The sequence below is a fragment of the Epinephelus lanceolatus genome, chromosome 20, assembly GCF_041903045.1.
Source record: "Epinephelus lanceolatus isolate andai-2023 chromosome 20, ASM4190304v1, whole genome shotgun sequence".
NCBI classification, from domain to species: domain Eukaryota; kingdom Metazoa; phylum Chordata; class Actinopteri; order Perciformes; family Serranidae; genus Epinephelus; species Epinephelus lanceolatus.
The window spans coordinates 26,503,538-26,575,626 of record NC_135753.1 but is presented as its reverse complement, the minus strand read 5'-3'; the positions used below and the strand labels follow the sequence as shown (position 1 = coordinate 26,575,626).

The following is a 72,089-nucleotide window of genomic DNA, read 5'->3' as shown; positions in this document are numbered from 1 at the left end:
TACACGCACACAGGTTTGCACGCCGGTCTGCGAAACTAGAGGCCCAAGACACACACCTGCCCCAGGCTAAGTAACAAAATAAATAGCACATCATGTACAGTGCCCTCCAAAAGTATTGGAACAGTGAGGCCAATTCCTTTATTTTTGTTGTAGACTGAAAATATTTGGGTTTGACATCAAAAGATGAATATGGGACAAGAGATCAACATTTCAGCTTTTATTTCCAGGTATTTACATCTGGATCTGATACACAACTTAGAAGATAGCACCTTTTGTTTGAACCCACCCATTTTTCATGAGAGCAAAAGTATTGGAACATGTGACTGACAGGTGTGTTTTGTTGCCCAGGTGTCTCCCAATTACATTGATTATTCAAACAATAAATAGCACTGAATGTCTGAGCTCACTTTCAGATTGGGTACGATAGGTTTTGCCTGTGCAGACTGCATTTAGAGGTGGAACCAACATGAAAACCAGAGAGCTGTCTATGGGTGAAAAAGAAGCAATTGTGAATCTGAGAGAAGATGGACAATCAATCAGAGCCATTGCACAAACATTGGCCATAGCCAGTACAACCATTTGGAATGTCCTGAAGAAGAAAGAAACCACTGGTGTACTAAGCAACAGACGTCGAACAGGTAGACCAAGGAAAACATCAGCAGTTGATGACAGAAACATTGTGAGAGCTGTAAAGAAAGACCCTAAAACAACTGTTAGTGACATCAGCAACAACCTCCAGAGGGCAGGAGTGAAGGTATCACAATCTACTGTTCGCAGAAGACTTCATGAACAAAAGTACAGAGGCTACACCAGAAGATGCAAACCACTCATTAGCAAGAAGAATAGGAAGGCCAGGCTGGAATTTGCCAAAAGGTACAGAGATGAGCCTCAAAAATTCTGGGAAAAAGTTTTATGGACTGATGAGACAAAGATTAACTTTTTCCAAAGTGATGGAAAGGCGAAAGTTTGGAGAAAGAAAGGATCTGCTCATGATCCCAAACATACAAGCTCATCTGTGAAACACGGTGGAGGTAATGTCATGGCTTGGGCTTGCATGGCTTCTTCTGGGACGGGCTCTTTCATCTTCATTGATGATGTAACACATGATGGCAGCAGCAAAATGAACTCAGAAGTCTACAGAAACATTCTGTCTGTTAATTTAAAGAAAGATGCAACCAAACTGATTGGGAGATCCTTCATCATGCAGCAAGATAACGACCCAAAACACACTGCCAAAACAACAAAGGAGTTCATCAGGGGCAAGAAGTGGAAGGTTTTAGACTGGCCAAGTCAGTCTCCAGACTTAAACCCAATAGAGCATGCATTTTACCTGCTGAAGAGGAGACCGAAGGGAGTAACCCCCCAAAACAAACAACAACTGAAAGAGGCTGCGGTGAAAGCCTGGAAAAGCATCACAAAAGAAGAATGCAAAAGTTTGGTGATGTCAATGGGTCACAGGCTTGATGCAGTTATTGAAAGCAAAGGATTTGCAACTAAATATTAAGTCTCATTCACTTTAATCTATTCTAAGTTTATATGTTCCAATACTTTTGCTCACCTAAAAATTTTGTGTTCCATTACAAATAATGCTATCTTCTAAGTTGTGTATCAGATCCAGATGTAAATACCTGGAAATAAAAGCTGAAATGTTGATCTCTTGTCTCATATTCATCTTTTGATGTCAAACCCAAATATTTTCAGTCTACAACAAAAGTAAATGAATTGGACTCACTGTTCCAATACTTTTGGAGGGCACTGTACATAAAAGTCTACTGACAAAGTGACGATGTTGGTATAAGACTGTGTCGGCTCTATGCATCACAAATTCATTTAAAGGGTAATTGTGCTTTTACATCTGATTAGAATGAATTAGAGAAACATACAATACAAGCGAACAGGTTTGTGTAACTCAACACAAAGATACACACCTGCCCTCGGTTAAATGAGACAGACTGGATGAACTGGATTCCCAAAGATTTTAAAAACATAAAATCACACCTTACACTGTGACACCAGTGAATCAATCCAGCAGATCCACAGGTTCTGTCCTCATTTAGCTTGGTGGAACCCCAACATCCACAGTGATATAAGTGTAAAGTGTATCCTTCACAATCTCCTTGACTGTGTAGTTTAAGGAATTAATCCCATCTTCATTCATGGTCAAATAGGTTTGGTGCAGCTTGTTAGGATTCCTTGGGTTAGGTTCGTTGTGCAAGTCTCTCTTATGTCTGAGCATCTTGTACTTTCCCACCTCCGGGTCAGGTCAAGAAATGGACATTCCACTGTAGATAATCCGCCTATAGATATCATCGTCCTCACCACCCCAGCCCCAGTAAGTGTTTGGGTAGCCATTTATCTTCAAGAACTGCTCCTTGGACAATGACCACACCCCACCAAAGATGTTTTTATAGGGTAACTTGAACCTAAATTTATCTACAGCCACAGCCAAGTGTCGAGGATTATCAAAACATCTGTAGAGGTTGCGGTCGTCCATAGGAATCATATCTACGTCAGAGAAGACAAAGCAGTCAAAATTGTAATCCTTCAGTGTTTCAGTGTAGCCTGCATTCATCAGTTTAGCCTTGTTGAACACTCCCTCTCCATCCTGGTTGATGACATACACTCTGTAGTCCGACTGCTGTCGCATCAAAATAGGATGGAGGTAATACAGCCAGTGCTTAAGGTGCTCATGCCTATTTCTGAATGGGATGATGATCGCCACCTAAACAAGTGAAATAAGTAAGTTACAGGCAACTCAAAAAAACATCTGGGAGCAGAACAAAAATCCAAACTAAAACCAACCAGGAAAAGACATGAAGACCAGGGATGGATGCATGATGGCAGGAATGATGAACACAGAAGGTACACAGACGGACGCAGAAGATACGCAGAGGTACGCAGACGGACTGACCCAGGACAAAGGGAAACACACAGGTATATAAACACAAGAATGAGACACAGCTGGAGAAGGAAGAGATGGGCAAAAGGAGTGAAACAGGGATTGGCTGACAAGAAGAATGGAGCAGACAAGACCAATACAGAACAGGTGTGAAAGGAAGACTCAGGGAACAGGCAAGACCTAACGAGACAGGTGTGCCAGAAAACTGATTTCAGGTATCTAAAATCATGGTAAACTGTTCTAGTTTTTATTCTGTTCATTTATTCATTTTTACTCTCCATTTATTCACCTACCTTCTGTTGGGCAATACAGTCTGGTGGTTTGTGCCGTCCTCCTTCTTGAAGACGAGGTCCGACCTCCTTTCTCACATCGTCCAAAGTCAGTTTAGGATAAAGCTTTACATGGAGTGAACCCACAAGATTTGGAGGGGTGTCAGGGCAGGGTCCCAGGGTCTTGATTGCAGTAGTCCTCAGTTGAACATGTTCAGGTGTGTCGTCTCCATTTGCCATATGTTGTGGCTTTGTAAAACAAATTAAAGTGTTGTTTTGGCTGTGGAATAGAAGCACAATAAAACATGCCAAACTGAAGATAGTAAAAAAGACCAGGATGTTAAAGAGCTTTTTCAGCATTTTTGCCTCCTTTGACGTTGAGTACTGCTCACTCAGCAGCTCTCATACAGCTCCTCTACCCAAACCTCTCTTGGCAAATCAAGTATGTTCCAAGCAAAAGAGCAGCCAGGCAAGTTTTATTTTCTTTGGGTGCAGCCTCCTTGTTACTGTAAGCTGTTCAGGTTGGGCCTCATACCTGCTGTATTAATCATGGTGTTTAAGATTTGTTTCCTCGTGGGTTTCCCAGAATCTAATCAATAAATTGAATTAAAAGTGTACAATACTGTCATTATAGTTCTTTTAATAGTATAGTATAGTAATAGTATAAACCCAAATTCTAAAATGCTGAAACGCTGTGTAAGACAGTACAAACAGAATTTAATGATTTTCCAGATCCTTTCTACCTGTTTTCAATTGACTACAGTAGAAAGACAAGATTTTAAAAGTTCAAACTGATATACTTTTTGTTTTTGTACATTTTCACTCATTCTCAATTAGATGCCTGCAACACAATCCAAAAAAGTTGGGACGGGAACGCCTCCTGTAAGATTATAAAGCCAAATCCTATTCTTTAATTCTAAACCTAACCATGTGCCTTAGTTGTTAGAGGGGGGAAAAAAAAGGTCAATCTATGTGTTGTACTGACGTAGGGCATTTATTTTGAAAGAGACTGTATGTAAATGGTTAACTTCCTGTGAAAGCGGAAGTGTATTTTGAAAGTAGACAATGCATGTAACAGGCAGAATGTCAACAACCAACACGCCCAGGGTACGTTGCATGTCGTATCTGGATGTGGAAAGTCCATGGCCAAAACGCCAATATGTGACGAGGTCGGAGTGAGAATGTGTTGGTAGTTTGTAACTCATTCCCAGTGTGCTCACCATAAATCTAATTTAGTTTTGATACTATGGGCAACCTCACTGTTGGACCATGGTGGCCATGCATTTTATTTCAGCCCTTCTTGATTTTCTGAAACACAGTTAGAAAACAAAACAAAAAAAAACACAAATAACTTAAAGCAGTAAATATCTTAAAATAAGAAAAGGAAACATCAGCCACTGCATCACTGAACAAAACAAATAAGTTGTTACTGCATTATACAGTTGGGACAAATGTCTTCACACAGAATCATGACATTTAGAATAATTGTGTAAATGAGAAACAATATACAAAAACTAAGGTGTACAGTAGTGTTTTTTGTCATATGATATTCAGTGATCTTAAAAAAAAAAAAAAATCAATGATAATAGACAAAAGAACTTGATCCCCAGAGATGTTAAGACATAAAATCACATCAGTTTCACCTCCTTTTGTTTGAGACAGTAGATCCACAGGTTCGATCCTCATTCAGCTTGGTGGAGCATGAATATCCACATTGATATAAGTGAACAGTTTATCCCTCACAATCTCCTTGACTGTATACTTTAAGGAATTAATCCCATCTTCATTCATGGTCAAATGGGTTTGGTGCAGCTTGTCAGGATTCCTTGGGTTAGCTTCATTGTGCAGGTCTCTCTTATGTTTGACCATCCTGTACTTTCCTGTCACCATGTCAGGTCGAGAAATGGACATTCCACGGAGGATAATTCGCTTATACATATCGTCGTCCTCACCACCCCAGCCCCAGTAAGTGTTTGGGAAGCCATTAATCTTCAAGAACTGCTCCTTGGACAATGCAATAACCCCACCAAAGTAGTGGTCATAGGGTAAGTGGAAGTTGAATTTGTCCATAGCCACAGCCAAGTGTCTGGGACTGTCAAAACATCTGTAGAGGTTACGGTCATCCATAGGAACCAGATCTACGTCAGAGAAGACAAAGCACTCAAAATCATATTCCTTCAGTGCTTCAGCGTAGCCTGCGTTCATCAGTTTCGCCCGGTTAAACACTCCCTCTCCATCCTGGTTGATGACATACACACTGTAGTCCGACTGCTGTCGCATCAAAATAGGATGGAGGTAATACAGCCAGTGCTTAAGGTGCTCATGCCGATTTCTGAATGGGATGATGATCGCCACCTGAACGAGTGAAATTAGAAAGTTTACTTTCACATAAAATGTAGAGTGTCATTCAAAGGACAGATTTTTTGATGTGGGTTTGTATGAGGTGCTTATCCATAGACATAGATAGTAAGTTTACTTTTACATAAATGTAGATCATCATTAAAGACATAGTTAAGATTTTTGAAGTGGGATTGTGTGAAGTACTTATCTACAGTACGTGTAATTAGAGGAGCTGGCACGAGAGCCAGGTCCCACTCCGAAGTCATGGAAATCCCACGCTTAGGCACTGACTTGCAGCGTCAGACAAAAAAAGCTGTCCCTTAATGTCGGCATGATATGCCGCCGGTTGCCGTTATAGTTTGACACTGCCCAGCAGCGTCAGGGGGAAACGAGCAGGACAAGGACGAAAGTTAAAGTGGCGAAAGTCTGACTGGGGCGGGCGGAGGGGTGGTGGATGGGTCCAACGAACATCGAATTTCACCCGAGAGAGTGGGGTTCATTCCCCCAAAAAACTCAATTCGGGGTGTTGAAATGGAAGGGTATTTTGAAAGAAGACAATGCATGTAACAGGCAGAATTTGGCACAGTGTCCCAAAACGTCAACAACCAACGCACCCAGGGTACCTTGCACGTCGTATGTGGACGTGGAAAGTCTGTGACAAAAACGCCAATATGTAACAAGGTCAGAGTGAGAATGTGTTGGGCAGGAGTACCACCACAGACATTAAGCAATGCACTGCTTTGGACGGGGGCAGCAGCAACATAAAATTTAGCCACCTCAATAAAGGCCCACTTAAAAAAATGAATCTCATATTAGGTTTCCAGTATGTTTAGAATATTTTCACCACTTTAATTTGCTATCAAATGGTCCTTTCTGACTGGGAACTACAGCTGTCATGTATGCTCTCTTCAAAGCCACCGGACTCCTTTGACAAAACCATAATTTAACCTCGCAGGACAAGTGAGTTGCTGGTCCACTGCCTTGCCTTTGCTGGTTTAAACTGTTAAGACAAACAAATTCACCTATTGAGGTAGCAGATCAGTGGTTCCCGTTTTCTGTGAGGTTATTGGGTTTGTCAAAGGAGTCTGGTGGATCTGAGGAGAGGATAGATAATGGCTTCAGTTCCCTATCGGAAAGGGCTGTGTGGCGGCAAGGTGAAGTGGTGAAAACATTCTAAATATAGTGTACACTTGAAACTGATATTAATCATTTTTCACAGCTTTTTTTGAATTACTTGGTAGCTAAAATACGTTTTTGCTGCCGGCCCCATCCACAGCAGTACATTGCTTAGCTTCCATGGCACTACTCCTGCCTGCTTCTCCAAACTAGTGGCGCGCCGACCGCCATCTACTGCAGGCAATACGCTGACTTTGGGTAAATACTTCATACAACCCCACTTTAAAAAATCCAAACCATCCCTTTAAGGAATCCCTTTGTTAGGAATCCACAACCATGATAAACTGCTCCAATTATACATTTATTTGTTCACCTCTCCTTTTATTCACCTACCTTCTGTTGGGCAATACAGTCTGGTGGTTTGTGCTGTCCGCCTTCCTGAAGATGAGATTCGACCTCCTTTCTCACATCGTCCAAAGTCCGTGTGGAATCAAACTCCACATAGAGTGGACCCACAAGATTTGGAAGGGTGTCAGGGCAGGGTCCCAAAGTCTTGCTCATAGTGCGTGGCACATGTATCTTTTCTTGGCCTTCATTTGGAGCTTTAGTCGTCAGGTTAAAAAGTTCCTTAATCCACTGGGAAAGTGCGTCGTTTCCGTTTTCCATACTTTGTGGTTTTGTAAAAAAAAATAAAGTGCTGTTTCTGCTGTGAAATAGAAACACAACAAAATATGCCACACTGAGAAGAGAAAAAAAGACCAGGATGTGAAAAAGTTTTCTCAGCATATTTGCCTCCTTTGACGTTAAGTACGGTCCTCTCAGCGACTCTTGTACAGCTCAGCTGCCTGCATTTTTCTTGACAAATCAAAGTTGTGCCAACCAAGACAGCAACCAGACACGTTTTATCTACTTGTGGGCAGCTTCCTTTTTTACGTAACCTGTTCAGGTTGGACGAGATGCTCACGCTGATAAGGTACAGCAGTGCCCTTCACCAGTTGTCTCTCTGCCTCATTTCTTTGTGAGAGGAATATTCACTGCAGACGCTTTTTTTGCAGATGTTTTCATTTCTTCTCCGGGAAAAACAAAAGCATGTATGATTTCTTTTTTTAAATCTTTAGAAAAGTGAGGTTTTGTTTTTGACCTAATCAGCTGACGTGTAGGAATATGGAAGTTCTACTAAGGGTTATCCGAGCAGTGAAAATATTTCCTCTATAGCGTCCACTTAGACTGATATTAATGGTTTTTAAGGTAGGCCTTTTGTAACCCCCATCACAGTGCATTGCTTAGCTTCTGTGGTGGTTGCCACTTCAAACAAGGAGCTTGCCCCCTGACATCTCATGTAGATAATACACCAACTATGGATAAGTACCTCACGCAGCCTCACCTCACCTCAGTGTAAACCATGGCTTCTGAGAACAGAATAATCCGGTTTAAGAGCCTGTTGAATTTGTCAGAACCAATACAAAATGTGTCTTATTAAATCAGAAATATATAATAAATCTCTTCTTTTCAGACTGTGATTTTTTCTGCTTTAGTAACTGCAATGCAATAAAATAAATACAGTTAGGTTTTAGTTTATATGCCTTTCTATACAATATACAGTGCCCTCCAAAAGTATTGGAACAGTGAGTCCAATTCATTTACTTTTGTTGTAGACTGAAAATATTTGGGTTTGACATCAAAAGATGAATATGAGACAAGAGATCAACATTTCAGCTTTTATTTCCAGGTATTTACATCTGGATCTGATACACAACTTAGAAGATAGCATTATTTGTAATGGAACACAAAATTTTTAGGTGAGCAAAAGTATTGGAACATATAAACTTAGAATAGATTAAAGTGAATGAGACTTAATATTTAGTTGCAAATCCTTTGCTTTCAATAACTGCATCAAGCCTGTGACCCATTGACATCACCAAACTTTTGCATTCTTCTTTTGTGATGCTTTTCCAGGCTTTCACCGCAGCCTCTTTCAGTTGTTGTTTGTTTTGGGGGGTTAATCCCTTCGGTCTCCTCTTCAGCAGGTAAAATGCATGCTCTATTGGGTTTAAGTCTGGAGACTGACTTGGCCAGTCTAAAACCTTCCACTTCTTGCCCCTGATGAACTCCTTTGTTGTTTTGGCAGTGTGTTTTGGGTCGTTATCTTGCTGCATGATGAAGGATCTCCCAATCAGTTTGGTTGCATCTTTCTTTAAATTAACAGACAGAATGTTTCTGTAGACTTGTGAGTTCATTTTGCTGCTGCCATCATGTGTTACATCATCAATGAGGATGAAAGAGCCCGTCCCAGAAGAAGCCATGCAAGCCCAAGCCATGACATTACCTCCACCGTGTTTCACAGATGAGCTTGTATGTTTGGGATCATGAGCAGATCCTTTCTTTCTCCAAACTTTCGCCTTTCCATCACTTTGGAAAAAGTTAATCTTTGTCTCATCAGTCCATAAAACTTTTTCCCAGAATTTTTGAGGCTCATCTCTGTACCTTTTGGCAAATTCCAGCCTGGCCTTCCTATTCTTCTTGCTAATGAATGGTTTGCATCATCTGGTGTAGCCTCTGTACTTTTGTTCATGAAGTCTTCTGCGAACAGTAGATTGTGATACCTTCACTCCTGCCCTCTGGAGGTTGTTGCTGATGTCACTAACAGTTGTTTTAGGGTCTTTCTTTACAGCTCTCACAATGTTTCTGTCATCAACTGCTGATGTTTTCCTTGGTCTACCTGTTCGACGTCTGTTGCTTAGTACACCAGTGGTTTCTTTCTTCTTCAGGACATTCCAAATGGTTGTACTGGCTATGGCCAATGTTTGTGCAATGGCTCTGATTGATTGTCCATCTTCTCTCAGATTCACAATTGCTTCTTTTTCACCCATAGACAGCTCTCTGGTTTTCATGTTGGTTCCACCTCTAAATGCAGTCTGCACAGGCAAAACCTATCGTACCCAATCTGAAAGTGAGCTCAGACATTCAGTGCTATTTATTGTTTGAATAATCAATGTAATTGGGAGACACCTGGGCAACAAAACACACCTGTCAGTCACATGTTCCAATACTTTTGCTCTCATGAAAAATGGGTGGGTTCAAACAAAAGGTGCTATCTTCTAAGTTGTGTATCAGATCCAGATGTAAATACCTGGAAATAAAAGCTGAAATGTTGATCTCTTGTCCCATATTCATCTTTTGATGTCAAACCCAAATATTTTCAGTCTACAACAAAAATAAAGGAATTGGCCTCACTGTTCCAATACTTTTGGAGGGCACTGTAGATCAAAAGACAAAGAGGAAACACTGAGGATTTTTCTTCTTCACTGCCATGAAGACAAAACTAGCTTGCCCTCATTCCTAGCTGTCTTATCAGCACACATTGTGTCCAAATTAAGTTTCACTGACACTAGGCATGTATTCCCATGCTCTGCAGATTATATTCAGCAGTTACTCTTCCCCGTTGTGGCTGGTTGTTAACAGGTAGGGGAGACTGGGGATGATTGTAACACTTTTTGTTTGAGCAAGTGTAACTCAGTGGGGTTTTTTTTTTTAGAGCTCTTAAATTTTGATATGTGGTACCCATAATTGTCTGCTATAAATAACACACACTTTGACCTCTACTACACCATCACAGATTATGGAAATTAATGTCAAATACAAAGAGGTATATTGTTACAACATACCCCAGTACTGGGGTGAGTGGATGTAACAATTAAATTATTGTGCTTAAAAAAGATTCACAATAGGCTAAATGTATTCAAGCACTTTAATGAATAATAAAGAAGGAACAATAAACTTGTAAGAATACAATAATTATAATATTAAAATAAATAGAAATGTATTACATACAAAAAATACAGTAAAATAAATAAAAATATATAACATAAAATAAATAAAATAAAATAAAGAATAATAAAGTATTAACCTGTGTGTGTGTGCGTGTGTGTGTGTGTGTGCGCACGCGTGCGTTGTAGCCTGAATGAGGTTGACGTTTGAACAGCATTTTAACAGTTGAACAATAAACACTTTCGAAGAGTTACAACCCTCCCCATGCCTAGCAGCAGAGCTGGACTGGGACAAAAAATCGGCCCGGGCATTTTGAGCCTAGTCCAGCCCACCAGGTATTGATGGAAAGACAATGAAGCCTATGAATGAAAACAAACTTTCTTGTGACACCGCTTGTACACTGTCTTGTTGGTGTATATGTACTTGTCTAATAAATTTAAACCTACACCATCCTCCCAGTCCCATTATTCTATACAGTACTTACTTAGAGGAACCCAAAAGGCTGCTTGGTCTAGTGAACCTCCTGAACAATGAACGTATGATGGGATCCTGATAATTGGACAGTGAGGAATAGAGGTGAGACATGATCATTGATGAATACTAAAATGAATAAATGACAGATTTAGTAATATTTTCATAGACTATGTACTCACCACATCAATAAACAGCACAGAAACACATAATACTTCCTCAAACATGGCAACCTTTAAAAAGTGAAGGGATATTTTAAATTGAATGGAAACATGCCCACAATAAAAACACAATACAGGTAATTATTGTCCACAAGAGTTTGCTGTTACATGTCAGTAAAAAAAAACAATAAGATAAAAACACAACATATCTAGAATAAAGAGGATATTTATGTATAAAAGACAAATACATTTAAGTAGTTACTTTTAACTCCAAGCCACTTTTATGTTAATGAGCAGCATCACATCTCCTGGCAAATCCTAATTTGATTCAATCTAAAGTATATTTGCAAGTGGGTTTATGATGAATACTAGCCTCATCATTTGGTTTTACATGAACATTTTTGCTCTGTTGAGCTTTAGCTGTTTCAGAGTAAAGAATTACTGCATAGTGCACTTATATCAATTAATAGACATTGAAATATTTTACTACCTAACTAATAATGACTATACTTAACTAACTAAATGAATAAAATAAAGTTACTGAAGCACTAAGATCACTACCACTAGTATAACATCATGGAAACAGCCCAGCAGTAGAGAAACCCCGTCATGCTGCTCAACAGCCAGCTAAATTGTTAAATGGCCTACTCATAACTATGCTGTGTTAAGAGTTAGCAAGCACAACGAAAATAAACTATCAACCAAACTTGATTCATATCTGACCCAGGTAGACTGCTGTTCATCACTTCTTACCTGAAGTTCAAATTCCCCTCCAGTCGCACCGACTGTGCCATCGTCATATAATGCGGCGGCCGCAGGTCTCCTCCTCCTCCTGCCTCCCCCTCGCCTCATCCACCTGCTGACGGCCACCTCCGCCATCATTACCTGCTGCGGCTGCTTTGGATGCCAGTGCGGGTGCGGTCACTGATGCTGCCGCTGAAGAAGCTCCGCCATAGCCAGCAAACATCTGTGTTATTTTAACACATTTGGCAGCATCTTCCTAAAGGGCTTGTCTCTTTTTCTCTCTTATTTTTTCCGCACCTCCTTTGAGTTTCTTCTCAATTTTGTCAATCTCCTCTCTCTCTGTATGATTGATTGACTGGCAGTCGAGGCCCAAGTGGGAGGGGGCATCGGCCCTCGGCTGTAATTGGTCCAGCCCAGAATCAATCATGACTAATGGGCTGATCTACCAGTTTTGTGTACCAATAGGTATCATGACATGACTATAAACAAAAAAAAAAAAGAAAAAAAGGCCCGGCCCAAAATTACCATCGGGCATACCGGGCAAATGCCTGGTATGCCCGATGGCCAGTCCAGCACTGCCTAGCAGCCATGAAAGAGCTAACCGTTTTTAGCATTTAGCTTCAAAGCTAGCACTAATGAAACACATCAAATTAAACTAGAGAAACTACTACTTGAACCTAAGTGAAACAGTTGTACATACAACACAATGGACACTATGCAAAAACAACTGTGATGAAAATGTTTGGTTTCTCACCTGAAAAACAGTTTTTTGGTTCTAGAACAGACAAATTTGGACTCAGAGACATGCGGCTTCACCAGTGAGCTCCAATTGTAAATGAGCATGGACTATGTTGATGATGTCACCACAGCTCGTTTCTAATTGGCCAAACTGAGAGTGTTACAACTATCCCTTTGTTACAACCATCCCCAGTCTCCCCTATGTTGTAGATTTCCCTTTGACAAGTCAGTGCTTTTAACCCTGTGTTGCATTTTGTTTGTAGCTCTGCTCTGATTCATTGTCTGAGTGCAATGCATGTGGAAACCCTGTTGCTGTTGTGATACTGTGTTAATGCCCTATATCAGAGGTGCTGAATAGTTTTCTTTGGTCTTTTTATTTAGCCGTGAGTATTGCTGTGTTGCACTTGAGGTGAATAGGTGGTGGCACCCCTGGGCACTCCTCGGTGTAGTCTGCCTCTCCACGAGTGGCCTCTGCTCACTGCCTCTAGTTTTGTTTGTTGGTATGTAGGTTGATTTGACTATTAATGCTTTTTCTTCTTTTCTCCCAGCAGCTCCAGTCCATTCTTAGATCCTCTTTTCTTCTTTAAATTCCATAAAACATTTGGTGTATTTTGACTTCATGTCTTTGTCCTTGTTTCAGTAACGAGTCTGTGTTCCCTATTCCTAATTTACAACTCAAAACTGAAAAAGTATTTCCTGTGTAATTCCCCCAGATGGCGTTATCGCTCCTCTTCCTACTTTTTCCACTTCTTGCCCCTCACCACATTAGAATAAAGGAGAGTGAAATATTCCTCTAATCTCACCTGACTTCTTTAAGTGAGTGAAACCAAATGTTTGTCAGAGATAATGAGCATTTTCAATCTCCTGTTGAGAAACAGGTGGGGTTAGATGGAATTCATGTTAATTCCAAACAATAACATGCAGTCAGGGACTCTGAAAACTACCTGGAACTACATTTATAAGGCTAATCAAACTAAAAATAAATGAAAATAAATGGAAAAAAAATAAATAAATAAAATAAATGACATTGAAAAATTCCGAAATACTTTGAACATTGTTTATGTAGAAAAGGCTCTGGCAGCCTGCTAGTTAACGAACAAATTAATCACCATAGCAACCCCAGCCCAGGCACCACATGCCCTGCAGCAGACACTCTCATTCTGTCTCTCAGGCAGTCAGTGTGAAAGGACTGTACCGTTTGTCATGTGTGTAAATCACTTAAACTAAGTGACTGGTCATTTGCCTGTTATGTGGTTAGTCCCTTCTGTCTCCTAGGTCACATGTGAGCTTCTGAGTTTCAAGCTGAGCACCCATTCACACCTGGACACATCCAACCTCAAATGACACACATGACGGCTGGGTTGGTCAACGATTCACATGTGACCTCAGTGACTCTGTAAGGGTTCACACCCCCACAGAGCTGCTCTTAACCACTTTAAAAATGTTCTCTCACTTAAGAGAAGAAATCAGTGGGCATTAACAAAATAAGAACACATGGTGGATACGTATGAGGCCCACTGTTACAGCTCACAAAGCAAAGGTACAATCATCACATCAGTTTTGCAGAACACTATTTAATTGCAAAATGACCATAAATAACTTAAAGCAGGAAACTCATCTTCAAAAAAGGAAAAGTAAACATCAGTCAGTGCATCACTGCCACCAAAATTAATTTTCCCTGATTGATTTCATCACACTTTCCAGTATGTCCCATATTTACAGTGTGGATTAACAGTAACTGTAATGTCAAGTGCAAAATAAATATACATTGTTATTGCACTGTACTGTAACAACAAATGCCTTCATGCAAAATCAATACGATGACTACATGGAAATTAGAAAATACCGTGTAAAGGAGAATAAAATATAAAACCAGCTCTTTCATCTCATTGGCCAAACAAACTAGGCTAGGCTAATTTATACAATGTAAAATAACGTTAGCATGTTATATTTGTTTGGAAAACGTGTTTAATATAAGACAGTTGTTCTGTCAGTGAACCTTGTGAGTTGTAATGGGGCCAAATTTTGTAACATTACCTTTGTTAAATGTTGCTGTTGTCCCTGGTTTAATATGAGTAGAGGAAAAGTTTGCTAGCCGCTGGGCTAATTTATACAATGTAAAATGCCATAGGCTTGTGCTAATAACGCTAGCATGTTGTATTTGTGGGGAAAATGTGTCCAGATAAAGACAAGTGTTTGTCTGTGAATGCTGTGAGTTATAGTGAAGCTGATTTGTGTACTTGTGTTTGAAATTGTCTCTATTAAGCCATGTTTAATGTGTGTTTAATGTGTGTTTTTAATCAACTAAACTTTACAGCACTTCACAGAAACCCTGCTGACGACCACTGTTTTGGAGGTGTAACTGCAGAGTGACACAGAAACACCACTGCACAGGTGAAAATTAGCCTCGCGTCACCATGCTCTTCACGTACGGGTAAGAGCCTGGTTTCCATTCACTCTGAATTTTGTCTGGATTCTGGTTCCGGTCTAGAGAGCAGATCCGGAATTCACCAAATTCACCAAAGTAAAAGTGTTCACCAAAGTAAAACTTTAAATTCTGGCGCACCATTGATTTACAATAAAAGAAAAAGGTTAACTTAATGGCTTGGGGCTTTTCTTGTAAATTATATTCTTTAAATTAAAAAGTTTCACTGCATTTTTATTAGCTTGGTGCTTTTATTTTGACGGAAAGGCGCATCCATCGAATTCCGGATCCTGTCTCTCTCACCCTGGTTCCGGTTCCTTACCAAAACGGCCACTAAGCGGCCCCAGACTAGGTGAAAATGCTCACAATGGCATGGGCCATGTGCGTAGGCTAGGGCGTAGAATGAATTACATGCAAAGCAGTGACAGATTACTGTATAGATTATTTCATGCTCTATTTTGAAAGTAATCTTTGCCATTCAAGGATCGAAAGAAACTCTGTACTTCATATTCATGAAGTTTACATTTATTTTAGTTCACACTGACACATAGATACTCACACACACACACACACACACGCTCAAAGGTTTTGCATAACTCAACACAAAGACACACACCTGCCCTTGGTTAAATAAGATAGACTTGACAAACTGCATTCCCAGAGATTTTGAAGACATAAAATCACACCGTATCCACCTCCTTTTGTTTCAGTCTGACAGTGTGACACCAGTGAACTCACATGTTCGATCCTTACTCATCTTAGTGGAGCATTAATATCCACAGTGATATAAGTGTACAGTATATCCTTCACAATCTCCTTGACTGTATACTTTAATGTATTAATCCCATCTTTTTTCATTTTCCAATGGGTTATGAGCAGTTTGCCAGGATTCTTTGGGTTAGCTTCATTGTGCAGGTCTCTGTCATGTTTGACCATCCTGTACTTTCCTGTCACCAAGTCAGGTCGAGAAATGGACATTCCACTGTAGATAATTCGCTTATACATATCGTCGTCCTCACCACCCCAGCCCCAGTAAGTGTTTGGGAAGCCATTAATCTTCAAGAACTGCTCCTTGGACAATGCAATAACCCCACCAAAGTAGTGGTCATAGGGTAAGTGGAAGTTGAATTTGTCCATAGCCACAGCCAAGTGTCTGGGACTGTCAAAACATCTGTAGAGGTTACGGTCATCCATAGGAACCAGATCTACGTCAGAGAAGACAAAGCACTCAAAATCATATTCCTTCAGTGCTTCAGCGTAGCCTGCATTCATCAGTTTGGCGCGGTTGAACACTCCCTCTCCATCCTGGTTGATGACATACACTCTGTAGTCCGACTGTTGTCGCATCAAAATAGGATGGAGGTAATACAGCCAGTACTTAAGGTGCTCATGCCTATTTCTGAATGGGATGATGATCGCCACCTAAACAAATGCATTAAAGAGATATTTTGTAACTCTCTAAGTGGGGTTATATCAGGTACATATTTACAGTAGATTTCAGTAGACATAAGCAGGCAGGAGTACCACCACAGATGCTAAACAATGCACTGCTGTGTCGGCGGGGGCAGCAGCAACACCAATTTTGGCCATCTTAAAAAAGACCCACCTAAAAAAAAAAAAAAACAACCTGAATTAAACTCAATATCAGTTTAAGTGTACGTTATATTTACAGTATTTTCACCACTGAAAATACTGTAAATGTAGTGTATACTTAAACGGATATTGAGTTTAATTCAGGTTGGCCTTTTTTTAGGTGGCTAAAAATGTTTTGCTGCCAGCCCTGTTCACAGCAGTGCATTCTTAGTGTTCATGGCAGTACTCTTGTCTTCTCCAAACTAAGGGTATGCTGACCACCATCTACTTTAAGTAATACACTGACTATTGATAAGTACCTCGCACAACCCGACTACAAAAAAATCCAGACTATCCCTTTAAGGTTTTGGTGGTTTAATGTAATGTTATGATATACATTTATTCATTTGTCTCTCCATTCATTCACCTACCTTCTGTTGGCCGATACAGTCTGGTGGTTTGTACCGTCCTCCTTCCTGAAGAGGGGCACTGACCTCCTTTCTCACCTCATCCAAAGTCCAAGTTGAATTGAAGTCCACATGGAGTGGACCTACAAGATTTGGAGGGGTGTCAGGGCAGGTTCCCAAAGTCAGTGGCACCTGTGTCTCTTCTTGGCCTGCATTTGGAGCTTGAGTCATCAGTTTAACGTGTTCATTTATCCACTGAGAAAGTGTGTCGTCTCCATTTGGCATACGATGTGGCTTTGCAAAAAAAATTACAGTGTTTTTTTTGCTGAAGAATAGAAACACAACAAAATATAGCAAACTGACGAAATTAATAAAGGCCAGGATGTTAAAGAGTTTTTTCAGCATTTTTGCCTCCTTTGACGTTGAGTACTGCTCACTCAGCCGCTCTCATACAGCTCCTCTTCCTGAATCTCTCTTGGCAAATCAAGTATGTCCCAAGCAAGAGGGCAACCAGGCAAGTTTTATTTTCTTTGGGTGCAGCCTCCTTGGTATTGTAAGCTGTTCAGGTTGGGCCTCATACCTGTTGTGTTAGTCATGATATTTAAGATTTGTTTCCTCATAGGTTTCCCAGACTCTAATCATTGATTGAATTAAAAGTGTACAATACAGATTTTAAAAGTTCAAGCTGATTTTCTTAATTGTATAATTGGGTAACTGGTAAGATATGAAAGTATCATGATTGGGTAGGGGCATCCTTGAAAGGCTTAGCTGTTCAAAATGTAACATCCAAGTTCACTATTGTGTAACTACAGGTGAACTTCAATAATGAAGCCAACAGTCAGTGTGGGTCAAAATGCCATAACAGGCTTTTATTAAATTCAGGGTCCCTAACAGCAATATTATAAAAAACAAATAAAAATCAGAGCGTCTTGCTGCAGAGGGTGTGGCACACCAATCTATAGGCCAGTGTACTGGAAGTATGCTCTTTGTGGGTAACCAAGACTACACACAAAATAAACCCCTTTTCCAACATGAAAAACACCCAAACTACAACCAGTAACACCAAGCCTTAAATTATATCACCACAACTCAACGGATGAACTCCCACTGCACCAGTTGCTCCCCTGACTGGAGGCCAACACAACCAAACTTTGAAGGCCAAAGTGGAGAATGTGAACAGCAGTTGAACATGAGTCAGTCGATCCTAAAGGTGCGGACACACCAAACCGACATCAAAGAACTAGCTGTGACGAAAGCCAACTGTTGCCTCACTGTTGCATTTGAACACACTACACGGACTACATCCGACGGCCAAGTGGCACGTACGTTCTACGCCTGCGTGAGAGAGAGTGGAGTAACAGAGTGGTACATCCTGACAGCCGAGGGGTTTCCTATCTGTGCAGCCAAGCACCGCAGCACCTCCATGGACTATTACATTCAGACGGAGCCGGTGTTTCCTCCGCAGGCTCCACTTCACTCAGCTGCCCGATAAACCCGCTGCTTCTTCCCACTTTAACCTGAATAACAAACCAGGGCTCGGTGCTCCGGTTGGATCCAAACGGAGAGCCGGGGCTAGCTCAGAGACTAGCTGAGGCTAATAACTGGCTGTGCGTCCGTCCGTCATGCTGCGGCTAACGTTCCAGTAGCCACTCCCAGCTAGCTCCGGTTTGTTATTCAGGTTAAAGTGGAGCCTGAGGAGGAAGCACCAGTTAGCCCCGGTTTCACTACAGGCAGATTCACTCGCTACAGGGGCGAGGGTATAAAACCTAAACAGGCAATCAGAGTGATCTCTTTCACCGACAAGCTCCGCCGCCGATTCAACATGCTCAATCGGCTGAAAAGCCGCCAACGCCAATGCCGAAGAGCTGACGGTGTGGGACACACCGCAAAAACTAGGCCGACAGATGCTCACCGATGGCCTGACTTTGGTCGACGGCCAACCATTGGCTTGGTGTGTCAGGGCCGTAAGAGATGGGCGAATGCCATTTGGAAGGGTGGGGTGATGGCCTACGTCGTCCCCGGCCGATCGAAAGGGAGTTGGGCTCAGATCCCCAAATCTGGAGTGGTGGAGATAGGCGCCGTGAGGCGTCCAGTGCGGTAACACAAACAATCCTGGAGAAGCTGGCGGGAGCCCCGGGGAGAGCTCTCTTTTCTTTGTGAAGGGCAGGGTGCCCTCCGAAGTTGTTGAAATCTGGCGCTTAGGCAGACTGAGGGATTGAGGGATGGGTCTAACAACCACCAGCTATCACCCAGGAGAGCTGTGTTTGCGTCTCGTAAGATTATAAAGCCAAATCCTGCTGTTTTTTTCCTAAACCTAAGCATGTGTTTTCACTACCTAAACCAACCGTGTGTGTTACTTGTTGGAGGAAACGTCCTGTTAGAATGGAAGGGTATTTTGAAAGAAGACAATGCAAGTAACAGGCAGGCCTTGACACGACGTCCCAGAACGTTAACAACCAATGCACCCAGAGTACTTTTTATGTCATATCTGGATGTGGAAGGTCCATGATATGTCAATATGTGATGAGGCCGGAGTGAGAATGTGTTGCACAGATCGAGAATGAGGCTCACACACCTGTACTCCACGAGCCTCGTAACTGCTCAGGCATGAGTTTCCTCACTCTGTGAAATAGGCCAACAATGTAAGACAAACATTTCTCAAAGCACAACTGCGTGGAATTCACCATCTACAATCCATAATATCATCAAATGATTCAGAGAATCCAGAGAAATCTCTGCACATAAGAGGCAAGACTGAAAACCTACATTGAAAGTCTATGACCTTTGAGCCCTCAGGCAGCACTGCATTAAAAAACAACATGATTGTATTAAGGATGTCACCACGCAGGCATTGGAACACTTTGGACAACTTTTGTTGGTAAACCCGGTATGTTGCTGTATCTACAAATGCAAGATAAGACTGTATCCATGTAAAGTAAAAGCCATATATCAACATCCATCCATATCAAGCAACAGACAAGAAGGACCATTTTATGCTGTTAGTGGGTAATAGACAAATACTAGAGTCTGTTTACAGACATTGCTGCCACTAGGTCCTACTCTAGTCGTTACTTGTACTTTTTGTGTGCTTAAACCATGGCATGAGTTGGTTCAGTGCCATGTGAAGTAGCAACATGTTACAATAAGCAGGGGCCCTGAAACCAAATCCACTTAAGCCCCATTTCCACCGAGCAGTACGGTTCAGTTCGGTTAGGTACCACTGAAACTGTTCCGTACCGTCCTCATTTTTGGTCCCCTTTCTGCTGGGGTACCTAGCACACAGATCTGGTACTAAAAGGTGGAGCTGTGAACACTGCTGTCTGTTGATTGGTCGATAGAGGACGGTCACTCTGCTCTTAATTTGCTGGGCCCACTGCCGGTGACTTTTAAGGTGGAACGTTAACCTGTTACGTTACTCAATGCATGAGCTGACGACGTAAATCAATCAGCACACCTTAAATTTCACTGTGACATCTTTGACCATCACTTTATTTTTTTTTTTTTATAGCATACACTTTTAGTAATGAGTGGATCTTCAAGCGTTTATATATATCAGTTTTAACCAGGACAGCATATATCCCAATCCTCATTTGGAGAAAAAAAAAGCGTTGAGTACCGTCGTTCCTGTGGGCTCCGGCAACACCAAACCCCTGAGCTTGCCTGAGAAGGACTAAATGCACAAACCCGCTATCTTTAAATATCCCATGAAGAGAGACTCTCACTGCAGCCTGTTCTATTTTGTTCTGAAAATGTCAGCGTGCAGCCTCGTTCTGTGGACGATAAACTATAGGTGCAGACTTCCCTCTGTGTCACTGATAATGAGGAAATACAGTGAGTGCTGGACGGAGCAGTGAGTGACAACAACCCCGCCCACATTAAAGAGTACTGTTGGGGGTCTAGGTACCATGTCTGAAGGGTTACTTTTGGTTCCAAGGGTACTTTACCGAAGTCTTTGGTGGAAACGGGGCTTTGGGCCTCCAGAAGTCTGGGTCCAGCTCTGACCACAACCATAGGAGACTGCTGCAGCTCAGCAGCTTAACTCTCTGTATCACTGAAAACCAACAGAAACTAAATTTACAAGTCAGATAAAAGTCTGAGAAAATAAAAATAACATTTTCTTAGCATCTCTGAGAGTACTTTTTATGTTACAGTGACAGTGCTGCTCTAAAATCTGACACGAATCTCTTCTGTGGATGCTTCTCCACAATTTCATTGAGCAAACGTACAACTTAAAGTAGTTTGTCACTCATTCACAGTGCACTCATCCTAAATTTCATTCTGTTTTGATGTTCACAGGCAAGCTCAGTGCTGGATCATAGTGGCCATACATTTTTATTTCAGTTCTTCTCAATTTTCTAAAACATCGTTACAACTTACAAAGCAAAGGAACAGTTTTTACATCAGTTTTGCTGAACACTATTTCATTCCAAGATAACCATAAATAACTTCAAGCAGTAAACCCAGCTTCAGAAAAGACTTCAACATCAACCAGTGCAGTGACACCTAAATGAATTTTCCCTGATTCATTTCATCACACATCCCAGTATGTTGCATATTTACAGTGGACGCTGACAGTTGTTATTGCATTGTACTGTAAATACATTCAGAATAACTGTGAGAAGGAAAACACTGTTGTTTGTCCTTAGTGCCATCTATTCCATATGTGCCCTTACAATACATAACAATTAAGGTGGGATGTAAAATGTCTTTTGAGTCAATCTGTCCCAACCACATCTTCCCTTGGTCATTTTCAGACTGTTGCTGTGTCTGAATCTATCACCAAGAGTAGCTCAATGCATCACATGTGAAGGTAGTTGTGATTATACATTTGAGTTATGTGTGAAAGCTATGATGGATTACTATTTAGATACGGAGTAATGGTTGACATTCAAGGACTGAAAGAAACTTCATACTCATAAAGTTCACATTTACTTTAGTTCACCTGGACAGACACACACAGGTCAACACCAAGACAAACTGGATTCCCAGAGATTTTAAGGACACAAAATCACACCAGTTCCACCTCCTTTTGTTTCAGTCTGACACTGTGACACCGATGAATCAATAGTCAAAAGCAGATCCACAGGTTCCATCCTCATTCAGCTCGGTGGAGCATTAATATCCACATTGATGTAAGTGAACAGTTTATCCTTTATGATCTCCTTGACTGTATACTTTAATGAATTAATTCCATCTTCATTCATGCTCCAGTGGGTTTGCTTCAGTTTGACAAGATTCTTTGGGTTGAGTTCATTGTGCAAGTCTCTGTCATGTTTGATCATCCTGTACTTTCCTGTCACCATGTCAGGTCGGGAAATGGACATTCCATGGTGGTAAATTCGCTTATACATATCGTCGTCCTCACCACCCCAGCCCCAGTAAGTGTTCGAGAAGCCGTTAATCTTAAAGAACTGCTCCTTGGACAATGCATTAACCCCACCAAAGATGGTTTTATAGGGTAACTTGAAGTTGAATTTATCTACAGCCACAGACAAGTGTCGGGGACTGTCAAAACATCTGTAGAGGTTACGGTCATCCATAGGAACCAGATCTACGTCAGAGAAGACAAAACAGTCAAAATCATATTCCTTCAGTGCTTCGACAAAGCCTGCGTTCATCAGTTTAGCCTTGTTGAACACTCCCTTTCCATCCTGGTTGATGACATACACTCTGTAGTCCGACTGCTGTCGAATCAAAATAGGATGGAGGTAATACAGCCAGTGCTTAAGGTGCTCATGCCTATTTCTGAATGGGATGATGATCGCCACCTAAACAAATGAAATACATAAGTTTGCTTTCACATAATATTTAGAGAACCATTAAAGAGGTAGTACAAATCTGTGAAGTGGGATTGTACAAGGTACTTATTGACAGTACATAGCAGTAGGCACGACCCCAATTTGGTGAAGTAATGCCATGGCAGCTAAGCAAAAACAACATTTAGCCACCTTAAAAAAGGGCCATCTGAGAACATGTTAAGACATAAGGAATATTTTCACCACCAGACAGCCCTTTTTGGGAAATAACGTGTTATTTTTGCTCTCTTCAACACCACCACACTCCTTCGACAAGAACACAGTTTTACCTCAGAGAACAAGAAAGTTGCTGGCACACAAAAACAAACTAACTAACTCATTGGGGTAGCAGTAGAGCAGCAACTCCTTGTTCTAAGAAGTAAAATTATTGCTTTTATCAACAGAGTCTGGTGGCTTCAGTTCCCCATTGGAAAAGGTTGCCTGGGTGGCAAGGTGAAGTTTTTTATGTAATTTTTTTCCTCTAGGTAGCTAAAATACGTTTTTGCATTGCTTAGCTTCCTGCTTGCTTCTCAAAACTAGTGGTGTGCCGACCACCATGTGCTATCGGTAATACACTGACTATGGATAAGTACTTTGTACAAGTCCAAACGATCCCTTTAAGGGGACCTTGAACCTTTACCAGTTTTTACACTCTTTTTAAAAACAGATTCCCGGAATCAAAGATCAGTCATTCTGTTCATTTATTAATTTGTCTGTCCATTCATTCACCTACCTTCTGCTGGGCAATACAGTCTGGTGGTTTGTACCGTCCTCCTTCCTGAAGAGAAGTGAGCTCCTTTCTGACCTCATCAAAAGTCCGTGCAAAATTGAACTCCACATGGATTACACCCACAAGATTTGGAGGTGTGTCAGGGCAGGGTCCCAGAGTCTCATTTGTAGTGGGTGGCATCTGTGTCTCTTCTTGGCCAGCATTTGGAGCTTTAGTCTTCAGCTGAGCAAGTTTATTTATCCACTGGGAAAGTGTGTTGTTTCCATTTGCCATACGTTGTGGCTTTTGAAAAACACACAAAGTGCTGTCTTTGCTGTAGACTGAAAGCACAACAAAACATGCCACACTGAGAAAAGTAAAAAGCACCAGGATGTTGAAGAGCTTCGTCACCATTTTTGTTGCCCCTGACACTGAACACTGTCCACTCATATTCTCTCTTACACCTCTGCTACCTGCACCTCTCTCGGCAGTTGTGCTCCAAGAAAAAGAGCGAGCAGTTTTTATTTACTCACCTGCACCTTCCTTGTTTACGTAGGTGGGCCTAATGCCTGTTGTGTGTGGGTCTGTCTCTTAAAATGTCTGCAAATGTTCCTCTCCAGGATACAAAGTGACATCAGCATGGTGGAGGAGGAGCAGGTGGAGAAAGAGGAACAGAAGGGGAAGGCCTTTGGGATTGGCAGTTGTGCACAGGTGAGGTAGGGGGAGAAGCTGGTGGTGTGGAGCTGGTGGAGTCACGGGAATAGTGTCACGACCCGAGGATATAAGAGATACAAGCTCTGTGAACATTTTCAAATGGCAATTGAAAACGTATTTATTCAACATTGCTTCACTATTCCCTGGTTTTTATCCCCATCCTTCATATTTTTTATCTGCTTCCATGCATTCCGCTGTTTTACTTTTATCTTTTACATATTATATTGTTCTTGGTTTCATTGTGCAGGATTTGCACTTGTTTTTTGTTGTTGTTGTTGTTGTTGTTGTTGTTTTAATTGTATTTGTCTGTTTTTATTTTGTTGTAAAGCACTTTGAGCTACACCTCCCTGTATGAAAGGTGCTATATAAATAAAGTTTATTATTATTATTACTATTAATAATTGTTGTCATTGGAGCCCAGGGTTCTGCAGCGGCTAGTGCAAAATCGGCCCACACCTGAACTCAGTCCCATTTATAGAGGCTCTCATTAAGCCAGGCTCATCTCCCTTCCTGCTCCTCCTCAGAGAGCTCCTCCTCCAGGCCTTCAAATATGATTTTCATATTTTACTCCTGTTAGGAGTGTCAGAAAGTGGCATAGAGTTCTCCTCTGGCATGACAGATAATGCAGTCTGTTTCAAGAACTTTATCATTTGAACCAGGTTGGAGACAAATGACCATTCCTAGGACACAAAGGACCCTGGCAGCGGAGAGTCAATTACCATGACGATGGTGGAAATCGCAAAGTTAGGAGTGCTGTGAACCATGTCTGCCTTGGCTGAAGGGTAGGAAGGAAGTATTGATATACTGGCTCCAGAACTGATTGTGGCGCCATCTTTGGTCAGACAGGATTTCTTGTCACTGAATACAGCTTGCAGAAGGGATGCACCCAGCTGCCCCGCGAGAACAAGGCTGGGGGTGACTGGATCAGGGTCGATAGGTGGAGCAGTTCTTGAGTATGAGCAGGATACAGGACTGAAGGGCAGAGCAGATTTGGAGGGTGACCAAGAGCCACTATGGAGGACGACCTGGAGGTCTGCAACATATGCAGGACTGCTCTGGAAGTCAGAGATGGGAACCCCTTGGAGGACCTCTCTGGAGGATGATAGGGAAAATGGCAGCCGGACCCCTCTGGAAGATGGCCCAGAGGTTGGCGAAGTAAACAGGACCCTTAAGAGGATGGGAACAGAGACATGACCAATCTGGAGTATGGCCACAGAGACAAGGGCCCTCTCAAACACAGCCATGAAGACAGTTTGGGGACTGAAAGTCAGGAAAGGCAGCCAGTGACGAACTACCTGGCTGCAGGTCGGACGCATGGAGGGTTGAGCATGGAGCCAGCAACACGACAGTAGGGCAGGACATTGGCGAAAGTTCTGGAAGTTCTAGTTGGCCAATGTTTTTTTACCAATAAAGATGGCAACTAGATCTGCTAACTATAAAGAGGTGGTATGGTAAATAATGTTTGTTAGTGATGTTCCAATTTGCAGTCATGATTTCACGAGCAAATGCACAAATTAAAGTAATTCCTAACTCATTCACAGGGTTTTCACCATAAATCTTATTTTTGTTGGTCATGGGCTGAACCATAGTGGCTGTACATTCTACTACAGGTCCTCTCAATTTTCTAAAACACTTTCTCTAAGGTGTCTCTTATATTTTTTCTGAAAAGAGAAAGAGAGACTGTCAACTCCAGATGCACCAAACCTTATTGCTCTTACTCAGGTGTACTGAATGATGATTACTTGATCATAAGTCACCTATTAGCATCGGTAACGCCCCCTAAACATTTTATCAGGGCAGTTGTTGTGCTGTGTGCAGAGACTGTGGCACCTGCCAAAGAATTGGAGAGGTGCCACCAAAAAAAGGAAGAAGAAGAGTAAGTTCTGCAGTCATGATATCTACATTCTGTTAAACAAAGTGAACATGTGAGTTTCAAAAACGTCAGTACAGGTGGTACAGGAAAATAAAACCCAGCAATGGTACATGTGCCATATCAGCAGCAGACGTGGAGGAAGTATTCAGAACCAAGACTGCACTGTAAATGTAAGTACAGTCAGGAGATGCATTTAAGCATTGAAAGTAAAAGTACTCAGTGCAGAAATCAAATCAATAAATCAAAAGAATTAAACCTATTTTTGCGGCCCACTGTTATAGCTCACAAAGCAAAGGTGCAATCATCACATCAGTTCTGCAGAACACTATCTAACTTCAAAATGACCATAAATAACTTAAAGCAGTAAACCCTTCTTCAAAAAGGAAAAGTAAACACCAGTACAGTCAATACAATGTCTTCATGACAATAGAGACATATAAATGAGAGACAAAATATAAAACCCCCTTTTCACCTCACTGGCCAGCCAAACGCTGTGGTCTGGTGTCTGTGTCATCCACTCCACATGTGATCAATGTCCTCCCAATACATGCAAATCAACTGGATTTAACAATCCTGAGGATGTCTCTTATATCCTCCTGTCCAAACCACATCTTTCCATCTTCATGAGCTGTTGTTACGTCTGAATCCATCAGTGTAGCTCGATGCATCACGTGTTCATTTAAAGGTAATTGTGCTTATTGAATCATGTGTGAAGCAATGAGAGATCACTGTATAGAGTATTTCATGCTCGATTTTGGAAGTAACAATTGTCATTCAAGGACTGAAGTACTTCATATTCATATAGTTTACATTTACTTTAGTTGACATTTACACACACAAAGGTTTGCATTAGACCTAACAAACTACATTTTCAGATATTTTAAAAACATAAAAATCACACCAGTTCTACCGCCTTTTGTTTCAGTCTGACACTGTGACACCAGTGTGTCAGTCCAGCAGATCCACAGGTTCTGTCTTCATTCAGCTTGGTGGAAGCCCAACATCCACAGTGATATAAGTGTACAGCTTATTCTTCACAATCTCCTTGACTGTGTACTTTAAGGAATTAATCCCATCTTCATTCATGGTCACATGAGTTCTGCTTAGTTTGCCAGGATTTTGTGGGTTAGGTTTGTTGTGCAGGTCTCTCTTATGTTTGATCATCCTGTACTTTCCTGTCACCATGTCAGGTCGGGAAATGGACATTCCATGGTGGTAAATTCGCTTATACATATCGTCATCCTCACCACCCCAGCCCCAGTAAGTGTTCGAGAAACCGTTAACCTTCAAGAAGTGCTCCTTGGACAATGCAATAACCCCACCAAAGATGGTTGAATAGGGTAACTCAAAGTTGAATTTATCTACAGCCACAGCCAAGTGTCGGGGCTTGTCAAAACATCTGTAGAGGTTACGGTCATCCATAGGAATCAGATCTACATCAGAGAAGACAAAGCACTCAAAATCATATTCCTTCAGTGCTTCGACAAAGCCTGCGTTCATCAGTTTAGCCTTGTTGAATATTTCCTCTCCATCCTGGTTGATGACATACACTCTGTAGTCCGACTGCTGTCGAATCAAAATAGGATGGAGGTAATACAGCCAGTGCTTAAGGTGCTCATGCCTATTTCTGAATGGGATGATGATCGCCACCTGAACGAGTGAAATTAGAAAGTTTACTTTCACATAAAATGTAGAGTGTCATTCAAAGGACAGATTTTTTGATGTGGGTTTGTATGAGGTGCTTATCCATAGACAGTGTATTATCTACAGTGGATGTTGGTTGGCACCCCCCCACTTTAGAGAAGCAGACAGGAGTACTGTCATGGAGGCAAGGCAATGTACTGCTGTGGATGGGGCTGACAGCAAAACAGTTTTTATCCACCTTTAAGAAAGACCCACACCAAAAAATCTATATCAGTTTAATTGTACAGTATCATTAGAATATTTTCACCACTTTACCTTTCTGTCAGACAGCCCTTTCCAACAGGGAACTCAAGCCATTATCTCCATCTACGCTCTCTTTACAGCCACCACACTCATATGACAACAACAGTAATTTTACCTGGCAGAACATCGGAGTTATTATGTGACTTTGGTGGCAAGGTAAAGTGGTGACAATATTCTAAATATAGTAGCCACAGACTACCGTTACATACTTTCAAATGTTCGAATCGCTCCGCTTAATCCTGATAATAACTCCCATTACATGTAAATGTCTTTCCTAAGCCATGTACCAAAATGGCAGCTATGTCAGGCTCTTTAAACATTTAGGGCTGACTAATAGCTATTTAGTTTCTACTGGTGGAAATGACAGGTCAAATTATCATCAGAAATTTAGTAATTCCTTTTTTAGTAGTAAGAATAATGATTACAGATATCTACAATTGAATTACCACATGTTGAAAAAGGATTGGGACAAGTGGAAATGTAATTTCGAACCCTTTTCAGATATGAAAAATTGCATTTACAATATGTCTGACATAGCAACAAACGTCGATACATGACAAGGTCGGCGTGAGAATCTGTTGCAACAAACAGTTTTGGATATGCAGGCATCATATCATTGAAGTAGCCCACTACAAAGACATTGGTCAGCTTTTAAATGAGCATATTGAGTTTGGATGTGTAGCCTAAATTAGAATTATCATTTCAGATATCAAGCCCAAACAAGCACATTCATGTTGGATATGTGCATATATAATTAAAGTATAATCCATAATGACATTTTGACATTCCCTTTTTGATATCTAAAGTTCAATTAGCACTATCGCCGCACAGCAAGAGGGTTCCTGGTTCAATCCCAGGAGGGAGCCCTTCTTTGCGGAGTTTGCATGTCCTCCCCATGTCAGCGTGGGTTTTCTCTGAGTACTCCAGCTTCCTCCCACAGTCCAAAGACATGCAGGTTAATTGGTGACTCTAAATTGTCCGTAGGTGTGAATGTGAGTGTGAATGGTTGTCTGTCTCTATGTGTCAGCCCTGTGATAGACCTGTCCAGGGTGCAACCCGCCTCTCGCCCAATGTCAGCTGGGATAGGCTCCAGCCCCCCCGCGACCCTCAAGAGGATAAGCTGTGACAGGATGGATGGATGGATAGATGGATGGATGGATGGTTACAATTGTATTTCAGATATTTGAAATGTTATTCTAGATATCTTAAATGCAATTTTAGATGTCCAAAATTACATTCTTAGTAGTTTCATCCCAAGCTGACGTAGCAAAAATTTCATTTTGACCAGTCAGACTTGAATTTTAGATATGTAGAATTATATTTATGATACCTGTAATGTTTAATAAATGAACACTGACACTTGTAAAGGTTTAGTGTTGATATTAATAATTATTTTTTCACAAGTGAGAAATTTGCAACCTGTCAAAATTACATTATGGGTATGTTGACTATCGTATTAATATGTCATTACTGCCTGTAGTGCTTTTAAAAATTGTATGTTCTTTTATACTGCATCAACTTTGTGTCAAGTTTTAGCACTGTAACACACTTTTGATGATCATTACACTCTTGTGACTAAAAAATCATGTTAAAATCATTTCTTGTTGATGTGTTCAAATAAGTCTTTTAAAGTGTATGCCATGTTTTCTTTTTATTTTTTGTGTCAGATTTATTTTTTGTTTGTTTATTTTATTTTAGCTAGCCATCTTGGCTAAGGGACTACAGATGAAAAATAGCCTTTTAGCTAATACTGGCATTTTTATTCCAATGTGTATTTATTAATCTGCTGCTGTCTCTTCTTAAATAAACTAAACTAAAAAAAAAAAAACTCATCAAAATTAGATTATCTGTGACTGAGTTTAAAGAGAGGTCAGCGGTAAAAGTTGTGTCATGTTTTGATTAAGTCACAGATCCATACACTAATAAATCATCTCAGTACAGCCAGCCTGACTTAAGCAACATCCCATCATTAAGCCGAATAGCTTACAGTAACAACGAACAAGTTTGTCGGGCGTAGCATCATAAATAGAAAAGAGTGAACTCCTACTGGCAGTGAGGCGGATACTCCTGTAGGGCAGGACCCTGGAGAAAGGGCTTTTGTAGTGTGTGTGTGTGTGTGTGTGTGTGTGTGTGTATATATGTGCATGTCCTGCATGTAATATACATACTTTTAACTCTGTGTAAATTTGAGGAGGGTTTTTGTTTGTATGGCAAATAGGAGAGACACCATAGCAGCAGAAGTGGACGAAGTATCCTATGTGGTGACGTAAAAGTGGCAAAAGCACCCTGCATTTAAAGTGAAAGCATGAAAGTATGACCATCACACTACACTTAAAGTAAGTAATGTAAAGGTATCCATGCAGAATGGCCCGTTTCAAAATAATATAGATTATATTACTGGATTAAAATGATGCATTAATGTGTTCATCACATCGGGCTAATTTTATTTACTTTATATACTGCTAGGTAGCTTGTAATTTCCCCTGGGGGTCAGTACAGTTGTATTTTAAGCTATATTACACCCTGATTTATTTGTTGAATATTCTTTTTTTTTTTTTTAACTCAGTCTGTTGAGTAACTATAAATGATTAAATAACGTATTAGAGTAAAAACTTCAATATTTCCCTCTGAGATGCAGCGAAGTAGATGCATGGAGTAGCAGGAAATGGAAACAGGTGAAGTTCAAGTGTCTAATTAGCACATAAGTACAGTACTTGAGTTAATGTACTTGGTGACATTCCACCACTGCATAGCAGCTGTGGGTGGATCTGAGAAGTAAGAGGAGAGGAGAGGAGAGGAGAGGAGAGGAGAGCGCACTTAGCCCAATTGCTGGAACTAAACATGGCCTACTTTGTAGTTTTATATTTTATTTATTCAGAGATCAGTGTAAAGATCTGTTGGTTTGAGTGGTTATTTATTTTGTAGACAACTGCAGCACACAGTGTGGTTTTGTTTTATTTGTTTTGATACATGTAGATGAACTAGTTTAACTACATTTAACAGTAACTTGCTGACAGTTCATCTCACATTTGCATAGTGATTCAAGTAGTAAACATGCTCCTTTAAAAAAAAAAATTCTGTAGGTAATGACTGAAACTACAATCAATGGCCATGAAAGGAAATGTATTATTTTGTGTTATTTTATTTTATTTTATTTTATTTTTTTTAAATTTTATTTCTATTTTTATTTTATTTTATTTCTTTATTTTTATAATTGCTTCTCTGCTGTAACTGAACCCCTTTTGCCCTCTCAGTGCTGCTCCAGGAAGCTGTCAACTTACCTGTGAAAAATATTTGGTTATAGTTTTAAATATTTTGGATCTGAAATTATAAAAACTAAACTTAAATATATCAGGTGTCACTTAGTCAAGTACTGAATGTCACTATTTGTTTACACATATTCAGAGGAGTTGCTTTTTAAGATGTTCCCTGGCTGAGGGATCCTGCTTGGTGCAATACCCCCACCTAGCATCCACTTTCTAGAAGGCAGGGCTGCTGATGGACGTAAAAATACTGCATTTAAAATCTTACTGAGGCTAAGAAAAAAACTAAAGTACAGCATCAAAATAGCATTAAATAAAAACTGAATTGTTGATACATATCTGCAAAACCAAAGCTGATATTCCCTCTTCACTTTCCAGTGAATAGCTGGGTATTTTAGTTTCTGGCTTATGTATGGAGAGGTGGAGACTTCACTGAGTGGCTTTTTCTCTGACATGTTTTTTTTTTTTTTTACAGCGATTCTGACTGTTGAACGGGAAAAAATCTGAGTATTACCTTTCAAAAAAGACCATGTATGTGCATATACTCCAAGAGAATCCTTAAATTTACTTTAGCTATACCTATACCTAGGAATGATAGGAGCCTATCCCAGCTGACATTGGGCGAGAGGTGGGGTACACCCTGGACAGGTCACCAGACTATCACAGGGCTGACACATAGAGACAGACAACCATTCACGCTCACATTCACACCTACACAGAAGGTCCCCACCTGCCTCACACAAGTTTTTCCCAAACGGTTCCAATTATTGTCATGTTCATTTATTCATTTGTTTCTCAATTTATTCACCTACCTTCTGTTGGGCAATACAGTCTGTTGGTTTGTGCCGTCCTCCTAACTGAAGAGGAGATCCAACCTCCTTTCTCACCTCATCCAAAGTTCTTGTAGAAATAAACTCCACAAGGACTGGACCCACAAGATTTGGAGGGGTGTCGGGGCAGGGTCCCAGAGTCGTAGTGGTCGTAGTATTCATAGTATTTGTAGTAGGTGGCATCTGTGTCCCTTCTTGGACTTCATTTGGACCTTCTGTCTTCGGCTGGATGAGCTCATTTATCCACTGGAAAAGTGTGTCATTTTCATTTTCCATCAGTTGTGGCTCTGTAGAATAAATTACAGTGCTGCCGTTGCTGTGGAAAAGAAGCAAAACAACATACGCCACTCTGAGGAAAACAAAAAGCGCCAGGATTTTAAAAAGATTTTTCACCATGTTTGCTGCCTCTGACACTAAGCACTGTCCACTCAATGGCTTGCGTGTAGCTCTGCTACCTGCATTTGAATCAAATGTGCTCCAGACAAAAGAGCAGCCAGAAAGGGTTTATTTGACTGGGTGCAGCTTCCTTGTACACGTTGAGCGTCACACCCACTGATAATTTATGATTATGTTGTTTGTTTGTTATTTATTGAATTTCCCCTTGGGGATGAATAAAGTTATTCTTATGTTTCCCAGAATCTAATGACTGATTCAGCTGAAAGTGCATTGGTGTGTGTCTGTGTATGTATGTATTATAATAGTTCCTTTAATGTGTGTATTATCTATTAAGTACTTTTAGACCGATGTTAATTTACATGAAACAAAACAAAAAAACCAAAGTAATGTACTCAGAGAGAATCACTTAAATATTGGCTAAAAGGTCTTTGAAAAATACAGCATAATTACTACAGTATAGATAAGACCGTATTTTCCATTTATGTGCCACGCATCAAATGCAGAAGGATGACGTTCAGTGTTTTCATTATAATCATCATACCCATCTTTACTTTGTTTGCAGCAGGCACTACGCTTTCACAGATGATTCCAGTGCTGCACTATATCACTGTAAAATAACAGTGGGTAGTTTTAACATGTTTCAAGCTCACATGGGTAAACAAAAGTTGCAGCCACTATACAGACTGATAGAAAACCACAATGTATTAATTACATTTTTACATGCATTTTTACAGGTTTCCCACATTTAGCTCCTGAGAGCGTACTGATAATGTGTCTACAACAACATAACAGCTGCAATACATCCAGAGTGGAATACCAAAATACAGACACTTGCATGTTGTCCATTTGTAAGTAAGTAAGTATAGTTTAATGCTTTCATATATGTTTGAAATGGTTGCCATGTCCTGTAAAATTCACCACCCAGCATACACCTTATTTTCTCCAATTTTAGTAAACTGAGAAGATCTTGAGAAGGTAATCCATGCTTTCATTTCCTCACTGTGAAACAACTGCAACTCACTGTATTCAGGGTTGAGCCAAAAAGCCATCTCACGACTTTTGCTCGTGCAAAATGCAGCTAGAAAACTCAAAACTAAAGGTGAGCAGGCTTTTGCAGTCAAGGCCCCTCAGCTCTGGAACTCCCTGCCAGAGGATTTGAGACGTCTTTCAAATCACTTCTTAAAATGTATCTGTTTTAGCACACTGCTTATTTTATATATGTCTCATTTGATTATTTCTATTGTTTTTATCTTGGGTTGTCATCAGTTATTGTACTCTTTTATTCTGTATTACTCTAATTGTTTGATTTGTTGTACCTCAGCACAATGTATGGGTCAGTTAGTTACCAATCAGTGACGGCATTTTATCTTTAATCTATTTTTTTGTTCTTTGTATTTTCTTTAAATTGCCTCATTTTATTTGCTTGAATTCTTGCTTGTTTTTATCCAGGATCAACCGTGTAAAGCACTTTGTAACTTTGTTTTGAAAAGCGCTTTATAAATCTTTATTATTATTATTATTATATTATTATAAGATCACCAGCCCACTGGACATGTGTGGGAGGCACCTTATGCTTCCACTTCATAAGTATGAGTCGTCTAGCAATTAAAGAGGCAAAGGTAACAGCATTGGAATAGTGTCTAGGAAGAATAGTGTCTAGGAAGAGGTATGTTCTCTGGAACTACTCTGAAAATTGCAGTTACTGGGGAAGGGGTAAATTTGACTCTGAAAACCTCAGAAAATGTATTAAATATCCAATAGTCCAATAATTATTAAGATTTGGACAAGTCCAGGAAGTATGAATGAGGCATCCTGTTACTGTTCTTATCTTCTTTATCCCAGGATAAATCTTAGTGGACTTTTCTTCGGATAGATGAAGGCGGTGCAACACCTTGAATTGTAGGAGGCATCCAGACACTCTATAAACCGACAAAATAATATGCCAGGAACAAGGATCCCAAATGTGTTTGAGTTTGGATTTGGGTGTCTACATTTTATAAACACTCAGCTGACTAATAGACAAAACGCTGCTCTGTTTTAGTGTCAGGAAATAAACAGAGCATGCAGTATGGAAATACATGGCGTTCATGTGACATCACCATGCAAACTTCCCACTGAAAACAAAGCAGCCAGTGTAAAAGTCATGTGACCGTGTCACCCATAACTGATAAATAGAGATAACATTCATCTGAAAGCAGAAACTATTTCAACTGATACAAACACTATCAGATACAGTACTGCTGTTGGAACTGGCCGGATGTGTGTGTCCAGAACAGGACATATGAGTGAGAGGAAATGGTTGTCTTATTCCTTAAATAACTGACTGGTTAAAAAAGTATGCAACAACTTGGAGCAAATAAGTCTGACATACTATTGCACTCTGTGACGTATAATATTCGTGTCAGCAGTGCTTTTAAACAATAACAAAGGCACAACATGACCATGTCTGTGCGTATACTTAAATTTACTTTGGGTATGCCTTAAATAGGCATGTTAGGTAAAGTTCATGGGGATGACAGGAGCCTATCTCAGCTGATATTAGGCGAGAGGCGGGGTACACCCTAGAAAGGTTGCCGGACTATCATAGGGTTGACACATAGAGACAGACAACCATTCATACTCACATTCACACCTTGGGGCAATTTAAAGTCACTAATTTACCCGGTCTGCATGTCTCTGGACTGGAAGCCGGAGGACCCGGAGAAAGGGGGCCTCACAATCCCCCACTGAATGCTTCATTCTAGTAGAACCCTCTTAAGCCCTTTTTACATAGAGATCAAGCCACTATGAAGTCCCTTCGTTGTCCCTCATTTGCATTTTTACACAGAACCAAACAACGGCAGCATAATCCTGCTCCAGTGTGTGATATTGAATAGCAGTTGCTTCTAGTGTGACATACACTGATCGGCCAAAACATGTCAGGTGGTATCAACATGGTATCAACATGAATGCCAGGACTAAATGTTTCCCAGCAGAACAATGCATTGGAACAAAATAATCAAAGTTATTCACTTCACCTGTCACTGGTTTTAATGTTTTGGCTGATCGGTGTATAATATAGCATATCTATAGGCAACGTTTTTTATAAGCAATAACAAAGGCATAACATGACACTAACAGTCATTCACTTTCTCTGTTGTGCGGCAGCTGATCTTGACCTTTGCTCTGCGGGTTAAGAGCTCCCGGACCTCATTGTTTTCCCAATTTGCAGACATTTTCACCCTCAGTCCTACCTCTTTGAGTTAGCCGCTAACTGCTAACAGCTGCTTTTTTTAATCTCACATGCACACAAAACGTCACACCCGTCCTGTCCATGGTCTTGTCCCGCCACCTGTCCTGTTTATACAGACACCGTTTCACCTCCCTTGGCGGCTTAAAGGTAATAGAATGGTGAGGCAGCATGCAGCGCCATATTCGCGCCTTGAGCAGGCAGTGTTAAAGGGGCTTTAGCTTTTGATTCGCAGAGTGGATCTTTAGAAAGCTATGCAGCGGAAAACAAATCAGTATCTTAACAACAGCTTTGGCATAAAATCAAACAGCAGATTTTTTGGACCACGTACTTTAAGTGATACATAAATGTGTTTTTCATTTAGTTATAGTCTATCTTTGTCATTTTGGCATGTTGCTTGAAAGGGTTAAACATCCACAGCCGTTTGCTGAGTTCATTGTTCTGTTACAAGTAGAGTTCCACATAATCCACAGGTGTAATGAATACAATTAAGCTGCAGTTAATTACAACTTAAGATTCACTCAGGAATGCCAAGGACTGCATGATTCATCCTGCAATTATCATACACTACACTTATGAAGTCAATACAACCAAATGTGCAGCAGGTTATTTTTATACCTGACAAAAAGTGACACCTTGTGGCAGTTGTGTCATTTTAGCAAGACACAACTGCTGCGTTTACAGGGTAAGACCAATTAAATTAAGAACTCCAGTATGTTATTTCTATCACCCAAGGAAGTTCAATAGATATTTGTGAACATGAGCTACTCTCTGTCAAAGCCACAAACCAGAGAAGCATGTCTCAAATTTGTGAAGTCATAGGGTATAAAGTCTGGAGCTGCTTCATAGAGAATGAATTGGAGACTGATTTTGTGAAGCCATAGAAGATTTTTTTAATTATACCCAAATGAGCTTGATTGCACTGTGGTGCTCTCAGTTCATCAGTGTCATCTATAACATCTCTAACAATTCTTGGTAGCTCAGCCCTGGACTTTGCACATGATGAGTAACATTACAGTCTTGATTTTTAAGTTTTAACCACTGGTTTTTACCTTCTTTCATTTCTCCTGTACATTTTTATCCTATTTTATTTATTTATTTATTTACTCTCAAATCGAACAAATCAGATTCTTCCATGAGAATTTCCCCCCAGGTTCGCAAATTAGCAGTTGAGATCTTTTACATATTATCCCAACCTTCGTCTGAAATTTCTACACTGAGTTCTTTCTCCCATTTCACCCTGATATATTTGGTTGAATGTTTGTCATTTGTGTTCAGTCCTTGATATAATACCGAAATTATTCTTATGTTTTCCTGATATGCTTTAATTATGATTTGGAAGAATCTGATTCAATTTCCATTTTGTAATAGTCCCTTAATTGAAGGTATCTACTGTATAAAAATTATGCCCAATTGTTCCCAATTCGTATTTTCCTCAGCTAGTATTCCCATGCTCTACAGATGACACCCAGCAGCTATTGTATTTATATAAGCTGTGGCTTTAAGCAGTGTTGCTGACACTGTTGTGGGAGGACGGGGTTAAAAAATAAGCAAATGAACCCACATTCCCAAACATTTTCCCAGGACTTTGATGGAGATGTTCCTTTGTCCCCTATTTGCCTGTGTAAACCATTTAGTACTGTTCGTCTCGGTTTCCACAGGGACTCCTTTTTGTTTTCATTGCTTCACTTAGGCGATACACATGGTTAATATGTTGATGTTGGCGCTCAGCTGTGGTTGAGTTCTCAGGGGTGAAAAATAGCCTGAAATGCCAACCAAGATGTTAAATGTTTGCTTAAATCATATTGTCTGTCTAAAAGTGTTCTGATAGCAACCAGAAAAGCTGAACTTTTAAACTCCACAAAAACAAGAATAATATATGTGTACTTTTTCAGCTTGAGACATGTTTGTGGTCGATGTTTGAAAGACAGGATAGTGAAGAGGAACTGTTTTACAATAGCAAGACATTAAACAGGCAATGACTTTAAAAAAACTGGTGTAAGACGTTGGTGCAAACAGAGATGTATTGAGAACTTGAGTGACCAAACCACCAGTGGGCACACATTGGGTTATGTTGGAGCCACGGTAACATTCTTTGTATTTGTTTAGATTCATGTTTGTGTAAATAGATGCAGTTTTGTTGTTTGTACACAGGGTGGTGCACTAGCACAGGAAACACAGGTAATATAGGTAAGGTGCAGGTGATGAGCAGCAGGTGTGTGACAGGGTAAGCAAACAGTCTTTTGACCGTGTTGAGAGTAACAGCATGAAGGGTTTGGAGCATGGAAACTGGAATTGATCGATGGAGACTTGGACACTGAACTATGGAATGGACACAAACCTGTAGTTGACTCAGAAACTATGGAAACCGTGAGATGGGCCCCCGCACTCAAAGAAACCGGATGAATTGGTGGTTTATTGTTGTTGCCCAGAACAAAGTCCGAAAAGTTCTCCCTGTTCACCCCTCAGAGACTTTAAATGTAATGTTTTTTTATTGAAAGACTCCACAGGTTAGTTGTTGAGAGGACCATGTGCAGTCGTACAGCAAGTGTACTTGTACATATGATGAGTACAATCTTCTTTATCACCACTAGAGGGTACAAGTGTATCACCAATAAAGAAAAGCCATCCTGTATCAGGGGGAAAGTTTTTTTCTGAGATTACAGACTCGGCATGACTGTGTAGGATCCTGTACATCCCCCAACACACACACACGCACATATTACATGTCTGCCTGTGTGCATTAATGAGTGTGTTTATGCACGTTACTGTACATGTGTATCTCTTTCTGCTTTCTGTTCTTAACCGCACACATTTGGATAACTGTGCTGCTGTTTGTAGAGAAATCTGATCCTGAGGCCTCTATAGATGGAATCCAGCATTGGTTTCAAAATTTTAATAGAATTCTTTTTTTCTTTTTTTTTACACACACCCCCTCCCGCTTTCCCTTTTGCTTATTTTTGCTGCTCCCACCAACTCGAGTTTCAGAACAAAAAAAAAGTGATGCTTACCGAGACACATTTGTGACCAGAGCAGTGAGCGTGTTGGATGGACATCCAACCCAAACTGAGCTAACAAGACCGGTAAACCCCTGCTGATTTAGCCACACAAGCCTCTGCTGGCACTGTGGCATCCCTTTGGAGGTGGGCGGGACTGCTTTTTTTGGACCCACATTTTACTTAGCATGCATGCTTGTGGTGTCAGAGCGACATTTATGGAAGACCTGTATAATTTCTTAATTAAATAGATGAGCAGGATGTTGAAACAAGTGCTTTTCTTTACGCTCTGTTGAGAAGTTCAGACGACGGATCCAAGATTTGTATGAACTCTGCGGTGGTGATACAGAGTTATTTTCCCAGGCTTTTGTCAAACAGTAGTTCTTTAGTGCCTCATGAGTGGGATTTAGTGAATCGGTATGGAATCGTGTGATACTAATTATCTTAATAGCACAGCACACCACATGCATGCAGATACTGTTCCTTTCTGCAGATACATGGACTTTCTCACACTCAGTGGACTTTCACATGGGTCACACTCAATCTATTTGATACTGAAATTATTGGAAATAGCTCAGGTCTTTCCACAAGAATGCCAAGAATAGAACAACAATAGCAGATCTGTGGTGGAAAAGACACAAGGCATCACTTAACAATGTGTGTGTAACATGTTTTTGTTGTGTAAAATGTCAAAGTGCTTTCTGGCTTAGTATAGATCCTCAGAAAATACCCATAGCTTGCAAAGAGCTGGACAACAAACCCCCACCATTTGAAAATTTGAATACACTGCATAGATGCATTTACTGCAGTCATATAATGTGAACACACACACACACACTCACACACTCACACACTCACACACTCACACTCACACACACACACACACACACACACACACGCATTTATACTCAACCACAGCTCTTAAAACAGCCCTAGTTACAGCCTAGAGAACTCAGCAGTTTAGTGAAACATGATGCCCAGACCATAAAAGTGTGTTTGTGTGTGTGCATGTGTGTGTGTGTGAGTGTGTGTGTGTGGTTTTGAGTGGTCTCAGCTGTGTGGGACACACTGCAATGACAGCCAATCAGAGCTAATTCAGAATCAGAGTGGTTTTGACGGCTCCATGGTCTACCCGGGGGAACAAAGCAGTTTGTGTGTGTGTGTGTGTGTGTGTGTGTGTGAGTGTGTGAGTGTGTGTATGTGTGTATGTGCACACACCTCTCAACCTTACTCTGCACTCCACCTGCTTCTCATTGCTCAAATGGTCTGACAAAATCTGTTTTATGATATATTCAGCAGTTGTGCTCCGAAGCTTTTATTCCCCGGCCGCAAAACGATGGAAATGTATGAAAGTTATTTGAATTGAAAATAATCAAATGCATTAATTTAAATGCTTTTTTGTCTCTTTCTAGAGAACACTTGCTGCTTGTTAAGCCTCCATCTCGTGTATACAACACATAGTTTCCCAGTATCAGTTTAAATGTGACATTTTCCCCCTGAATTGGTGATCAGCTACCTTTAATGTTGTTTCTCCCTGCCATGTGCAGACTAATTCTTGACTGAATGAAAGAGATGAAACCTCTCCAACTCCATTTTCCCTCCTCCCATCATTTTTCTTCACTGTCCTTTTGAAAACAAGGAAAGTTGGTGTCACAGCATATAGTTCTATTCAAAGGCCACCACACCTGCAGTGTTTAGAATATAGTTATTTTTCATATTACTGTTGGATTAGTTACCCAAACTAACATGGTTGGAATGTGTTATATGTAAGCTACACTCACTGGCCACTTTATTAGAACACCTGTACAACTGTCTGTTAATGCAAGTAGCTGATCAGCCAATCACGTGGCAGCAACTCAATGCATTTAGCAATGGTGAAGACGACCTGCTGAAGTTCAAACTGAGCATCAGAATGAGGAACAAAGGTGATTTAAGTGACTTTGAACGTGGCATGGTTGTTGGCGCCAGACGGGCTGGTCTGTCGGAAACTGCTGATCTACTGGGATTTTCACACACAACCATCTCTAGGGTTTACAGAGGATGGTCCGTTGATGCCAGAGGTCAAAGGAGAATGGCCAGACTGGTTCAAGATGATAGAAAGGCAACAGTAACTCAAATAACCACTGGTTACAACCAAGGTCTGCAGAAGACCATCTCTGAAGCAACAACACGTCCAACCTTGAAGCAGATGGGCTACAGCAGCAGAAGACCACACCAGGTGCCACTCCTGTCAGCTAACAACAGGAAACTGAGGCTACAGTTCACACAGGCTCACCAAAACTGGACAATAGAAGATTGGAGAAACATTGCCTGGTCTGATGAGTCTGGATTTCTGCTGCCACATTCAGATGTTAGGGTCAGAATTTGGTGTAAACAACATGAAAGCATGGATCCATCCTGCCTTGTATCAACGGTTCAGGCTGGTGGTGGTGGCGTAATGGTGTGGGGGATATTTTCTTGGCACACTTTGGGCTCCTTAGTACCAACTGAGCATGGTTTAAACACCACAGCCTACCTGAGTATTGTTGCTGACCGTGTCCATCCCTTTATAACCACAGTGTACCCATCTTCTGATGGCTACTTCCAGCAGGATAACGCACCATGTCACAAAGCTCAAATCATCTCAAACTGGTTTCTTCAACATTACAATGAGTTCACTGTACTCCAGTGGCCTCCACAGTCACCAGATCTCAGTCTAATAGAGCACCTTGTGGTGGAATGGGAGATTTGCATCATATATGTGTCAAACATTAATATTCCTTAGGTACGCAGGGTACACATTTTGAGCAGAGACACAACCTCTGGAATATCTTTGCCATTAAGGACTCTACTAGAATTTCAGGTTAAGTGCCTTGCTCAAGAGAAGTATTCTTCCAGTATCCTGTCCAGGTACTTGACGGAGCAGTTTTGTGGTCACAACTCTGCCACTCCAACCTTCGGGCCACAGCCATTTGCAGTGTTTAAAAGAGAGCTGAGTTGGCAACTTCAGTTCTTCAAAAGTTGGAGAAACATCAGCCTCGAGTCACAGGGCTGGGGGCGAGAACCCAGGGAAGGAGAAATGACAAGCACCATCCTCTGCTCCCCTTATCATCCATCGCTCTCGTTTTCTACGAGACGTGAGGCCGGCGTTCTCCCAATAGGCCCCGGGGCGATGTGTCAGTAGCAAGTGGAGAACGAAGGAGAAGCGCTCAATTAGGGCCCATTGACGTATGGTCTTCAGGCCTAACTATCTTTTTCTCACATTCTTGATAGGTGGCTCTGTAGAGGCTCACTCTCCCTCACTTGTTCGCTCAGTCACACACTTGCTACCTAGAACACCCACACACTAGCTGTCTCGCTCACTCACACACTCGTTCACTCATTTCCCTCTTCATTAACGCAGGTCCTTTCTATCTCAGGTAGATAGACTTCCATGCTCATTTATTCACCTGCCAACTTTTTAAAACGTGGTCCTTCTTATTTTCCCCTGTCGAATGGGAATATCTATTCAGCAACACTGTCCTTCACTGTGAATTTGATGTAATAGTTGCTGCTGACTTTATGTACACATAACACTGCTAATGTTTTTCACAGGTTATATGAAAAGTGTCACTGTATGCAAAGACAACAAATGGAGGTTTTGTTAAATATATATTTTTAAAAAAGCATTACTTTGCTAGGATAAGTATATGCTTCTGCAGCAAGCAGGAATTCTTCTGGCACTCCCATTAAAGGTCCAGTGTGTAGGACTTGGGGGCATCTATTGTCAGAAATGGAATATAACATTCAAAACTATGTTTTCATTAATTTATAATCTCCTGAAAATAAAGAATAATATCAATAATATCATTGCGTTTTTGTGACCCTAGAACGAGCATTTATATCCACAGACACAGCAGGTCCTCATTTACAGAGTCCAACATTCTGCAGCCCAGAATGGACAAATGAAGCTCTAGTGAAAATTCAGTCAGGAAGGCAATACTTTTCATGCTCAGGCTGTAAGTTTCTTTCTCACCTTACCATCCACTCTTGGCACACATGCTCACTCACTATCTATAGGTGTCATTGTCTGGGTAGGTCAGTTGAGTCATCAGCTGTTTCACAATCAACCAGTAGCACAGCGACGCACCTTCTCTGTCGGCCTATCATCCTATTGCTCCTCATTTTCAATATGGTCCTTTCTCTGCCGTAGTTCTGTTTCCGCTGCTGTCGAGTGCGCCCTCCACCTCCCCATCACCTCTTAAGCCTGATTTATGGTCCTGCGTTAAATCAACGACGTACCTACGTCGTAGGGTACGTGGCTACGCAGGAGGCTCGCCGTAGCCCCCGGTGTAGCCTGACGTGCACCTCCCAAAAAATGTAACTACACGTCGAGGTGGGGCAGACCCAGCGCAGACTGAAAGGGCTGTGATTGGTTTGCTTGGTAGCAATGCATTTCCGGTTCCGTATTTCCAGATTGCGCCATCCCCGCCATCTTTAAACATCTTCTGTTGCGATGTAGATGTTGCAGTATTAACATACTTTCTTCGACATCCAACAACTCCAACTCCAGCAAGATTCTCTCTCTCTCGGTCGCCATTGTTCACTGTGACACTGTGGAAAAGCCGGAAGCTAAACAAAGAATCAACTAGAGACGATGATAACCATTCAGGAAAGGAACGCTCTGGCGGTGAATTGCGCCGCGACGAAATGGAGTGATGGAGAAGTTTGAAGGGTTCATGATGGCGTCACTGCAACGACGTAGGAACGTCGTAGGTACGCTGCAGGACCATGAAACAGGCTTTAGTCTTTACAGGTTCACCAGCCACATCCTACGTCAGGGATCGGCAACCTTCACTATCAAAAGATCCATATTTGGCCAGAAACATATATAAAAAAATCTATCTGGAGGCGCAAAACATATTTCAGCCCTTTAATGAAGGTAACACAGCTCATTATGTGTAAGTAAGCCTATCAATATTACTACTAGATCTAAATGAGCACTCATTAATATGTTTTACCACTAGGTGGCTCCATTTGCTACTTTTTGGTTACTATTTGATACTTAAACTTTGCATTTCCATTAAATAATATGTTTTGTTGCATTTATGAAAATATAGAAATAATAAGAAACGTTTGTGTTTTTTGTTAGTTTTGTCAGCTTTTTGTTAGTTTCACCAACAAAACACAAAACTGAACAACTGAAAAGTGCTTTGAAAGTACTTTGAAATACAGAAGCTATATTAAGAAGCTATACAGGCCTGTTTTGAGTCATCCCTGTGTTTGCGCAAAATAATGAATAACACAAAAAGATAAGAAATAAAACATATAGCTTTCAATACAATGAAAGTAAAATAATAGGCCAGTTTAAATTTAGTTTTAAATTCACTCCTGTTTAGTGCGGAGTATTATTTCGTTGACGGCTTTACGTGCATGTATAAATAATGTTTCCTTTAATAATAAATAATATTGATAATAATTCACAACTACTTTGTGGTGGTTGTAGAATTTCGTAAAACAGTTTATTTAGTGTAGTTCAAGTTGAATGGGAGGTAATTTGCCGATGAAACTGTCAGACCTGGCAACCCTGGAGAGACGGCAACATGGAGGAGCGCTGCAAACAGTTAACAGGAAAAACTAGTAAAAAGTGAGCCGACAAGAACTGACTGTAAGCACGGGAATATGCAGTGTGTGGAGCTTTTGTTCAGTGATGTGAATGACTGCAAAAAAAAAAAAAAAACGTTTTTCCAAAGTGTCGTGCCGGAAGAACTGTGTGGACGGTTTAGCCTGCTAGCATCTAGCTAGCTACTTTAGCAGCTCGTTAGCCGTTAGCTAGCGTCGCAGTTGCGTTTGTGTCGGTCGGTGGATTAAGAGAGGATAACGCTACTTCAGAAGAGGACAACACAGCACTGCGGGACTCATCCTTGGCCATTGTGTTCTTATTTTGGTATCGGACTTTGGATTTAAAACTGTTTTTTTTCTGTGAAGGACCTCGTTAGGCAGCGGCCTTTGGGTTTACCGTGCTCAGGACGTTGCGGTGTCCCACGTTCTTGAACTCACCTGAGCTCCAACGTACATACTACATGGATTTTAACGGTAACACATTTGTGGGACTACTTGTTTTATTATTCCGTAAGTTTTATTCACAACAGTTTGCTAATACATTGAAATGACAAACTTGTTTGGGTGCCTGGTTACGTTAAAGTGATACTGAATATTTTCCTCACAAAGCAGTATCATATCGGCAGGAATATTTTACTTTAAGACCTATATTGACCGATATCGATGATGTGTCGATATTATCGTGCATCCCTACAGCAAAACAAAAAGGAGGAAATCATAAGCGACATGCAAACCTTTCTAAAGCATGTAAACTTATTAACACTAATGGCGTATGACGTTCCAGCAAGAAGCTTGGAAAGGTGGATTTTACCGACCTGAGAGGAGCATCCTGCTGCCAGGAATATCCAGAGTAGGCCTAACATCACTTCTTGAAGGTAAGGAACTCTGTATAAATTATTCCATGGGTCTTATTTGGACTCTTGCAGTGTAAGTCACTAGAAATTCGTTCTGTGGATGTCTGTAAACACGCTGTCACGCTGATATAATATTTGTCATATTGCATAAGCTTTTCTTTTCTGGAGGATATTTTAATGACATTTGCATTGATTGATTGCACTGATGGCTTTACAGTGCAAATACAGTGAACTTCTCTCTTTTATATCAGATGCTGTTTCTACTGTATGTAGCTTACTCCTCTGTTCGCTCAGTGACCACTGGTTTTGTGTTGATCTAGGCCTATAGCTTACTCTGAAGCTTTGGCATAGCATTAAGATAAGTAAAGCCAACATGGTGTATGTTTTACAGCTGCTATAGCTCTGACTTTCTTTATGACCAGCGTGAACAAACTATGGAATTTCACACACAGTTTCAAACAACTGCAGCACTCTGGAAGGCCTGGGAAACCAGCAAACTGTCTCAAAAACCCATATATGTCCATTGACATGTACAACGATACAGTACAGTCTACACTAAGCAGCCAGTACGAATCTGTTTCCTGTGCTCTAGTGCGCTGTAGTGCAATTGTGTGCCTTCACATTTTGTTGTCCCAGTAGGGCAGCGTCACTACCTGACATACATGCACGGTCTGTCTGAATGACTGCTGCCCAGAAGCTTTCACAATGAAGTGCTTCAAGTGATTGGTCAATCCTAGGGATGGGAATTGATAGGATTTATTCATACCAATGTACCAATGCCATTATGGATTCTGCTTATTGGTCCAATTCTTTATGGATTCCCTCATTGATTCCTGATCAGTTTTCTGTGGACAGTACACAGGTTTTCAGCATCAACACAACTGCTGTATTATCTCTTAGCCTGAATACATTGTGGATGAAATTAGAGAGCATTTGTTTTGATTTAGCTTGTTTGGTGCTAATAGCATTATAACAAAGGATATATACTCCCAGTAAAGAGCAGCTGCTCGGTTAGGAGCAGTGGCACTCGTGTGTTAAGCGTGAAATACATGGTATTCCTGGAATTTATTATGTACATCGATTAGCCAAAACATTTAAACCACTGACAGGTAAGGTTAATAATACTGATCATGCATTGTTCTTCTGGGAAACATTGGGTTCTGGTCATCATGTGGATGTCACTTGACACGTTTCACCTACCCAGTAGAGGCTACTGTAAAGAACCTCACATTCGGTTGCACTCTTTGCCCAGATTCCCTCACTGATATCCCACTGACAAGGACATGTTCAGCCAGAGCTGCATTAATCTCACCTGAAACTATTTGTATAGTTGCCCTTCCTCTTCCACCTGCTCTGCAATGTCCTCTTCCTCTACCTTCAGGTCTTTGTGGATCCATTGTTTCAAACAGGTGAAATGACCCGTGGTCCTTTTTTCCATCTGGCTCTGATTGGTGTGTGAATAATTTTGACTCTGTGTTTCTACCCTGGTAATTGTGTTTTGACTGAGTTCCAGCTGTGATGACTTGAGTTAATGAATGCTAGTGCTCTCTAAATGGGCACATGGTGCAACCAGTGATAAGTGAAGGCATTTGTTTGTAGAGTTTTTCACAAACAGTTCAGCAGATCTGAATGTCAAAGCAGGAAATAGTGTTTATAGGTTTGGGAAATGTGTCCCCCTTTTGGTAGATGGCATTATGGTTTAAGATTCTTAGTTAATAGGTCCAGTTATAGTGTGGAAGCAATCGTGGAAAACTGAAACAATAAAAAGACAAATATATTTTAATTCTGGTTAGAATGTCCTTGTACAGGTGGTTTAAAACATTTTATAAGCGTTGTAGCTGACAATGTAAACAAAAGAAATAGAGAAAGGAAAAATCTCAATTGCGGTCAGTATTTTCTAAACAAGTTTTACAGTATGTAATTCCTGCCATCTGTCCATTTAAGATGGACGGATGGCAAGACAACTTGTGTTTAAGGTGCATTGCCACACTCCCTCTCTGGGTGTATGGATGGTTTGATTATAGGGAGGATTTATTGAACATTTACAATATCTCTGTTGAGGACAATTATATGAAGATAATTATCGTTGTAGTTTTATCGCCCAACTCTAGCTCAAGGCATTGACCTGGCCTCCACACCTCCCAGATCCTAAACCCATCGACCTGTCAAGGCATGGACTCAGGACCTCTGGCGGTGTCCTGTTGAGTGTGGCACCAGGGTGTTAAAGGCATTGATTACTAGAGGTCGACCGATAGTGGATTTTTAATGGCCGATATAATAACGATAGGAGTAGGAAAAAACTGATAGCCACCTGACATACTCAGAGTTGATTGAACTGACTCTGATCAGCTCTTCTGGAACCGCAAACTCAGAGTTTTCCATCTCAGCGTTCATCAACTCAGAGTTCAGGGTTAGACTCAGAGTTTGTTAAACCCGCTTTCTGGAATGGACCCCAGGAGGCCACATAAAGGTGGCTCTGTACACACAACAAACTGCTCTGTCCACGGTCCTGAAATTTTTGCGACTGCTATCCACACACTGAAATAACACCTTTCCTGGCCTGACACAAACAAGATATTTGTTAGTCAATTTATCACTAATGATACACACCATTAAATGCACCGAAAAGTAATGACTGCACTTGGAACAGTGTAAGAATAACGTTACCCACGGCCATTAGCCTTCGGCCACAATCGGCGCCCCAATGAATTGGTCGACCTCTGTTGATTACACATCGCTCATTCTGAAATTATAGAGATATTACAACTTGAGTCCTGTGGGTTGTGAGGGTGGGTACCCACCAATGCTCGAGTGGATTGCTATCTAGGGAATTTGGAAGCCAGGTCGACAGCTTGAGCCCTTTGTCACGTTTCTCAGACCCCCTTCTGAGCAGTTGTGGTGTGACATGGCACTGAATGGAGGTGTGTGCAAAAATAGTGCCGTATCTAACTTGGAGTATAGTTGTCCACACATGTAAAACCTTTCATAAAGAACAGTAGAGAAATGGAAAATGTAAAAATACAACTTATTTTAACTTATATTCTACGACTTAAGATTCATGTCACTAAATATGGGCTGTTGCTCGTTCATTGTTCTTTGCTGCTTCTGATGTGTTGCAGTAACTGTGCAGACTCTACAAGCACACTTGTAATGCATCTCTGAGGAGCCGGGTATCTGTCTTAGCTTTGTATTTTACTGCGCTGAATTAATTCTAATAATTAATGGAAAATGTTCTGCACAGTTAAGAATCACTGTCAATCCTCGAATCGTCTCTGAGCAGCAGAAGGAGAAATTCAGTCTCTTACCTCCATTACTCCTCCTCTTCTCCCCCTGCTTGTTCTTCTTCTCCCCTCTCCCTACCTCCTTCCTTTTGACATGTGTCACATTTTGGGCTTCTGCTCTCGAGGGATAAATGCCAGATTACATGGTGTAGTATTTTTATCCGTAGTACATTAACCGGCGGAGCTTACAGCATCAAAGCTTGGAGGAGATCATCACACAAGCACGCACACACACACGCACAGTGACACACACACACTCACATCAGAACTGAAACGGAGAGTGTAAAGTGCCTGCTTTGATCTCTCCCTTCCTCCTATTCCTAATTACCCTAGTGACACACATACATGCAAACACACACAATGTACAGATGCCCTAGCATGTGCTCACACGCGCACACAAAGACATGAATACGTCCTGGGAATCCATGAAATCTAAATCCATGAAAAATGGTGAATTAGATGTCAAATGTTCATCTGCCAAAACCTGAACAAAAGCGGCTTGCAAAGCGCGTGATTACACATTGCTCATTCTGAAATTGTGGGGATCTTACAACTACCTTCACTCGAAATGCAGAAAATCAGGAGCTGATAGAGCTGTAAGATATCCATAGCTTGTAGCCTCTTGAATCAGCGCCTTTATTTTTTCCACACAAACTCGGTGAAGTCATGTACAACCCCTTTGGTATTCAATACAAGTGACATTGTTCTATTCTTAGTAGATATGTGACGGCAGCAGAGAGCATTTAGGAGATGGCATGAGGCTCCATTGATAGAAACATCTTTGAAACTGTATATGGTGGCTAAGTTTAATCATCAGTGATCAATTTCCATATAGTCTTCCCCCAGTTTGTTTCAAGTTTCCATTTGTTTTACCAGTAAAACATAATTGACTTATAACAATATCAACTGGAAAAATAGCGAAGCAGTGACGCAATCCATGTAGAAAATGATATGATGGCAACACCCTCGCTCTGCCAAAACCCAAACACATCATTACTGTGATATTCTAGATAATTTCCAGCATCGCTCATACCCAAAACACGAGCCAAATCTTATTACTCACTTTGTAAACTCTCCTGCACTAATATTACTGCTTATTCTCCGGTCATGGTTTGACTAGATACTGAAGATGATTGTATACGTTGTTAAACTACATTTGAGATTATTACTGTAGCGCTCCAAAACTTTCAATCACACAGAGAAAACACACATGTGCGTCCAAGTATTGCCTACACACACATGTATAAACACACAAAAGCAGGTAGTGTATGCTCTGACTAAGATGGGATAGTCTGGAGTTCCACTGTGGGCTTTAGATTCAATATTTCTACCCATCGTAAAAACAATCCGAAATTATCCTCTCACTTGTTTTGCCTGACACAGACTTGCATATAAAGCAGGTTGAAGGTTTGAGAATACTGTACAGTCACAGACTAGCAGCACGTTAGCAGAGCAGCAGCTTCAGTCCTCTGTCTGTCTACAGGATGCATTCAGGCACAGTACTGAGGTGTACAGTACAGGCCAAAAGTTTGGACACACCTTCTCATTCAATGCGTTTTCTGTATTTTCATGACTATTTACGTTGTAGATTCTCACTGAAGGCATCAAAACTATGAATGAACACATGTGGAGTTATGTACTTAACAAAAAAAGGTGAAATAACTGAAAACATGTTTTATATTCTAGTTTCTTCAAAATAGCCACCCTTTGCTCTGATTACTGCTTTGCACACTCTTGGCATTCTCTCCATGAGCTTCAAGAGGTAGTCACCTGAAATGGTTTCCACTTCACAGGTGTGCCTTATCAGGGTTAATTAGTGGAATTTCTTGCTTTATCAATGGGGTTGGGACCATCAGTTGTGTTGTGCAGAAGTCAGGTTAATACACAGCCGACAGCCCTATTGGACAACTGTTAAAATTCATATTATGGCAAGAACCAATCAGCTAACTAAAGAAAAACCAGTGGCCATCATTACTTTAAGAAATGAAGGTCAGTCAGTCCGGAAAATTGCAAAAACTTTAAATGTGTCCCCAAGTGGAGTCGCAAAAACCATCAAGCGCTACAACGAAACTGGCACACATGAGGACCAACCCAGGAAAGGAAGACCAAGAGTCACCTCTGCTTCTGAGGATAAGTTCATCCGAGTCACCAGCCTCAGAAATCGCAAGTTAACAGCAGCTCAGATCAGAGACCAGATGAATGCCACACAGAGTTCTAGCAGCAGACCCATCTCTAGAACAACTGTTAAGAGGAGACTGTGCGAATCAGGCCTTCATGGTCAAATAGCTGCTAGGAAACCACTGCTAAGGAGAGGCAACAAGCAGAAGAGATTTGTTTGGGCCAAGAAACACAAGGAATGGACATTAGACCAGTGGAAATCTGTGCTTTGGTCTGATGAGTCCAAATTTGAGATCTTTGGTTCCAACCGCCGTGTCTTTGTGAGACGCAGAAAAGGTGAACGGATGGATTCCACATGCCTGGTTCCCACTGTGAAGCATGGAGGAGGAGGTGTGATGGTGTGGGGGTGTTTTGCTGGTGACACTGTTGGGGATTTATTCAAAATTGAAGGCACACTGAACCAGCATGGCTACCACAGCATCCTGCAGCGACATGCCATCCCATCCGGTTTGCGTTTAGTTGGACGATCATTTATTTTTCAACAGGACAATGACCCCAAACACACTCCAGGCTGTGTAAGGGCTATTTGACCAAGAAGGAGAGTGATGGAGTGCTGCGGCAGATGACCTGGCCTCCACAGTCACCGGACCTGAACCCAATCCAGATGGTTTGGGGTGAGCTGGACCGCAGAGTGAAGGCAAAGGGGCCAACAAGTGCTAAACACCTCTGGGAACTCCTTCAAGACTGTTGGAAAACCATTTCAGGTGACTACCTCTTGAAGCTCATCGAGAGAATGCCAAGAGTGTGCAAAGCAGTAATCAGAGCAAAGGGTGGCTATTTTGAAGAAACTAGAATATAAAACATGTTTTCAGTTATTTCACCTTTTTTTGTTAAGTACATAACTCCACATGTGTTCATTCATAGTTTTGATGCCTTCAGTGAGAATCTACAATGTAAATAGTCATGAAAATACAGAAAACGCATTGAATGAGAAGGTGTGTCCAAACTTTTGGCCTGTACTGTATGTCATCTGCATTTTGGCAGCACTAAGGGCTCACTACTCAAATACTGTAGTTACAAAGTGTAAGACGGTGTAAGATGGAAGAAGATAGAGTTGAAGCTTAAGACTGCGCTTCGGGATGTGTTTACACCCATATAGTGCGAGTTGAATTCCAGCCATTATGCTCACAGCTGGATTTATTAAAATAGGAGTGTATCTGTTTGTCAGATGTGTGAGAGATGGGTGACTGAAAAACTCGGCTGAAACTCCCTCTGTGTAAACAACGTAAGAGGGATAACTGAGAAATTTAGCAAGAAGTTTGAAAATATAAACAAATTCAAAGTTAAAAAAAAAATTAGAAGATTATTAAAAGACATAGTGGTTGTGGTCATTTTCATTTCCTCTTGAGGGTCGCGGGGGGGCTGGGGCCTATCCCAGCTGACATTGGGCGAGAGGCAGGGTACACCCTGGGCTGACGTGTAGAGACAGACAAACATTCACACCTAAGGACAATTTAGAGTCACCAATTAACCTATCCCCAATCTGCATGTCTTTGGACTGTGGGAGGAAGCCGGAGTACCTGGAGAAAACCCAAGCTGACACGGGGAGAACATGCAAACTCCGCACAGAAGGGCTCCCACACCCGGGATCGAACCAGGATCCCTCTTGCTGTGAGGCGACAGTGCTAACCACTACACCACCGTGCCGCTGTGAAAGGGTCATTTTAATCCAAAATGAAAACTACATAGTTTCCCTCTTACCTGTAGTGCTATTTATAAATCTAGATTGTTTTGGTGTGAGTTGCCGAGTGTTGGAGAGTTTGGCCATAGAGATGTTTGCCTTCCCTTGAATATGATGGAACTAAATGGCACTCAGCTTGTGGTGCTCACATCACCAAAAAAATACATTTGAAAAACTCAACAGCAATGTCTCTTTCCAGAAATGATGACCTGGTTACTCAAGATAATCCACAGACGTAGTTATGAGCAATTTTGTGTGAGAACTATTTTCTTTTTTATCTTACTACACCCACCAACCGAATCACTGTGCAGAAGGAAGTGTGCATCTGCTCATGGATGGGAAGCTCATGCTCGTGACAGTGTGAGATGTAAAGGTTAATGGCGTGCTCCTCTGCTGAACTGAAATGTTAGCTAGCTTAGTGGTGCTAGGTGAGCTAGCAGTAGATGCACACTTCCTTCAGCACAGTGATAGAGTTGGCAGGTGTAGTTCAGCAGAACGAAAATAGTTCCTTTGTGAAACTGCTCACAACAAGGTCTGTGGATTATCTTGAGTAAGCAGGTCATGATTTCTGCAAAAGAGACTTTGCTGTTGATGTTTTCAATTTTTTTTAATTTTTTATTTTTTTTGTTGCTTTGAGCACCACAAATAGAGTTCGGTCTTGTTCCACATTTGAGAGACAACATCTATCTCTACGGCTGATATCTCTAACACTCGGCAGCTCACACCAAGTCAATCTAGATTGATAAAAGCACTACTGGAAAGAGGAAAAATATGCATTTCAGTTTTGGGGTGAACGGTTCCTTCCAAGTGAAAAGTTTATGCATCGACAGTACACCAATGGTTAAAAAAGCCGGCATTATTGTAGGTCTGGGTGATCACATGAACAGTAAAAGAGCATGAATATCAAGGGTAATACTAGGGCTGTACCCGACTCAGAAATATGTCAGTCATATCAGATTTGGTTGTGTAATATGAATATTCAACTTTTTTTTCTTATGAATTTTTAAACTTTGGGACATAGGGGGATGTTCAGTGTGACAGCAGCATTCACGTAAATATAGTTAACAAACTAACTACGCTAATGACAAATTGGAAATGTGCAACAGTTTTTTGCCGACACTAGATATCAAACAAAAGCCACCGACCGTGTCGTATTAAGTACCTGTGAGCTTTAAATCCACCACTTATAAGCAGAGGAGAGAAGATAATATTAGAGCCTAAGTTTCTCTCCCTCTGTGCTGCTGCATCACGTCTGTACCCAAATAGTAGTGTCAAAGTCAAGAGGGCTCACTCTGCAGCAAAATGTGGGGACCAAAACGTCTTGAGAAGTACACTGCACAGCACAAAGTACTGTAGATATTATCTGATGAATAACTGAATAAAAACCAAGCAGAGAGCAGTTCAATAAACAAACTAGACACACTGGTTAGACACAATGAAAAGAAGAATACGTCTCCCTCCCCAGTGCTTGAAACTGCTCACCAGCTATTAGCTCATCTCATTCAAGTACCGAGAGTTTCTCACTAGCTCATCGGTTGCCAGCAGGACCCGACGCAGGCCATTCAGCCCGCTGAGAACGCTGCCTTGTTGACCTTTGGGTGCCGTCAACCGATCAATGAGAGGATATTTTGCTCTGTTTCCACCACTGTTGCCAGATGTGTGAAGAGCCTCACCCTACTTCATGAGGTCATTTAGGAGAGCTTGGAATGGTGAGGAGAGGGTTTGCACCGTGTGTGTGTGCATGTGGTGCATTCAGGATTGAAACTGTGTGTGTGTGTTGACGGTAGGGATTAGTTGCTTGTGGGGGAGATGTGGCATGAGTTGAGAGGCTGAATTGGCCCTACTGTGCATGGCGTTTAGGTGCAATCAATAAGGATATATTCATTGAGTGCCTCACTCCAGGCTCGTGTGCCTTATTCAATAACAGGTGGAGATATTCACTATTGAGTGTGTCTGTCAGATTATTTGTGTGTCTCTCTTTAGTGGTGAATAAGTGTGGTCCTGATTAGTTTATAACCCCAAGGAGGGAATCCCTATCCTCCACTTTGACCTTTGAACCTTTGAGGTCAACTCCTGTATTACTTCAGGCCTCACTTGTAAGTAAGGAAGTGAAATATTATTTATAAATCACCTTCCAAAGTTGAGGTTACAAAGTGCTGTGCCAAAGGAAAGAGGTTAAAAGAACATAGGATGAGAATAACACAAATGTTACAACATCAGGAGAAAACTTAAACAAACAAACAACAACGGACAGCATTACATTACAAGCATAAAACTCTCAAAAAACATAAAGGTCCTAAGCTGTGACTTACCAACGTGACCCCTGGGGGGCAGTGCTGGCCTGTGGCATAGGCAGTATAGGCGAATGCTATGGGCGCCATCGTCCATTGGGGGCGCCACAAATGGGGGAAGAAAAAAAATCTTAATGTTAATCTTGTACTGTTTTTTTTTTTTTACTAATGCTATGACTATTATTATTTTGAAATATTACATAAGGCCACAACAACATAACTACGTAGCAAAGGTTATGTTAAAGGTTGTTTTATAAATGTGTATTATTGAATTTGTGCTCATTCAAACAGAAAGACGGTTAATTTATTTTTTTATAGTGCAGCTTTCTGTGTAAATAACAACAAAAAACAAAAGGAACACCAATATAAAAACATCGGTATTGGCTACTGGCAAAATTGATATTTTGAACATTGGTATTTGGGTGCTAGGGCCGCCACTACCTGGGACCCAGGACAGCAAACGCACAGAGCTGAGACCTGATCTGGGGCAGAAACCAGGACTTCAGTTTCAGTTACTTCAGTTACTGTGATTTAACTGAAGGGAATATTAAGACATCTAGTTGTAGGCCCTAATAAATCATGAGGCATTGTTTCTGAATGTTAATGCGATTCATTATTCTGTTAATTATTAAAAGGTTGCACTGGATGACGGATTATGGAAAAATTATGTTATGCACCACAGTAAAGTAATACTAAAGCGATTAGTTAATTAATCAATTAGTTGATCAACAGAAACTGATTTAATAACTGATTAACTGTTCATTAAAAGTCATTTATGAAGCAAAACTGACGAACATTCTGTGCTTTTGGGGCCGTACACATGCTGCGTCTTAAACTGCCTGGAAGTTTGCCTACTGTTGGGGTTTTTTTTTTTGTGCCAGCTTTCAAGAGCACGGCGGCAGGTTGCGCCTGAAGTTGCTAAGCAACCTTAACAAGCATCGTATAGCCCATTTACCTGAAACCCTGAGTGCAGAGCTGATCTTCTTCCAGGAGCTGTTTGTAAGTGTGTAGGCCTATTGTCTGTGGGACAGATGTAAAGCTCTGGGTAGCCCTGCACTAACATGATCAACTTTTCTGTGTTTACCACAGACTGATGTTTATGGAAGAAGGGAAAGATGGCTGTCGGCTTGGATTGGTTGTTCCTCGTCACATGACATGCGGTGCTGCGTTCTAAGAGTTTGAGCACGGCTGCCATGCGTCTACATTGAAAACAATGAATTTGAGGGTGCAAAAAATGCTGCATGTGTACGGCCCCTTAGTTTGTTTTTATATAATTTTAGATTAGATATCATTGACTGTTGGACAGACAAAACAAGAAACTTGAAGACATCGCCTTTGGCCATTTATTTTAACAGGTCATAGAAAAAATAATCCAACACATTAATCAGTGATAAAGATCATCGTTACTTGCAAAACCACAGTTAAGTTTTAAGGCCTATTTTGCGTCACATATTTTGAGAGGACACACTTGTTAAAAGATGAAAGTGTCAGTTTACTGCTGTTTTCTGTATATGTGTTTTTTTTCTTTGGGTAAATGAGTCATTTGAGGTTGAGTGGAGTGTTAATGTCTGTCTCTGTTTCTCTGTGTGGGGTACATACTCCCACCAGGGGTGGCTGACAAGAGATGACTGTGGCTTACCACACACTGAGAGAGCTGCTCTTCTTTAATCCCCCTCCCTCTCTTTCTCTCTGTGTTTCACTCTCCCCCATCTTAATTTCTCTCAACCCTGACACGTAAAAGCCTCCTCTCCCATCTTAACCACCAAGCTAATCCTTCAGCTGGTTTTTTGGGGGGTATCACGCTGTTTTGGGGCTCTTCTACTGACACAACGGTTTAGTATCATAATGGCTTGCAAACACCTGTCCAATTAGGCTGATTGTGATGCACCTCAAACTAGTTGACGGATCCTGCAGTGTGGCACAGAGATTTAGCAAAACACGCTAAATACTTCTGCTCTAGAGGGATGTTTTTGCAGTTTTGTGACAAATGTCTTTCTGTAAATCCAGGTTTAGTGAAAGGTAATTGAGGGGACTTGAAGAGTCAGTTGTCAGAAAAGGACAAAAGTCTTTCCACTAAATTTAAGTTCCAACGTCAGTTTACTTTGTGTCACAAAAGTGGTGAGAATTACAGGTTGTCCAAGGTTTAAGGGATGCTTTTTTGATTTTTTTTTCTCCTTAACACTTAACAGAGTTGAATTCAAACATGTCTAAAGTGGTGCTCTGCTTTATTACAAAGTAGCAAAAGGAGAGGCGAAAGGATAAGAAGTGACAGACAGAGTATATTTAGTAACAGATGATCACTCAGTTTAAGAAATTCATACTTTAGGTTTTTGACAACATTTTGTATCCATATTGACTCTGTGTAGACTTGGCAAATTACAACTTGTGCACTTGTGTGGGATATTAAGGGGCTAGCACTGGGTGGCATTGCATTTAAGGACAGAATGTTCAATAAATCAAGCTGGGTTCCTGTGTAGCTTAAAGAAAACTCAACTCTGAGTTTTCAGAGCCGGCAGCACTCGTGCAAGCAAGGGACAGATGTCTTGGTGCTCTTTCAGCATGTGTGGCACCTTGGTGAAGAGCACCAAGACAACTGTCCCTTGCTTACAGTCAAGTATAGTGGTGGCAGCATCATGGTTTGGGGCTGCATGAGTGCTGCCGGCTCTGGGGAGCTCGGTTCATTTAGGGAAACATGAAATCCAAGCAGAGCATGATTGCCCCTCTTCAGAAACTGAGCCGCAATGCAGTTTTCCAACATGATAATGACCCAAAACACACCTAGTAGATGACAACTGCCTTGCTGAGGAAGCTGAAGGTGAAGGTGATGGACTGGCCAAGTATGTATCCAGCCCTAAACTCACCTGTGCACCTGTGGGCCATCCTCAAGCTGAAGGTGGAGGAGCGCAAGGTGTCTTCACATCCATCTGCTCCATGATGTCATCATGGAGGAGTGGGAGAGGATTCCTGAAGCAACCTGTGAGCTCTGGTAAAGTCCATGCCCAAAAGGGTTAAGGCAGTGCTAGATAATAATGGTTGGCACACAAAATATTGACACTTTAGGCACAATTTGGACATGTTCACTGTGGGCTGTACTCACTTATGTTGCCAGCTGTTTAGATGTTGATGGCTGTGTTTTGAGTAATTTTCAGAGGAAGGTAAATCTATACTACTATACAAGCTGTACACTGACTACTTTATATCAAAGTGTCATTTCTGTAGTGTTGTCCCATGACAAGATATAATGAAATATTTGCAAAAATGGGAGGGGTGTACTCACTTATGTGAGATAGTGTAAGTGGATCTTTATCAGCATATCATTAGGACAAAGTGAAGCTGCTTCACTCACAGTGCATGACAGCATCCTTGGCAGTTTTCTGAAGGAATTTCTCAGGGTTATGTTTTATTCTATTTTTTTACCTTTGGGATGACTTATACTAGATATAACTCCAAATCAATGTTGCACCCTTCCTTTTTGTCACCGAAATCAGAAATGAATCACCAAAAGTTCATTGTGTGCTGAAGTTCAGAGTGTGCACTCAATGGTTTGTCCATGTCTTAAGAGATGATAGTAATACAAGGAAAGCTATCTACACGTCTCTACTGTATATAAAATGTTTTTGTGGTTTATAGATGTATTGATACAACTTAAAAAAATGTATCTCATACTTCAGAGGTCATAGTCATTGCAGGAGAAATTTTTTTGTTTTTTTTTTCACACACAGTAGAGAGTGTGAATTTTTAAAGTTTAGGGTAAAAAAAAACATGTATGGCTGCTCACTGGTCATCGGCTGTCTGACGACATTTTGACTGGGTCTACTGGCCAAGGATCAACTTCGAATTGGGACAGAATTTTTGAAATCTTAAAGGGCACCTTTTATGCTTAGCTTATTTTCTGTCATATATATGTATAATGCTCCAAGGTTAGATGTTCATATTAAACATGACCAAAGTTTCAAATGCTAAGGTAAGAATGTATGAAAAAGTAATCCATGTGAGCAAAAACTTCAGACCATTCTGAACTTCTCTTATATTTGGCCTACAAGATGACGTCAGATTGTAGTTTCTTTATAGGCGATGTAATTCAAGTGTTAACATTAAATAGCCTATACTGCCACATGAAGCTACATGCTAACATCAGGGAAACATGTAATCTTGGTTGCTGATGTTGTTCATTTCTCCCCAGTTTCAGGTCATACGTCCTACTGGGACATGTCTGGTTGTGTTGTAAAGCTTTTATTGTTGATCACAGTAGAAAGCACCGCTATTCCCGTTAATCTTTCTTCGGCTGCAGTGAAGATGCAGAGATTCCGAAATGTGGAAGACCCGGAAACACTGACCAATCAGAGCAGACTGGGCTATTCCAGAAGTGTATCATCACTATGCAACAACTCTCTGTACTTCTGTTCTGATTTCCAGCTTTTCAGGCTGATTGTGTGGCTGAATGTAATTTGTAGCTTCTTGAATATGAATGAGGATAGTCATAGTGAGATACTGGCTACAGCTGCATTTGTAGAAGTGATGAAACTGCAAAAAACAGAAATAAAATGAGCATCAGATGGGCTGTATTCATATTAAGCAAACCAAAAATAAATAAATAAAAAAAAATAACCAGTGCCAATTAATCAGTCAATGAGAATGTATGTTTGTGGGTTGGCATAAGCACATACAGCAAGCAGTAATAGCGACCCATCATCCGACATTAGCACATCGGAAGGATGGAAGTAGAGGGCTTGGTGGGGACCAAGCACCTGCAGCAGCAAGCAAACACAACGTCTGCGGTCATTTTGACTTGACCAGCGGATCTCACTACAAGCCTTTTGGCTGTAAAACAGCTGAAAATGTTTACGTTCTAAAACTGGCTCCTGGAGATTTGACCAGCTGAGTTGCAGGTGACACCATCTGCCGGCTTAAGTCGAGCTCAGACAGCCAGTTCACACTGCTGCAACTTTTCTCTGTAACGTTCTAAAATGGTTTCGTCTAGTCACGAATCTTTGGTCTGAACTGCGCTTAAAAGAGAGGTGCTAAAATGGAGGGTGAATACAGGTGTTCCAGCACAGACAGATAAAACCTTCCATTAAAGCATGTATGTCTAACAAGGTGCAATACAGTGCATGATGTAGCCAGCATGCAGCTAATCATTGCTACTGTACAGTGGAATGTGTTAAACTGGCACAGATGAGGAATTTAAAAGGCTTCCAAAGCTGTTAAAGTATTAATCCAACAGCTGAGCTACGTCAATGCCGTGGAAGGTTGGACTTGCCCTTTAAATGAGCCAGAACACCACTGTCTATCTCACTGTAATCTCTTTCCCCCTGCAGCTTCATGAAAATGTTGAGCGGCCTTTCTCTGAGTGACCTGGGCCTTGTTCTTAATTAAACCTCATCGCCCTCTGCACAATTAATGGGGTTTTACCAATCTAGTCATTTCATTAGTGACATGCTCCTATCTGCTAGATGGCCGCTCCACTATACATACTGTACATTTTCTTCATATTTCTTTTCTCTATCTCCCTCACAAGCCTTGCATGAGGGCGACAGCTCCCTGCCTTTTGTCCTCTAGTAGTCCGAGTGTGTTCACCAAATGTGTATTGTTCCTGTATATTTCTTTTTCTTCCTTTTTCGTCTGTGCACATTGAGAAGCTCTGAAGGTTTTAATTGTCTGTGTGTGTGTGTGTGTGTGTGTAATAAATGATGTAGCTGATGTGTGTGCTGCAATAAGTGTAAAGGCGGTGGTGGCAGCCCGCAGGCTCTGGTGCTGGTTTAGGAAGACATCACTCTCCAGGCCAGGCAGATAATGAAGCACAGTGTACAGAAAGACAGATAAGACGACAGACTTATGAACATCTCTCTCTCTCTCTTTCTCTCTCTCTCTCTCTCTCGCTCTCTCTCATCACACACACACACACACACACACACACACACACACACATGTACAGTACACGCAGTCTGTTTCTTCCTTCCAGCCAAACATACTCTCGTTTTCTTCCTGAGCATGATTAGAAGAAAATAGTTGTCAGGGAAAAAGAGAGAGAGAGAGAGAGAGAAAGATGGAGTAAGAGAGAGAGAAAGATGAATGGAGACATGAAGGGACATGTCATACCATTCACAGAGCACTAGGTCTGACAGGAACCCTCAGGACATGGCACTCGTTTCAAGTGGGGACCAAATGGAGGTGGCACCAGGCTGTCAGTGCTCTCTAGTTAATTAGGAGACATTGCCGTTCTGGCTCAGAGAGGGCAGTTGGAAATCACAGTCAATTACATCCAGGTTATAACATGAGTTTGGCACCACAAGTCAGCTTGTCACAGCTTATCTGATGCTGACCATAATGGCTTCATGCTATACATTTACAGTCAATGATGTCTGCGCATAAAGTAGAGGCGACTGCGTCGTAGTGCAGAATTTGTTTTTTGGCTGTCAGTCTGGAGGAAACAAATCAGCAGAATGACCGCACACATGGATTTCTTGGGAGTTCTTAAAGTCAAGCATAACAGAGAGAGTTTTCATTATGAGATGTCAGCCATGATTAATTGATAATTTTATGCAGCATCTTATTTTCTATGCACTTTCATGGTTTTCTGGGTATTTATTTGTTTGTTTTTTTCTTTTGACGTGGCCCCTCAGATCTGTCCTAAGATCCTGAACATTCATCTTCCATTTCTGTCTGCCTTTTTTTTTCCATATCTAGTCTACTGTTCAATTCAAGAATACAGCCCAAAACAAACAAAAACAGCACATAACAGAAAAAAAAAAGTTTTTTCCAAGGCTGCTTTTATTTCCTTGGTTTGGCCAGATGTGAAAATGTGCATGAAGTCTCACATTTGGCCTTTTCAAACAAGTTCAGAGAAAATGTTTCTAGTCTGTATGCAGAATTTTTCAACAACACCATCACCAGCGAACCACTCAGTGCCTGATCCCCATCTCTAAACACAAAGGAAAATACCTGTCAAGTCTTGAAAGAAATCGTGTACCTGCATTTGAAAATCCATTAGACAAGGCGTGGAAGCCGGAGTAAACGAGAGCAGTGGAAGCAGATGAAAGGGGTGACTCATTCAATAGTGCTGCTGTGTGTTTTGAAGATGGAATATGGTCTCTAACTCTGCCACATGGGTGAAAACAGAAAAGTTTATAGACACGCGGTCACGCTTCTGTGTAGGCATGCACAGGCGCGAGTGCACACATATGCTCTTGCTGTAGATGTGGACATGCGCATACACGGACGCATGCACGTTGCCCTTCGTAGCTCAGAATTCCTGGTGTTGAAACTAAAATACTACAGGAAGGCAGACAAATCACTGCTCGTAGGCAGGAAGAGAAGTGGAGGGGAGGGCAGGAGGGGTAATCAAACGAGAGAGCACTTCAACAGAAAACGGTAGGCTGTTGTTCTAGTGCTGCTGTTCCCATCTTCTGTAAAATGAAGGCCTGTTCTTTCTCCATCATCTTTGCTGCATTCTTCAATCTCCCCATCTTTTAGGCAAAGCCAATTACCAGAAAACCGCACTAACACAACCTTGGATTGCGAGGAAAGTGCTTATTGTTTTCATGTACCGCATTTGCTGCTCTCCCCATCTTTTTCTCTCTTTTTCTCTTTCTTTGTGTAAAAACAGAATGCCCCAGCTTTTTACCATTCGCAATAGCTGAGGAGAGCCTTGCTCGTTTGAGATCACCACACTTAATATCCATAAGGAGGACAGGAAAATTTGAGATACCAGGTTTTTAAGTTGGCCTCATCTGGTGTTATTCTCCTCTCGAAACCTCTCAATGCCAAATGAAATCACTCAGGGAAAGATAAGTGAGGCTTGCAAATGACCAGAAAGAAGGAAAGATCATAGACCTTTCATCCACTGCACTTCAGTGGAATTGACATAGGAATGAATAGAATAAGTCAATTAGTATCAACAACCAATTTGGTTGCTCAGTGTACTATATATTGCAGTCCTTGTTACAGCTAAATCAACTGTTGGCTCTGGAAGGGTGAAGATGTATGTTGCACTGATACTGGGATCGAAACCACCGATCTCTGTGGGGTGACTGGGGTTACTTTACCCCTGTACCACCTGCACACTCCTATGTGTTTTTAAAGTAGTAGGATGTTATGTTCATGTGAGAAGAACTGTAAAGGACCTGAGTGGATGAAAACATGTCAGATGCAAAGGGACACCTTTGACTTTAAGTTCCTGCTTAACAAGTAATCACTCAAAATGTCACTGCATTTTGCTGTTTATATATATCTCTACTCTTACTGGTAGAATTGTAGTGATATCAGGCATTGTATTGATGGGTGCTGATTGGAAAATCAAATGGTTGAACATGGCAGACATTTTAAAATTGGATATGCATGGGTTTATTCCACATGGTCTTAACCCTCTACATAAAGTATAAACTCATGGGTTGTCACACGCTATGGACTGTAGCACCATACAGGACAGAAACAAGATCAGCTACAGGTCGTCTCAGACATTGGACGCATTTATCTCTTAAAATTACTTAGAAGTCGTGGAGGTCTTTAGTGGTCCACTCAGTTCTGATGACTCCAGACTTGATTCCAGACCCGAGTAAGACTGGGTCCAAATAATACTAATGTCCGAAGTCAGAGTGGGTTGAACATTCAAGGAGAGTGAGAACTGTGAGGTGCACGTGAGATGACTACCAAGGGTGCTTTCATCCCTGCCCTGTTTGGTGCGGTTCAGTCAAACTCAAGTTCATTTGCCCCCTAAGTGTGGTTCGTTTGGGCAGGTGTGAACACAGCAATTGCACTTGGGTGCGCACCACAACAATGGACTGAGACCTCCTTGAAGAGGTGGTTTTGAACTCTGGTGCAGTTTGTGGTGAGAACGTGTTCCGACCTGGATCTGAACCAACTGCAGTCACATGACACATTGTTTGGGTTAAACATGAGCATGTTACAGTCCTGGAGGATTATTAATGTGCACCTCCTCCTGTACTGCCTTAATATGCACATTCAGCACATCCAATGCATCAAAACATTGTTTTCTAGTTGGAGCCACGCCTTGTTTTCAAACTGTATGGTTTGACTAAAATGAACAATGACAGCAATATAGTCCACAATGAGCAGCGCTAAAATCAACCTGCGTAGTTGTCCCTCTATTGTGACATTAGAAAGTGTCACATTTATCTTGTAAGTGTACTCTTCTTCAACGTTTTGTTTACTTCCTGGATTTTTCCAACATGGAAATTCAGACCAATCAAGAGCAGCTCTCTCGTACAGGCATTTGATCTGGTCCGCTTGTAAATGCTGCCGTGAGAACACGAACCAACTCTAGGCAATTATGCAACTTTGTGACAATATTAGTCCCTGATTCAGACCAAAGCAAGACAGCTCTAGGTCTGAAAGCACCCTTAAAGTTATGCATAATTAAGGGCGTGACCATTTTGAGTGACAGGCTGACTGGGGATAGTGTCCACAGGTTTCAGTCAGATCCACCCTTCGCTCCTCCACAAACCAATTGGTGATATCACAGGAGCTACATCAATTTTTTTTATATACAATCTGGTAGTAGTCCGTGATCTCAATAACAATAATTTACATTAATAAAAATCTTGATTTTTTCTCCTTTCAAGTTCGTAGAGACTGAGTGTTGTTCTTTTTTCCAAAAACCACACAGTCGTGCTGCTGACATGAGGCAGGTCCTCCTACTCTATTGCTGCATTCGTTAAGCATTAGGATTCGTTCATTCCCTTTGGCAGTCCATGAAAGTTGCACTGAAAACACAGTTGTGATATCTTCCCCTCATTTCATGGTATCATTTGAAACTTTCCTCTTCAGTGGTTGATTGGTCTGCAGGATGGTCTGCTGGCAAAGTAAACACACAAGCACATCGACACGCAAATCACATTGGCCCGACTATCTTGTCCTCATCCCAAACACTCAACAGCATTTACATTTTGCCCTAACCACATCCACCACAGACCCAAAACATCAATGATTTCAGCCATGTTTTGAGTTATGTTCTGATTGCACGTCATGTGACTTGCTGTAAGTAATCTATACTTCAGTGTAATTGAGCAAGACCTAAAAGACTAAGAACACCATAAGGGAAAAAAGTAAACATAAAATATATATAAAAGATGCATGATAAGGCTTAAAATAACATTTGAAAATAATGTTTATGGACATATTTAGGCCACATTAACTGCCTACGCAGCGCTCTCCAATGTAAATGCACATTAACATATATTATGACTTGGTGAGCTATGCAAATAAGCTGCCTTAATTAGGGATAAAAAGTAATCTTACCCTCTCGAGGAAGTTTCCTCCAGGCAAGTGGAGCACTTGGCTGTCAACAGGGAATTAACTAAACAAAAGCTCTGCGGAAAAGCACAACTTTTCGTCATCTGACTAATTCCCAGTGTTTTCTTAGTTAATGGTGTCATGATTAGTGCCTCACTCAGTGGTCTCAAAGCTCCTCAGCTGTGGACTCAGGCTTTGAGCGGCTTCAAACCCCAGCCAAAGCAGTAAATGTGATTGGACGTTTCTGGGTTGGCGAGATGGCATGTTGGATTAGTTGCTGTATTAATTATGCTCTTAGACAATCAACAGCTAAGACTAAGGCTCCACTTTGATACTGAGCTTCATTTCTGCAGTGCAGAAAGTATAAGTCCTGCTTGGATATGCGCTGAACCAGAAACATGAGTGTTTTATTTTTTTTCCTCTTTTAAATATAGTACATCTTTTGCATACCAAAGAGACACATGAAACTTGTCAAATTAGTGATATTGGCTTGTATGACTTACTTCAGTTCATTTTCATACTTCTTCCTACTTTCCTTCACACACTTTCTATAATAAGTACACATCAGCTCTCAGTGTCAGTGATGGTTTGTTTTTTTTATGTCAGAGTTGGTGGGTTAATCAAGTGGATTTAATTTATCACTCGAGCTTTGGAAGGTAAATCTTTAAAGTATCAGATTTATATAGTTACCTATATATGATTTACAGTTAAATAATGATAAAATCCACAGGTTTTGCAGAAAAATATTGATTTAGGGTGCTGCTTTTCCGAAAACCTTTTAAGTCCAGAGAAAATAGCATGTTTAGCAACATTTAGGACCCAATCAGACAGATATGAAGCATCGTGGGGCACCATTTTGTAATTGTTTTTAATGAGTGTGAAGCGTTTTGCTCACTGCTTTTGCATCGCTGAGTGTCGCTCATTTTTTAACTCCGTGCACCTCAAATTTGTGAAGTAGCACCCTGAATGCCACAAGCTGAAAAAACTTCAACTCAAAGCATCATTGACGTTTTTTCCCTTTGTCCAATCTGATGAATCAGGAGGTGGGCCTTCTGTGGTGGCAATGACAACAAGTGCAGCGAACAGGTCATGGTTTGTGTTAAGCTAATGTTAGCTTACCTCCAAGGCCGCCCTAGGCAAACTAGAAGACCAATCTGAACAAATTGTAGCCTCTACTACTTTCTAATGTTTTACCAACCATAATTAGGCCCGATGATTGACAGCACATTGTCAGACTGTCTGGGACTCATCCCAAAATAAGCCTTAAACTCACCGTCATCCAGGTGAGGCTCCTGCACCAGCTGGTGGTACTCCCTGTGATGTCTAATGTATCCACATGGATCTCTGTTTCCCTGTGACCAACTTACTATTTGGGAACAGCCTCTCATTTTAAATCAGAGTCAGAGCAAGTGTCCTCCGCCCGACTTTAATCTACAGATCTGGGAGTTTAGTTCACAGAAAAATAGCAGTTAAGCTAAGGACAGGTGATTTAGTGGTTGCCTGGCGACAATTAAAAAAGATGCAGCAAGCTGCAAAAAGCACAGTGTCTTATCAGGGCAGGCATTTTGCAACCTGCAAAACACACTCTGTCTGACTGGAGTCTCCATGGGCTGCAGGTGGCTGGACTTAAGGAGTACCTTAATACCCCTAAAATGTTGTTCTCCTGACTCAGTGGTTTACCTTCTCACCTTGCTGCAGTGATGTACTAGCGTCCTCCAGGGTGTGGTTACAGATGCAACTTAACACACTTATGCCAGGTGTGGTCAGAGGTGAAGCACACTTGAAACTTTTCAACCGACAGTGCAGTGAAACACTGCCTAGTGTTAAGTTACCCTTTAAAAAGTTTCAACTCAGACTCAACTTGATAGGTATGCGAATTTCAACTAATGCTTGTGAGCCAGCTTGGTGTGTGTCTGTAGATTGTCAAGCACAGGTTGCACATCATTCACCTCCTTTCTGTCACATTGCTGAGTAATGGTTGTCACTCATTCCTCAAGGGATCTGGCGTGACACATGATAGTTGCTCACTTCAGACTAAAACTGATAGATACCAGATTTAATTATTGGCATTGTTGGATTCTGAAAGCTTGCTTGAATGTTCAGTGGTGGAGGGAGGGTTCTTTTTTTAAATGTTTGATTGGACAAGTAAACACCATTATCATCTATTCCACATTAATGTCTTACTTTGTGTCTCAATTTCTAGCCAAGTTTATCTCAAACTTGCAACTGCGATTCTGAGCCGTAAACCTTGACACTTTTGAGTTTACATTTCAATCACTAATTTAAAGTTCAACTCTGTGATGTACAGTAATAAACAAAATACCACCAAGAGCAAGCGTGTGTTTACTTTAATCCTGCAACCCCAATCCCAAGAAAGTTGCGATGCTGTGCAAAGCGTAAATAAAATCAGAATGCAATGATTTGAAAATCCTTTTTGGCCTATATTCAATTGAATAAAGTAGAAAGACAAGATACTTTATGTTAAAACTCATAAACTTTGAGTTTGATGCCTGCAACATATATCAAAAAAGTTGGGACCTTTTCCTTTTTGGGAACTGAGGATACTAAATGTTGAAGTTTAAAAGGTGAAATTCTTTCCCATTCATGCTTGATATACAACTTAAGCTGCTCAACAGTGACGAGCCTCTATTGCTGTATTTTGGACTTCATAATGTGCCATGCGTTTTCAATGGGAGACAGGTCTGAAATGCAGGCAGGCCAGTCCAGTACCCTCACACCTTTACTCTGACACCATGCTGTTCTAACACGTGCAGAATTTAGCTTGACCATGTGTCCTTTGAAAGAGCAGCGACGTCCCTGTAAAATACATCATCTGAATGGCAGCATATGTTGCTCCAAAACCTGTATGTACCTTTCAGCATTAACAGAGCCTTCACAAATGTGCAAGTTACCCACTAACACACTCGCATACCATCACAGATGCTGGCTTTGAACTTTATTTTAGAGGACACAACATCCATAATGTCCAAAAACAATTTGAAATGTGGACTCGTCAGACCACAGCACACTTTTCCACTTTGTGTCAGTCCATCTCAGATGAGTTTGGGCCCAAAGAAGTCGGCTGTGTATCTGGATGTTGTTGTTTCACTTTGCATGGTAGACTCTTAACTTGTATTTGTAGATGCAGTGACAAACTGTGTTTAACGACAATGGTTTCTTTCACAGTAACTGCGGACATGACAGTGAGCAGTAATTCTAAACTAATGAAACTATTTAAAGAGGGTTAATTATTTAAACACCTTGTAATAATTATTAGATTAGAAATGAAAATGTTTCTTTCTCTAGTCAACTCATGTAATTGCAGTACGAAATCCTGTTTGATAACCAGTCTTCCTAATTGTCGGCCAAATTTCGTCATGTTAGTATTTTTTTTTTGCCACACGGTGTGTTTCAGTGTGTTTTCTACCCTGCTTGGCCCTTGGTCCAAGCATTTCCTGGTTTGGTCACATGGTCATTATTGATTTTTTTTTTTTTTTTTTTTTTTTTTTTTGAAGCCACTGGCAACTGTGCATCACCTGGGAATAAGGAGTTGTGTGTTTGATTTCATGAAGTTATTATAGAGACACAGGGGGCTTGGGGTAGTTTGAGGAGCCTATAGCATGTGTGCACACAAACACACACACACACATATACCCACCTCTACTTGGTAGGGACCGATTGTTTCAGATGATGGATGTCACACTCTCACCCGTCAACACAGTGCCCCTGCTGCTTTTAATTGCCCAATCAGAAAGCTGGAACATTTGTTATTGTGGGGCAGTTAGGGCCAGATGGCAAACAGTACAAACACACACACACATGCACACGCACACACACACTGCATCTACCTTTCTTTAATCATCGTCTGTTTGATTGGGGGTGAACGATACCTAAAAGAACACGAGGTGTCTGTACTTTCCGTATGCACAATGTTGATGACAGTGCCTTGCGGTTGTCACAACACATTAAAACACTGTGACACCTGTAAGTACATGCTCTCTTTAGAACGGTCCACTTTAATCTCCAGAACAACAATCACAATTTAGCAATGAGACGTAGCAGCGGGGTTGTTGTGCTGACACGAATTCATGACAAAACACCACATTTCTCGACAGATAAAAAGGAGGTAAGTATAGAGAAAAATAAAATCTAATCAATTTTGCTTTGGCTTCACACATTTCTCCTCAGTGATGACTCTGTCTTCGCTGTTGAGCTCTCTGCCAAGATCTTTCCCTTGGGAAGTCAATAAACTCAACCAAATCTAGTTTATACTGTCAAACTATGAACTCAAATCAAAGTTGTACATGCTGTCTTGATGCAGTGTGTCTGTTTAGTTTGTGTGAGTGCTGTTTGTTGAAAGGATGTGGGACAGAAGGTCTCATCACAGACACTGGTACAGCTGACTGACAGCACGTGTTGTTCTGTGCGTGAACAGATGGGGGCAGTATAATACCAGAGAAAAATAGATTTGATACAATCCATTGCTTCATATTTCTCTGTCTCTCATTTTACCCTCTCCCTCTGTCCTCTCTCAATATCACTTTTTTCTTCAGCTTCATCTCTTTTTCTTTGTATGCCCATCTTTCTCTGACTCCTTTTGCTCGCACACATACTGTACGCGCACACATACACTACGATAATGCGCACACACACACACACACACACACACACACACACAAGTATACATACACACACGGGAAGCCGCACACGCACGAGTGTGAAGTAATCTCAAGTCTGATACACCCCGCTCAATTATGAGCTACAATGCGTGTAATTAGAAAAGAATAAAATGCATTTCAGTTTTCATTAATGAATTTCATTGATTGGCTCCGTCTCTTTGTTCCTTGTTTTGATGAAGTTAACTTTGAGGGGAATAAACACAACACTTCCAGTGCAATCAGACCAGCTGCAGACGTGCATGCGCACTCATGTGTGTGGCATCGGGCTGTGTGTGTTGTCTTTGGCCGATTTGCGGTGGTGTGTCTTTTTAATCTGTCCAGAAGGAGAAAATAGAAATAGGCCCTACCACAAAGCATACAGTCGGAGCAGAGAGAGAGAGAGAGAGAGAGAGAGAGAGAGAGAGAGAGAGAGAGAGAGAGAGAGAGAGAATTAAAATCAGAAGAAAGAAGTAATAAATCACGGGATGAAATGGGGGGGAAAAAAGCAAGAGAGTGTTAAAAAAAGGAACGAGTGGCAGCGAGCGGGCTAGAATAGATGAGGTGAGGGGGAAAGACATAATTGGTAGTGTGTTTGGGGACATCTTGCTGCAATACAGTAAAATAAACCGCAAAAATATGAGTTGGAATAAGAGAGATGGAACCAAATGAGAGCACTCATGTATATTTCGGACCATACAGTACAGTGTGTGTGTTTGTGTGCGTCAGGGCCACACAAACACAGGGGTGCATGCCAACTCTCTGCATATGTATGTGTGTTTTTACGCCAGTGGCCGTGCCTGGATGGATGGGTGCACTTAATGCCCACACCTTTTGTTTTCATGCATTTTGTGTGTATGTTTGCCACAAGCTCGTGTGTGTGTGTGTCTGCCTCCCAGCTTTCCCAAGTGTGTGTGTGTGTGTGTGTACGCACACGGTGGAACAGAGGCTCTGTGTCAGCAGTGGTGTGCCCTCAGTGAGCCTGTCTCTAATTACAGTCTAGGGTTTCAGCGTTTCAGCCCGTCCATCTCCCTGTTTAAACCCGGCTAAGGCAGCCAGGCCCCACTGAGCCAAGGTAAACCATACAGCTAATTAGACAGACCAGCTTCCATCTCTGTACCAACGGGGGAGGTGGGTGCGGGGTGGCGGCGGTGGTGGTGGGGGGGCAGAGGAAGGAGGAAGGAGGGGCATGAATGGAGAGAGGGAGAAAGAGAAGGAAGAGGGAGTGAAAGCTAGAGAAGGGGGAAGGAGGAGAGGATGTAGAGAGACAGAAAGACAGAGAGATGGACATAAGAAACGGGAGAAAGGCAAACAAAACATTATGAGTGTCTTTTTTACATTTTGGAGTGTAAACTTGGTGTCAGAAGTTAAAAACAAAACTATATTAATAAGTCCTCATTGCACTGAACATCAAATAACACTTGATCAAACAGCATCTCCTGCTTAGTTGTTTCTCTTTCATTTGCACATGCTCACTCACGTGTGTGGGCGTGAGGGGGGCTAGCAGGGGGTGAGGCATTTTTGTGGCAGTACAATGTTAGTCTAAAGGTGTTTTGACACCCTCTAGCGAGTTTTTGAACCCAGAGGTAATTTGCATATTGTAAACAAATGTAAACGGGGGGGAGAAGGTCATTGGTCAACCTGGGGCAAGCTAATCTGCATAATTGGCTCCGGTGGTTCAAATTATAGCCTGCTGCTGCTCTGCTGAGAGAGGGAAACAGAGGGGGAGAAAAAGGGAGGGGTGCAATTATGGTCATATGCAGCCAATGAAAAAAAAAAAATTGTCGTTTTTCTTTTTTTTTTTCTTCTCCTTCTCTTTCCTGCAGCCTTTTGCCTCTCCTCCCTGGCTCATTCTGACCAATGAGAGCGCTCTGTGCTGCCCGACAGCAATCAGAAATTCATCTCGCTCCACGACAGCTAAACCCCACCCCCCTCACAGGAGAGAGACAGAGAGAGGGGAAAGCGAGGGAGACAGGAAACGAATGAATGAGAGCGAAAAAAGGAGAGAAGAAGGAAAGAGTGAAATAGAGAGAGAGCGAGAGAGAGTGAAAGCGGGAGATGGCATCTAGACTCGCCAGTCTGGGCGGTACAAAATGTGAGAGGGGAAGGCGCAGGCAGGGCGAGGATGGGAGAATGAGGGTGAGAGGCAGACATTGGCTCTGGAGAAGGAGCTAAAATGAGGAGAGGACAGAGAGAGCAGAGAAATGGAGGGGAAAATAAGATGCTACTGCAGTAAGAGATAGGGTGACAGATCTGTTCTCCTCGCACCAAACACCATTTTCTCCCGCCTGTCCTGTCCCGAGTGAAAAAAAGCCACATTTGCAGATTCTACCTTATCACTGAAATACTAGAAATCATGTGTTTGCCTGTGTGTGTGTGTGTGCGTGTGCGCACACATGCTTTGTGTGTGTGTCTGTGTGTGCAGGCAGAGGTTGGATAAGGGCACAGTAAATAAATCATGGGGGGCTCATTGGAAGAAGGTCACCGGCTGGACCCTGCCTGCACACACACACACACGCACACACACATCCATGCGTGCTGACAGGCCCCTGCCCCTCATTTCGGGGTGCTCTGGGTGATTCTCCCAGTGTAATGGCTTCTACCCCATTTCCAGTCTCCTGTCTGAAAGAAATCACACACAGACCCTCCAACAGTA

General features: G+C 41.3%; 4 protein-coding genes and 1 pseudogene across 5 annotated transcripts in view; all 5 read right to left on the bottom strand.

Annotated features, from left to right (window-relative positions):
- LOC117250570 (beta-1,4-galactosyltransferase 2-like) overlaps nt 1-3,587 on the bottom strand; it is a 3,940-nt pseudogene extending 353 nt beyond the window's left edge. Inside the window, exons 1-2 of the transcript XR_013488268.1 lie at nt 3,193-3,587; nt 1-2,722 (exon numbers count right to left, since the gene is read on the bottom strand). The exon at nt 1-2,722 is cut by the window's left edge and continues 353 nt beyond it. The product of XR_013488268.1 is annotated as a beta-1,4-galactosyltransferase 2-like (transcript). The remainder of the gene's footprint in view (nt 2,723-3,192) is intronic.
- A 1,267-nt stretch (nt 3,588-4,854) lies between these two features.
- Nucleotides 4,855-7,410, bottom strand: LOC117264494 (beta-1,4-galactosyltransferase 1-like). Its single transcript, XM_033638486.2, has 2 exons — nt 7,018-7,410; nt 4,855-5,523 (listed from the first exon to the last, which is right to left on the bottom strand). Exons 1-2 carry the CDS (start codon nt 7,408-7,410, stop codon nt 4,855-4,857), a joined length of 1,062 nt encoding a protein of 353 aa, XP_033494377.2.
- Nucleotides 7,411-14,060: 6,650 nt separating this feature from the next.
- LOC117265080 (beta-1,4-galactosyltransferase 1-like) lies at nt 14,061-17,379 on the bottom strand. The gene is made up of 2 exons (XM_033639471.2): nt 16,935-17,379; nt 14,061-16,353 (listed from the first exon to the last, which is right to left on the bottom strand). Exons 1-2 carry the CDS (start codon nt 17,313-17,315, stop codon nt 15,685-15,687), a joined length of 1,050 nt encoding a protein of 349 aa, XP_033495362.2. The 5' UTR covers nt 17,316-17,379; the 3' UTR covers nt 14,061-15,684.
- Nucleotides 17,380-21,219: 3,840 nt separating this feature from the next.
- LOC117264493 (beta-1,4-galactosyltransferase 2-like) lies at nt 21,220-24,474 on the bottom strand. The gene is made up of 2 exons (XM_033638485.2): nt 23,439-24,474; nt 21,220-22,678 (listed from the first exon to the last, which is right to left on the bottom strand). Exons 1-2 carry the CDS (start codon nt 23,862-23,864, stop codon nt 22,010-22,012), a joined length of 1,095 nt encoding a protein of 364 aa, XP_033494376.2. The 5' UTR covers nt 23,865-24,474; the 3' UTR covers nt 21,220-22,009.
- Nucleotides 24,475-25,575: 1,101 nt separating this feature from the next.
- Nucleotides 25,576-32,486, bottom strand: LOC117265022 (beta-1,4-galactosyltransferase 1-like). The gene is made up of 2 exons (XM_033639405.2): nt 32,024-32,486; nt 25,576-27,651 (listed from the first exon to the last, which is right to left on the bottom strand). Exons 1-2 carry the CDS (start codon nt 32,435-32,437, stop codon nt 26,983-26,985), a joined length of 1,083 nt encoding a protein of 360 aa, XP_033495296.2. The 5' UTR covers nt 32,438-32,486; the 3' UTR covers nt 25,576-26,982.
- Nucleotides 32,487-72,089: the final 39,603 nt, after the last annotated feature.

Coding starts and splice junctions, on each gene's coding strand:
- LOC117264494 (XM_033638486.2), bottom strand. CDS start 7,410: ATGCTGAGAAAACTTTTTCACATCCTGGTCTTTTTTTCTCTTCTCAGT. Junction 5,524..7,017: donor ACTGTATTGCCCAACAGAAG/GTAGGTGAATAA, acceptor TCACTCGTTCAG/GTGGCGATCATCATCCCATT.
- LOC117265080 (XM_033639471.2), bottom strand. CDS start 17,315: ATGCTGAAAAAACTCTTTAACATCCTGGCCTTTATTAATTTCGTCAGT. Junction 16,354..16,934: donor ACTGTATCGGCCAACAGAAG/GTAGGTGAATGA, acceptor GCATTTGTTTAG/GTGGCGATCATCATCCCATT.
- LOC117264493 (XM_033638485.2), bottom strand. CDS start 23,864: ATGAGTGGACAGTGTTCAGTGTCAGGGGCAACAAAAATGGTGACGAAG. Junction 22,679..23,438: donor ACTGTATTGCCCAGCAGAAG/GTAGGTGAATGA, acceptor TCATTTGTTTAG/GTGGCGATCATCATCCCATT.
- LOC117265022 (XM_033639405.2), bottom strand. CDS start 32,437: ATGGTGAAAAATCTTTTTAAAATCCTGGCGCTTTTTGTTTTCCTCAGA. Junction 27,652..32,023: donor ACTGTATTGCCCAACAGAAG/GTAGGTGAATAA, acceptor TCACTCGTTCAG/GTGGCGATCATCATCCCATT.